Source organism: Diplotaxodon limnothrissa, linkage group LG12 (genome assembly GCF_057381915.1).
Source record: "Diplotaxodon limnothrissa isolate DT_005_m linkage group LG12, D_limnothrissa_male_GT1.1, whole genome shotgun sequence".
NCBI lineage: Eukaryota > Metazoa > Chordata > Actinopteri > Cichliformes > Cichlidae > Diplotaxodon > Diplotaxodon limnothrissa.
This window is the reverse complement of record NC_140607.1, coordinates 14566047-14634318: the sequence shown is the minus strand read 5'-3', so window position 1 is coordinate 14634318 and position 68272 is coordinate 14566047. Positions and strand designations below refer to the sequence as shown.

Below are 68272 nucleotides of genomic sequence, written 5' to 3'. Positions count from 1 at the left end.
CATTCACATTATTTTATGGTTTAATTCTAAATAGAAATGTACATATTTGAATAGCTGACTGTGAAAGTGGCATGCACCTCTTTCAGCTGGGCAATCTCTTTGCTTTCCACATTTCTCTGAGCGTTGTTGGTTATGGCCTTCACTCTTGTTGCATAACTGCAAAGTTCAGAGAGTTCAAGTGTTATTCTGTTGAGTTTTTTAGTGCTAAAATACAATAAAACACTGTTTTTTTCTCTCTCTGTTACATAAGAGATGTGAGCGTCTCGTCAAGATTGTATTCTGTAGGAGAGGTGTTGACGATCATCAGAGTTTTAGCATTTCCACCCAAAGAGTCTTGCATCACCTGAGAGAGATGAAACACATTTTGGTTGAACTGCTTGTCTACGTTGGAGTTCAGAATTGAAAAACTAGAATACTGCCTTTTTAATTTATTACCTGTGTTAGCTTGCTATTCCTGTATGGCACATGGGGCAGTTCAGCAGATAAAGCTGAGATCACATCACCCAGTGCACTCAAAGACTTGTTAATGGAGTTTGCCTCCTGCACAGAGGAGAACATGGAAGAATTTAAAGAAGTCATGACAAATCTTTCAACCACTCACTGACCCATGAAACAAGATAGGAGCAGACCTTCAGCTGGTGGTCCTTGGCACCTGTTTTGGCTGCTCGCTCACTGCCTGCCAGGTCTACAAGGCTCAGCTTCCCACTGCTTACACTCCCATTTGTCAGATTCCTGCTCTCCAACATGATGCCAACAATAAGATGAGAGCGGGAACTCTCCACGTTCATCTCTTAAAAAATGACAAAAATACAACAGGACAAAGAAAGATGGATTTTTATATATTTCTGGTATTTTAAGAAGTGCGACTTCAGAAGATGCTGATTAATAATCAGTCCTCAGAGTCTCTCTCTCTCCCTCTCTCCCTCTCTCTCTCTCTCTCTCTCTCTCTCTCTCTCTCTCTCTATATATATATATATATATATATATATATATATATATATATATATATATATATATATATATATATATATATAAAAGGTTTAGTGTAACCCAGTAGAGAAAACTACCTTTTGTTATTTTTTTCTTGTTTTCGTTTTGATTGTATAAATGTATTTTCATTATTTTATTTTGAAAAGAAACATTTATTTTGAAAAAAGGAAGTGTGATCCTCTAGCAAACTTTATTTTCTGTTGCTGGATCACAAGGGATAAATGCCTTTTTCATTGGTTGAAGGTGGTTTTAGCCCCGTCTTCCGAAACACCAGACCATCATTTCACATGAGCTAGATCTTTTCGCACGTGGAAATAGATGAGACAGGTCACGGATAGCTCGTGCAGAATTTTCTAACATTTTGGTGAGTTTAGCCCATGGGTTTGAAAAGTTAATAATGTGTTAGTCTGTTGCTAAAAGTTGTTTCTTCTGTTCATACCGATTCGCGAGTGGTAATTTGCTGTTTAAAAACGGTTGAAATGCTGTTGTGGTAGGATTTGTTTAGCATACTCGAAGGATGATTGGAAAAATGTATTATCTTGCTGGTTATACCTATTAATCATAATTTCATGGTTAAAAAGAGAACAAGAAATTCATTTGTTGTTTACATGGTTAAAATAATTTCATGTATAACGAGAGATATATTCAAAGCATGCATGTAATGTATTACTGTGGTAATGTGAAAGAAATGTGAAAAGAGATAAAGAACTAAAGCTATAGCTGTGATACAAGAGAAGAAACGGAGCTGGCTGTGTACAATAATGTTAATATTGTTGTGCAGGCTAGGTTTTTTTCCCTTGTCCGTGTGGAAGGAACTAAGATTTTGGATTCCAATGGATTCTCTCCGGATGGAGATGGCGAGCCTGAGCCCAGACTGAACTTTGCAGAGGAACTTACTCTTCTTCCTCGACGGAGACTCCCAAGTGGTAACACACAAACCACAAACGAAAGAGAACAAGAACTAGACTAAGAATTTTTGACTTGACAAATGACCAAAGACAAAAAGACAATTGAATATTGAGCTCAAACGACTATTTTTGGGGTTATTTTTGTTTTGCCGGCTTCTTCTTCTTATTGTTATGGTTATTATCACTACTACTGTCAATGTGGAATTTGTGTCTTGTTTATTTCATTTTTGTGCAAAATAATAACTGTTGCTGCTCAAATTCCTGTCTCCAGCCATTTCATTCTGCATTCGCCTCGCTTTCTATTGTAGCCCTGCCGAACCTAGCAACTGGTCCGTAGTTTGGCTGTCCTAAACTATTTAAAATGAGTCAGTGGTTACATTAGCATCAGCATATTGTTGCTCTGCTGCTTTCCAGATCTGTAATGATGTACCTAAATGCCACCCCACTGCTATAACTGTAACTAACACGATTAATCCAAACCAATTAGCAGGACCCTATTTGAGGCTTTTGCACGGCATCAAGAGCTCACTGGTGGCAGAGATGTGTCGGTTTGCGCAGGCCTGCTGGAACAGAGCGTAGAGCTCCTGGGCACTGGAAGCCTCTTTTGTCTCTGCTCCTTGGGCGAACACAACTCCCTTTCTGTTCCTCTTGATCTCCACCCGCCTGGCCTGGCCATGGGATTGAGTGTGTACGTGGGCCTCACCAGCCTGGCTCGCAAAGAGGTCCTGCAGCCTGTCATTGTAGAGCTCCAGCATATAGGCTGAAACCTAAAAGGAAGCACAGTAACCAGGAAGAGAGGAACAAAGGGAAGCAACGTCTTTTCTCTCCCAAACATGGTTTGTTTATATGCTGGTGAAATAATGTCTGCTACCTTAAAACTGACTAAATGACCAGAAAAGGAGTCCTTTTTAGAAGCAGAAAGAAATTTATTGCAGTTTGATGAGGGAAACCCAGATCTTGAGTTGTCTGGTGAAGAAGATCATAGGGAATAAGCCCTTGAAGAAGAAAGATGGAGCATCAGGGATGGTACTCAGACCTGAACTTGCTGTCATTAAGTGGTTGGACAACAAGACAGTTGTCATGGCATCCTCTGCCTATGGCAATCAACCTCAGGACAGACGCACCAGATGGTCTAAGAAAAGCAAAAGGTTTGTCCATGTGCCAAGGCCACTGGCAATTGCTGAGTAGGCTATACTACCAATATAGGAGACGCGGACCTTGTTGCAGAATGTTGAGTTTCTACAGGATGGTCTCTCGCACTCAGAAATTGACAGTATGTGCAGTTCTCTACTTTTTGATCTGGCAATCACCAACTCGTGGCTTCAGTATAGCAATGACTTGCAGTTTTGGGGGAAGAAACCACTACAGTTCCTTGAGTACTAGCTCAGAAGGGTGCCTCCAAAACACAAAAACGAAAAAAACAATCTTATCTACCTAGATAGATATGTTAAGTACAGAAAACCAAGCTATGGAAATGTATTAAGTAAAGTAGAATGCAAGCATTTTAACCCTATTTTAATTTTTTAATAGATTATTTTAATAATAAATATTAACTAAGGATACATATTAAATAATAAATATTGTTTTCGTCACGAGATCTGTGTCACAGTGCCGTATTTTTATATTCCGTAGATTTTTGTGTACAAGTGGACAAATTTTCTTTGATACATTAACAGATTTTAACATTTCCTACAATTCCCCTGACCTTTGAACTAAAGCTTTAATTTTACAAACTCATCGGTATAACTCTTGTCAACAACAGTGTAACATTGCGTGCTATTGCATGTCTATTCACAGCCACTGAACTCACTGGCCACACACAAACACGTGCAAACTGAATGACCTACTGATTTCTATTCACATCTTCATTTACACATGGAGCCTTTTATTGTGGGGGCCCGTTTCTATACATTCATTAAGAAACCACACGCAATCCTCACAGCAACTGTCAGTAACTGCACTGTGATGTCTGTCCAACTAATTATGGCTAAATTAATATGTGAACATCTCTAACAATCTTTACTCATAACTTTATTCACTATTACGACGCAGAACGGTTCAAACATCTTCCTCTTCCACGCTCTGCCCAGATCTCAGTTTCATGATCACCTGGAAAAAAATACATTCACATTATTTTATGGTTTAATTCTAAATAGAAATGTACATATTTGAATAGCTGACTGTGAAAGTGGCATGCACCTCTTTCAGCTGGGCAATCTCTTTGCTTTCCACATTTCTCTGAGCGTTGTTGGTTATGGCCTTCACTCTTGTTGCATAACTGCAAAGTTCAGAGAGTTCAAGTGTTATTCTGTTGAGTTTTTTAGTGCTAAAATACAATAAAACACTGTTTTTTTCTCTCTCTGTTACATAAGAGATGTGAGCGTCTCGTCAAGATTGTATTCTGTAGGAGAGGTGTTGACGATCATCAGAGTTTTAGCATTTCCACCCAAAGAGTCTTGCATCACCTGAGAGAGATGAAACACATTTTGGTTGAACTGCTTGTCTACGTTGGAGTTCAGAATTGAAAAACTAGAATACTGCCTTTTTAATTTATTACCTGTGTTAGCTTGCTATTCCTGTATGGCACATGGGGCAGTTCAGCAGATAAAGCTGAGATCACATCACCCAGTGCACTCAAAGACTTGTTAATGGAGTTTGCCTCCTGCACAGAGGAGAACATGGAAGAATTTAAAGAAGTCATGACAAATCTTTCAACCACTCACTGACCCATGAAACAAGATAGGAGCAGACCTTCAGCTGGTGGTCCTTGGCACCTGTTTTGGCTGCTCGCTCACTGCCTGCCAGGTCTACAAGGCTCAGCTTCCCACTGCTTACACTCCCATTTGTCAGATTCCTGCTCTCCAACATGATGCCAACAATAAGATGAGAGCGGGAACTCTCCACGTTCATCTCTTAAAAAATGACAAAAATACAACAGGACAAAGAAAGATGGATTTTTATATATTTCTGGTATTTTAAGAAGTGCGACTTCAGAAGATGCTGATTAATAATCAGTCCTCAGAGTCTCTCTCTCTCCCTCTCTCTCTCTCTCCCTCTCTCTCTCTCTCTCTCTCTCTCTATATATATATATATATATATATATATATATATATATATATATATATATATATATATATATAAAAAAAAGGTTTAGTGTAACCCAGTAGAGAAAACTACCTTTTGTTATTTTTTTCTTGTTTTCGTTTTGATTGTATAAATGTATTTTCATTATTTTATTTTGAAAAGAAACATTTATTTTGAAAAAAGGAAGTGTGATCCTCTAGCAAACTTTATTTTCTGTTGCTGGATCACAAGGGATAAATGCCTTTTTCATTGGTTGAAGGTGGTTTTAGCCCCGTCTTCCGAAACACCAGACCATCATTTCACATGAGCTAGATCTTTTCGCACGTGGAAATAGATGAGACAGGTCACGGATAGCTCGTGCAGAATTTTCTAACATTTTGGTGAGTTTAGCCCATGGGTTTGAAAAGTTAATAATGTGTTAGTCTGTTGCTAAAAGTTGTTTCTTCTGTTCATACCGATTCGCGAGTGGTAATTTGCTGTTTAAAAACGGTTGAAATGCTGTTGTGGTAGGATTTGTTTAGCATACTCGAAGGATGATTGGAAAAATGTATTATCTTGCTGGTTATACCTATTAATCATAATTTCATGGTTAAAAAGAGAACAAGAAATTCATTTGTTGTTTACATGGTTAAAATAATTTCATGTATAACGAGAGATATATTCAAAGCATGCATGTAATGTATTACTGTGGTAATGTGAAAGAAATGTGAAAAGAGATAAAGAACTAAAGCTATAGCTGTGATACAAGAGAAGAAACGGAGCTGGCTGTGTACAATAATGTTAATATTGTTGTGCAGGCTAGGTTTTTTTCCCTTGTCCGTGTGGAAGGAACTAAGATTTTGGATTCCAATGGATTCTCTCCGGATGGAGATGGCGAGCCTGAGCCCAGACTGAACTTTGCAGAGGAACTTACTCTTCTTCCTCGACGGAGACTCCCAAGTGGTAACACACAAACCACAAACGAAAGAGAACAAGAACTAGACTAAGAATTTTTGACTTGACAAATGACCAAAGACAAAAAGACAATTGAATATTGAGCTCAAACGACTATTTTTGGGGTTATTTTTGTTTTGCCGGCTTCTTCTTCTTATTGTTATGGTTATTATCACTACTACTGTCAATGTGGAATTTGTGTCTTGTTTATTTCATTTTTGTGCAAAATAATAACTGTTGCTGCTCAAATTCCTGTCTCCAGCCATTTCATTCTGCATTCGCCTCGCTTTCTATTGTAGCCCTGCCGAACCTAGCAACTGGTCCGTAGTTTGGCTGTCCTAAACTATTTAAAATGAGTCAGTGGTTACATTAGCATCAGCATATTGTTGCTCTGCTGCTTTCCAGATCTGTAATGATGTACCTAAATGCCACCCCACTGCTATAACTGTAACTAACACGATTAATCCAAACCAATTAGCAGGACCCTATTTGAGGCTTTTGCACGGCATCAAGAGCTCACTGGTGGCAGAGATGTGTCGGTTTGCGCAGGCCTGCTGGAACAGAGCGTAGAGCTCCTGGGCACTGGAAGCCTCTTTTGTCTCTGCTCCTTGGGCGAACACAACTCCCTTTCTGTTCCTCTTGATCTCCACCCGCCTGGCCTGGCCATGGGATTGAGTGTGTACGTGGGCCTCACCAGCCTGGCTCGCAAAGAGGTCCTGCAGCCTGTCATTGTAGAGCTCCAGCATATAGGCTGAAACCTAAAAGGAAGCACAGTAACCAGGAAGAGAGGAACAAAGGGAAGCAACGTCTTTTCTCTCCCAAACATGGTTTGTTTATATGCTGGTGAAATAATGTCTGCTACCTTAAAACTGACTAAATGACCAGAAAAGGAGTCCTTTTTAGAAGCAGAAAGAAATTTATTGCAGTTTGATGAGGGAAACCCAGATCTTGAGTTGTCTGGTGAAGAAGATCATAGGGAATAAGCCCTTGAAGAAGAAAGATGGAGCATCAGGGATGGTACTCAGACCTGAACTTGCTGTCATTAAGTGGTTGGACAACAAGACAGTTGTCATGGCATCCTCTGCCTATGGCAATCAACCTCAGGACAGACGCACCAGATGGTCTAAGAAAAGCAAAAGGTTTGTCCATGTGCCAAGGCCACTGGCAATTGCTGAGTAGGCTATACTACCAATATAGGAGACGCGGACCTTGTTGCAGAATGTTGAGTTTCTACAGGATGGTCTCTCGCACTCAGAAATTGACAGTATGTGCAGTTCTCTACTTTTTGATCTGGCAATCACCAACTCGTGGCTTCAGTATAGCAATGACTTGCAGTTTTGGGGGAAGAAACCACTACAGTTCCTTGAGTACTAGCTCAGAAGGGTGCCTCCAAAACACAAAAACGAAAAAAACAATCTTATCTACCTAGATAGATATGTTAAGTACAGAAAACCAAGCTATGGAAATGTATTAAGTAAAGTAGAATGCAAGCATTTTAACCCTATTTTAATTTTTTAATAGATTATTTTAATAATAAATATTAACTAAGGATACATATTAAATAATAAATATTGTTTTCGTCACGAGATCTGTGTCACAGTGCCGTATTTTTATATTCCGTAGATTTTTGTGTACAAGTGGACAAATTTTCTTTGATACATTAACAGATTTTAACATTTCCTACAATTCCCCTGACCTTTGAACTAAAGCTTTAATTTTACAAACTCATCGGTATAACTCTTGTCAACAACAGTGTAACATTGCGTGCTATTGCATGTCTATTCACAGCCACTGAACTCACTGGCCACACACAAACACGTGCAAACTGAATGACCTACTGATTTCTATTCACATCTTCATTTACACATGGAGCCTTTTATTGTGGGGGCCCGTTTCTATACATTCATTAAGAAACCACACGCAATCCTCACAGCAACTGTCAGTAACTGCACTGTGATGTCTGTCCAACTAATTATGGCTAAATTAATATGTGAACATCTCTAACAATCTTTACTCATAACTTTATTCACTATTACGACGCAGAACGGTTCAAACATCTTCCTCTTCCACGCTCTGCCCAGATCTCAGTTTCATGATCACCTGGAAAAAAATACATTCACATTATTTTATGGTTTAATTCTAAATAGAAATGTACATATTTGAATAGCTGACTGTGAAAGTGGCATGCACCTCTTTCAGCTGGGCAATCTCTTTGCTTTCCACATTTCTCTGAGCGTTGTTGGTTATGGCCTTCACTCTTGTTGCATAACTGCAAAGTTCAGAGAGTTCAAGTGTTATTCTGTTGAGTTTTTTAGTGCTAAAATACAATAAAACACTGTTTTTTTCTCTCTCTGTTACATAAGAGATGTGAGCGTCTCGTCAAGATTGTATTCTGTAGGAGAGGTGTTGACGATCATCAGAGTTTTAGCATTTCCACCCAAAGAGTCTTGCATCACCTGAGAGAGATGAAACACATTTTGGTTGAACTGCTTGTCTACGTTGGAGTTCAGAATTGAAAAACTAGAATACTGCCTTTTTAATTTATTACCTGTGTTAGCTTGCTATTCCTGTATGGCACATGGGGCAGTTCAGCAGATAAAGCTGAGATCACATCACCCAGTGCACTCAAAGACTTGTTAATGGAGTTTGCCTCCTGCACAGAGGAGAACATGGAAGAATTTAAAGAAGTCATGACAAATCTTTCAACCACTCACTGACCCATGAAACAAGATAGGAGCAGACCTTCAGCTGGTGGTCCTTGGCACCTGTTTTGGCTGCTCGCTCACTGCCTGCCAGGTCTACAAGGCTCAGCTTCCCACTGCTTACACTCCCATTTGTCAGATTCCTGCTCTCCAACATGATGCCAACAATAAGATGAGAGCGGGAACTCTCCACGTTCATCTCTTAAAAAATGACAAAAATACAACAGGACAAAGAAAGATGGATTTTTATATATTTCTGGTATTTTAAGAAGTGCGACTTCAGAAGATGCTGATTAATAATCAGTCCTCAGAGTCTCTCTCTCTCCCTCTCTCTCTCTCTATCTATCTATATATATATATATATATATATATATATATATATATATATATATATATATATATATATATATATATAACGGCAATGCTCAGTGGCTAGTGGATCTGAGGGCAGACCACAGCGACCTCCCTGAACAGGGTCCAGTAACCATCACAGTGGCAGATATCCAAGAAAGGGTCTCCAGTATGAAGAGTTGGACAGCACCAGGGCCCGACATGGTTCACGCCTACTGGCTGAAGAAGCTGACTGCACTCCACGAGCGTCTGGCAGCACAAATGAACCAGCTGCTAGTTAACGAGAGACACCCGGAATGGCTAACTGAAGGCCGGACGGTCCTGATCCCCAAGGACCCCAAGAAGGGACCGGTCCCCTCCAACTACCGACCAATAACCTGCCTCAGTACTACATGGAAGCTCCTGTCAGGCATCATATCGGCTAAGATGAACAGGCACATGGGTCAATACATGAGCGGGACACAGAAAGGAATTGGCAAGAATACCAGAGGTGCAAAACACCAGCTACTGGTAGACAGAACAATCAGCCGAGACTGCAAGACCAGACTGACCAACCTGTGCACTGCCTGGATTGATTACAAGAAGGCCTATGACTCAATGCCCCACAGCTGGATACTGGAATGCCTAGAATTGTACAAGATCAATGGGACCCTAAGAGCCTTCATCAGGAACTCAATGGGGATGTGGCGTACAACACTAGAGGCCAACTCCAAGCCCATAGCACAAGTTACCATCAAGTGCGGGATCTACCAAGGAGATGCTCTGTCCCCACTGCTGTTCTGCATAGGCCTGAACCCCCTCAGTGAGATCATTAACAAGACTGGCTACGGATACCGACTACGGAACGGAGCAGTTGTCAGCCACCTCCTGTACATGGATGACATCAAGCTGTATGCCAAGAGTGAACGAGACATCGATTCACTGATCCACACTACCAGGCTATACAGCAATGACATTGGAATGTCGTTCGGACTGGAGAAGTGTAGTCGGATGGTAACAAAGAGAGGGAAGGTAGTCAGAACTGAGGGGATTGAACTACCAGAAGGCAACATTGCAGACATAGAGGACAGTTACAAGTACCTGGGGATCCCGCAGGCAAATGGGAACCATGAAGAGGCTGCTAGAAAGGCTGCAACCACCAAGTACCTGCAGAGGGTCAGGCAAGTCCTGAGGAGTCAGCTGAATGGTAAGAACAAGATCCGGGCCATCAACACGTACGCCCTGCCCGTGATCAGGTACCCTGCTGGGGTAATAGGCTGGCCAAAGGAGGAGATAGAAGCCACTGACATAAAGACAAGAAAGCTCCTTACCATGCATGGAGGGTTTCACCCCAAGTCCAGCACCCTGAGGCTGTACGCTAAGCGGAAGGAAGGGGGCCGGGGACTGGTGAGTGTCAGCACCACAGTCCAGGATGAGACAAGGAACATCCAAGAATACATTGGGAAGATGGCCCCAACTGACCGAGTGCTCAGTGAATACCTCAGGCAGCAGAAACCCAAGAAAGAGGAGGGAGACGAGGAACCATCATGGAAGGACAGGCCCCTGCACGGTATGTACCACCGGCAGATAGAGGAGGTGGCTGATATCCAGAAATCCTACCAGTGGCTGGACAAAGCTGGACTGAAAGACAGCACAGAGGCACTAATCATGGCAGCACAAGAACAAGCTCTGAGTACAAGATCCATAGAGGCTGGGGTCTATCACACCAGGCAAGACCCCAGGTGCAGGCTGTGTAAAGATGCCCCAGAGACAATCCAGCACATAACAGCAGGGTGCAAGATGCTAGCAGGCAAGGCATACATGGAACGCCATAACCAAGTGGCCGGCATAGTGTACAGGAACATCTGTGCCGAGTATAACCTAGAAGTCCCGAGGTCAAAATGGGAGATGCCCCCAAGGGTGGTGGAGAATGACCGAGCTAAGATCCTGTGGGACTTCCAGATACAGACGGACAAAATGGTGGTGGCTAACCAACCGGACATAGTGGTGGTAGACAAACAGAAGAAGACGGCCGTAGTGATCGATGTAGCGGTTCCGAATGACAGCAATATCAGGAAGAAGGAACACGAGAAGCTGGAGAAATACCAAGGGCTCAGAGAAGAGCTCGAGAGGATGTGGAGGGTGAAGGTAACGGTGGTCCCCGTGGTAATCGGAGCACTAGGTGCGGTGACTCCCAAGCTAGGCGAGTGGCTCCAGCAGATCCCGGGAATAACATCGGAGATCTCTGTCCAGAAGAGCGCAGTCCTGGGAACAGCTAAGATACTGCGCAGGACCCTCAAGCTCCCAGGCCTCTGGTAGAGGACCCGAGCTTGAAGGATAAACCGCCCGCAGGGGCGCGCTGGGTGTTTTTTTAATATATATATATATATATATATATATAAGGTTTAGCATCAGCATATTGTTGCTCTGCTGCTTTCCAGATCTGTAATGATGTACCTAAATGCCACCCCACTGCTATAACTGTAACTAACACGATTAGTCCAAACCAATTAGCAGGACCCTATTTGAGGCTTTTGCACGGCATCAAGAGCTCACTGGTGGCAGAGATGTGTCGGTTTGCGCAGGCCTGCTGGAACAGAGCGTAGAGCTCCTGGGCACTGGAAGCCTCTTTTGTCTCTGCTCCTTGGGCGAACACAACTCCCTTTCTGTTCCTCTTGATCTCCACCCGCCTGGCCTGGCCATGGGATTGAGTGTGTACGTGGGCCTCACCAGCCTGGCTCGCAAAGAGGTCCTGCAGCCTGTCATTGTAGAGCTCCAGCATATAGGCTGAAACCTAAAAGGAAGCACAGTAACCAGGAAGAGAGGAACAAAGGGAAGCAACGTCTTTTCTCTCCCAAACATGGTTTGTTTATATGCTGGTGAAATAATGTCTGCTACCTTAAAACTGAATTTAGAGCTGTTCTCGCGCATGATATCAAACATGGCATTGAAAGCTCTCGGGATGATCCCGGGATTCTTCTGTTCCTTGTCCCCAACCATAGTGAAGGTCTTCCCTGAGCCCGTCTGGCCATATGCAAAGACACAAACGTTGTAACCGTCGATAGCTAACTGGATCAGCCTGTGGGAAAAACATTTTCTTCAGCTGAAAGCATCAAAATATATGGAAGGCTTGATGTCAAGTTACCTCAGGAGCTACCTCACTGTTTCTACTTTTCCATCAACTCTTGAAATCTGTTTTTGAACATAATTTGCTCCCTTTCAATGCTACTAAATAGCCATAACATTACACAGCAGCAGAATCCCAAACTGAGCGAAACAGTCTACAGAGGTGGCACAGCAGCATGAGCAAATGCAGCATCAGCTGTCGTCTGTGTACTGGCAATGAAGGAATTTTATTTTGTCTAACGCATAAGAGCTCCCACTCATCACAAATCCCAATTTAACCCAAGCTTGAGTGCCTCCATGCAGCACATGTTAGGTAACTGTAGCTTTGGTTAGCCTGAGCTGGTACCTTAAAATAGTAGAAGCTACTTTTTAGATTCACAGAGGTTGCTATGATACAAATCTGGGACTCCCTGTGTCTGTTATGTCACATTGAATAAACGGGGCCGGGCCCCTCACCTGCTGGTGTCATGAAACAAGTCTTCCTGAGAGGCTTCAGCACTGAACACCTTGTCAAACTGAAACTCCCTTGGTCCACGAGGGGTTTCTACGGTGACAGAGTATTCATCTATTTTTTCCACAACGATGGCGCCACCCTGCGCAGCTTCGGCTCGGCTCGCAGGGCGAATCCGACAAAACACTCTAATTTTACCTGAAGAAACATGTTTTTCTTTTTAGTTTAGGTCGAAACTAAAATGCGCTACATGCAGTACAGACACACATGCATACCTTTCATATCTTCAACCATATTGTAATATTTTTTCCTCAGGGTCCTTTCTGAAGTGTAGTTCTCAATTATTTTCTTTTTCTCTTCTTTTTCTTGCTTCAGCTTGAAAAAAAAAACATGATGATAAGGGAAGAGTTATCATAGTGAGGAATGCTTTACATAAAATCAAGTATTTACAGCACTTTGTGCTAAAATATTCTATAATCAATGTTTAGAATAACAATGGGGCTGCTTTGGTACCCTGTTGGACTGTTGATTTATAATATAAGTGATACCTAATGAGTAGCATGTATCTGTAAAAGCTCACTGTGGACAGATTAATGCCTCTGTCTGTGGTTTCTGTAGTGTTTGGGTGGACAGATCTGACCTGATGTGGTAAAAAACTAACCTGATCCTGCAGCAATAGAAGCTGCTGACCGGCACTCTTAACTCCACCCGTGGTTTGGCTTGCCTCCTGACCCAGGATATCCTCCAGTTCTGAAACTGCACAGTCTGAGTGGAGATGGAAAATAAAAGAGTGATATGTAAAAGACTAATTACTTACTACTAGTTACTAATATATTATGACAATGAGATGTACATTTTTGTTATATAAAAGAAGTGAAGAATGTATGTGATGTGACTATATGAATTCATTTACTATTACTGGCTGGAGCCAACATATTCAGGAAATATAAGATGTATTTACCATTCATCACAGGGCTCTCTCCATTTTTAATGCAGCCTAAAGCGATTTGACAGACCTCAATTTCCTTCACTGTTTCTTGCAATAGAGACAGATTTGAGTTGTATTTCTCTGACCTGTAAAATATAAGAAAACCTTTAAAGTAAAGTGTGTAACTTAACTTAAACCTCCTGACTACCCGCAATGCAAATTTGTCCTCTGTAGAGCACCTTTCTAAACCTGAATATCACCCATGCACTGCATACTAAAGAATTGCCTCCTTTTGGTATCTACAGAGGACATTTAGGGTTTTCCAATGATACCAAATGTGAAGGGGTGGAGCTTTGGGAACTTTAGTTTTTTCATTAAGGAACATGGCGGCCATCGCTGCAAGCACATTTTATGGGAAGAAGAAAAGTAAGTGCATAAAACTTCTTATTGAGCAATTTTTAGCTATAAATGTTGTTAACATATTTTAAATAAGTCTCTTAATAACACATTAAAACATAGTATGCTTAATTCTAACTTCATTTTAGTATAGTATTGAAGTGTTTAACAAATGGCCTCCGTAGTGGACATTTGTAGTCATTTCCTCCATTTTGTTCTGTTTTTTTAAATGACCAGAAAAGGAGTCCTTTTTAGAAGCAGAAAGAAATTTATTGCAGTTTGATGAGGGAAACCCAGATCTTGAGTTGTCTGGTGAAGAAGCTCATAGGGAATAAGCCCTTGAAGAAGAAAGATGGAGGAGCATCAGGGATGGTACTCAGACCTGAACTTGCTGTCATTAAGTGGTTGGACAACAAGACAGTTGTCATGGCATCCTCTGCCTATGGCAATCAACCTCAGGACAGACGCACCAGATGGTCTAAGAAAAGCAAAAGGTTTGTCCATGTGCCAAGGCCACTGGCAATTGCTGAGTAGGCTATACTACCAATATAGGTGACGTGGACCTTGTTGCAGAATGTTGAGTTTCTACAGGATGGTCTCTCGCACTCAGAAATTGACAGTATGTGCAGTTCTCTACTTTTTGATCTGGCAATCACCAACTCGTGGCTTCAGTATAGCAATGACTTGCAGTTTTGGGGGAAGAAACCACTACAGTTCCTTGAGTTCAAACTTCTCCTTGGTGAAGAGTTGGAGCAAATATTTGCCATCAAAGTTCATTTTTACATGTTTGGCCTTCCAATGTCCTCTGCAGTGGACATGTGATATCTAAAAATATTTTAACTTTTTTTTCCCAAAAAATTATTTCAGTCTTCTAATTGCCTTACAAACATTGGGGGATTTAAAAAAAATTGATTGGACAACACTTTTTTTCCTGGTAGTCAGGAGGTTAACCTGATATTTTGAAATTAAGCAGTTATTACAACCATTAAGAAATCATTTTTTCCCTTTTCTTTCTTTTTTTTTTTTTGTTTGTTTGTTTGTTTTTTTCAATTTCTAACCCCTCTTTGTCAGTGGCATCCTCTCTGTCATTGCTTTCTTCTTGAACATTCTTGAGTCGGTCCAGTTTGTTTCTGGCTGAGGCCAGAGCAACCCGATTGTCCTCAATCATCTGGTCTAACAGGGCTCTGGTTTCAGGCACTGCACTGCAGATTTCATGAGCCTAAAGAAAGAGAAATTGATGCAACAGCCTAAATAAATCGGGGAGGAAAAGAGATGATTTTTCTTTGATTTTGTTGCTGGCAGTTGATTTTCCACATAGTTTAATATTAACTAATGTGTGAGCAGCACCTTGTGTATGACGAGGGAAAGCAGAACGCCGCAGGGTGGCTGAGGCACCGGAGGAATGGGGCTTCTCTCTGCCTCCAGCAGTTCGGTGATCTCCCTCTCCCTCTGGTACAGGCTCTCCTTTAGTTCCTCTAGACGAGCTTTAGCGCCCTCCAGTGGTTTATCAGAATCACTGCAGTCCTTCATTAAAAAAGTGGGTTAGTCCACCAAACATAAATCAAAACAAAACAGAAAAAGCAACACTCTAAACTTTTCTTCTTATTGTACTTTTCATGCTTTATCCTTTATTTGAGAAACAAGCTGTCACAACAACAAATTCAAACCCACCCTTGTTTGTTGCTGTGCTGACAGTCCTTCAATCTCCAGGTTTTCACCTTCCCCTGTGGTTTCCTGCTGCTCCTGTGTGGAGACCACCAACATTTCTTGGACTTTTCCTATTTCTTGTCGGGCCATCTGTAGCTCCTGCAATGCTGCTTAAGGCAAAATGGTATGAATAATTTGTTAGGCACAAACATTTGGTGTTTCACAGACTTTAACATCATGGCAGATAAACTCACTGGAGGCCTGCTGACTGTGCAGGGCATCCAGTCTGTTGGAGAACAGTTCCAGCATTTTGCTCTAATTGAAAGAAAAGAAGAAAATCTATGTGATTATATTGTTAAAATAGACTCAATGTTCTTCTCAAATATAGCCACAAGAGTGTGCTCTCATTCAGAAGATCAATGATTGATGTAAGAGGCCATGAAGTCTGCCAGACTGCTATGCAACCTTTTCTCTGTGCCACTGCAGGGCCTCTTCCATGCTCCTCTTCCTCTCAGCTCTCTGCTCCTTCAGCAACAGCTCGTTTTGAGCTTTCAGGGTCTGCAGGAAACAGGAACACGAATGCATGTAAATATGCATCCAGCCACTCAATATTTCAGATGTGGATTACAAGGAATATGAACTGGAAAATTAAAAGTAGAAATGTACCACAACAAATTTGCAGTAAAATGAGCAAGATTAAAACAATAGCGGTGTTCATGTACGGCAAATAGGAGAAGGACTGCGACCTCAACTTTAGCCTCCCAGTTGGCTTTCTTCTTCTCCACCTTCTCCTGGTAGATGTCCAGGATTTTTCGCAGAGTGTTTAACTTGTTCTGATAGTGAGATCTGATCTTCTGCACGGTACAATCCTGATGAGAGAGGACCGTTGTCAGTACTGTTTTGTTTTAGTAGACTCCCTCACACAGACACTCACACACATCATCACCTGGTTCTCCTGCATTGTCATCTGGAAGTTCTCTTCCAGCTCCTGGACCATTTCCAGATGCCTTTTACTCATGCTTTCCATGTCCTTGGCTATCTGTTTTTACAGCGCACAGTCACTAACAGATATCAGATAGACACAAAAATGCATCCTGGTATCATGATCCTGATCAAATGCCTTCGAGGGCAACAGTGGCACAATCAAGGCAGCCATGTGAGTGTGAATGAGAGCAAAACAACAGTGTCTGACAGTGTCTTCATTGTGTGTTTGCATGCCCGCAACCAGCCAAAGCACTAAGTAAAAGGTCTGAAGAAATATTTATCATCCACTGAGAAAGAAGAATAAGCTACTTTGTCTTTTTTGACCATGCTAACATGCATCACAGGCTGATTGAGATTAGGATGTTAATTTTTGGTTTTTCTTCTTCTTTTTGCTATTTCACTTTGGAGTTGCCCAAGCAGGTCATCTGTTTCCATCTGCAAGTTCAAACAAACTAATTATATCCTTTCTTACTTTGTCCCTGAATCATCCAACCTGAGCTGTCTCTGTAACACATTAATCCGTGATACCTCCACTAGTGTAAAACTGGTTCTACTTTAAATAAAACTCCACTGGTCTGCACGACTGTCCTGTGATGATCCTCATTGTTTTACCTGAGCAATGCAGAGTTCAGCAGACTCATAGGGGATGTAGATCTTGCCACCTGGTGACTGCCCAACTTGATCTGCATCACTCCTGCCTGGCAGCTGAGATTCTGATGAGCCTGCAGAAAGAGTACGCTGCAAATGACTGTTTATTACAGAGAATGGGGCTTAGTTAAAGTGATAATTAGTAGCAAACCTATCTCTCTAGTGCCATGCACAAGGAGCATGATTTTAAATCTGTACACAGGTAAAGTTCTCAATGTATACTTGGAAATCATGTTAAAATGATGACTAAGCTTGTAAAAGCAAACGCACAAACTAGATAGACTGCATTGATCTACCTGTCTGCCAGTTCATGTTGGGCAATCAGCATGTGGCACATAAAACTTCACTGAAACAGTTTCTAAAAAGGGATCAACAATGCAGCCATGAATAATCTGCTTGTATTCCTATGTTAACTTGTGCTCTCTTTGTCCATTTATGTATATTCTATAGATAGCCAATTTAAGGTCTGCCTAGAGAATGAATTACAAATCAAATTAGGACATGAATGCAGGGGTGTGTCGCAAGATTCACAATTCATACTCCTCCCTGTATTAAAACTAACAATAATAAAAAGTAACTTTTCCACACTCCACCACACCCACTGTCACACTCGTCTCACAGCAGAGAAAGAAACTAAATTGCAAATTTAAAGTACTATTAAATTAACATATATGTTTTTGCTCTGAATCTGTGGTTCCCAACCATTTTGTCCTTTGATTCCTTAAAATGAAAGTGTTTTTTGTATTTTTCGCATGTATTTCTGTTTTTTTGTACTTAGCTGTTTTTTTTATTATTATTCCTGTCTCAGCATATCAGATATGATTTAGCTTTTGAGGTTTTCTGGCCTTAGTTTGGGATTTATAAAACCTAGCTACTCCTCATCCAAATGCAACAGTGAGATGCTGCTTTAACACTGATGCTTTAGAAATTTAATAATGTTGTGCACTATAAAACACGGTCACCTTCACCAGCACTTTTATTATTGCTACTTTACGTATTTTTTTTTTAATTTTTTCGTGATTTGTCACAGACTGTTTTACATTGTTGCATTTTTTACTTTTACTTCAACGCAATTACTGTGTAAGCAGAAACTGAACACCCATACTGCAGGGGAAACACACACACACACTATAACCCCCATTTCCTCTCATACAATATCCTTTGTAGGATATTGTAGGTAGTGCAACTTTTCTTTTCTTTTTCTTTTTTTTTACAGCACCTTGGTTGACCTCTTGTCCATTGTGTTTCCTTCGGCTGGCAGTGATCCAGCGCCTGAACGCGGCCCACCTCTTCATCCAAAGAGTTTGGGGATAAGCAACAGCTTGAACAGTTAAACACATGTTTTTGGAGAGTTGCAATCAAAACTGAATAGATATGAAAAAGCAGAAGGCACAGGTTCTGTAAGCACATATTGTCTATTGGAAGCTTTTTTTGTAATCCCTGTGTAAACATAAACAGTTTCCCTATTTTTTTAAGTCGCTTAAGTGAAGAAAATTGTAAATTTTCACCCAACTATCTAATTATATTTATATAATTTATATATTTATATATACAGTTTTCTTTGGATACACCTTCTCATTTAATGGTTTTACTTTATTTTCATGACTCTTTACGTTACATTTCTCACTGAAGGTACAAAACTATGAATGAACACATATGGAAATATGTAGTAAATAAAAGCATGTGAAATAACCCAAAACTAAGTTTTATATTCACTCTATGGTCCATTTCATCCCAAACCATCTCCACTGGGTTTAGGTTAGGGGACTGTGGAGGCCAAGCCATCTGGTGCAGCACTCCATCTCTCTCCTTCTTGGTCAAATAGGCCTTACACTGCCTGGAGGTGTGTTTGGGGTCTTTGTCCTGCTGAAAAATAATTGATGATCCAACTAAATGCAAACTTCCGCAGGATGCAGTGGTAGCCATGCTGGTTCAGTGTGCCTTCAATTTTGAATAAATCCCCAACAGTGTCACCAGCAAATCACCACCACACTATCACACCTCCTCCTCCATGCTTCATGGTGGGAACCAGAGACTGTCCATTCACCTTTTCTGCCTCGCACAAAGACATGGCAGGACACTTTTCCTTAGTAGTGGTTTCTTAGCAGCTATTTGACCATAAAGGCCTCATTCACACAGTCTCGTCTGAACAGTTGATGTAGAGATGTTTTGCAATTTCTGAGACTGGTAACTCGGATGAATTTATCTTCAGCAGAAGAGGTGACCCTTGGTCTTCCTTTTTAGGGGCGGTCCTTGCGTGAGCAATTTTCCAGACTGACCGACCTTCAGTTCTTAAAGTAATGATGGACTGTCGTTTTTCTATACTTAGCTGATTGGTTCTTGTTATTATATGAATTCTAAGAGTTGTCAAATAGGGCTGTCAGGTGTGTACCAACCTGACTTCTGCACTACACAACTGATCTCCCAGCCGAAATTAAGAGGGCAAAAAATTCCACAAATGAACCCTGACAAGGCACACCTGTGAAGTGAAAACCATTTCAGGTGACTACATCATGAAGCTCACAAGGGTTTGCAGAGCTGTCAGCAAAGCAAAGAGTGGTGACTTTCACAAATATGAAATATTAATCTGATTAATATTTAGAGTTATTAATCAGATTTCTTTCCGACGTAGTTTCATAGATCTTGCTTCATATATTTGACGTCTATAGTTAGTTAGTATATACACTTTACAAAGTAGTAAAAAATAAAGAAAAACATTCAATGACAAGGTGTGTCCAGATTTTTGACTGGTATTGTATGTATATATAGAATTAAATAGTAATGATACTTTACAGGTGGAAGCTTGTGAAATACTTTCATTGTTTGCTTGTCTACTTTTTTTTTTTTACCCAGCTTGCTTGTAGACCCACATAGCAAGCAGGTCTGGCCCAGATCTGGTATCAAGCTGGCACTGCTGGCTGACTTCTGGCATGATAAGACATATGTCACCCAGATATGGGCCAGGCCTGCCATAGATGGCACTGTCGATGTGATGGCATGCCATATCTGGCTCGATTGTGATTTGGTTTATGTGGCCGGGCTCATAGAAAACAGGTCTTCCCTGGATCCAGCATCAAGCTGGCACTTCTGACTGACCGGTGTCGTGGCAGAGTGTATGTCAACCAGATGTGGGCCAGGTCTGGCAATGATGGCACTATTTATGTTCCTATTTTCCTATTTTAGTTAGAAGACCCAAATGCCATGTTGCAATACTATACTGCTATGGTAGCCAACGTTTCAAATGCAGATTTGACAGGTTTGTGAGTGTACGCTTTATCCAAAACCTAGTGACGGTTTACTCGTCATTGCCTGTAGGTGGCTGTAGCTCAGGAGGTAGAGCAGGTCACCTACTAATTGGAAGGTTAGAGGTTCGATCCCTAGTTCTTCCAGTCTGCATGTCGTGAATGTGTATGAATGTAGTTAGGAAGCACTCGTTTTAGAGAAAGTGTGTAAATGTGGCATGTTGTATAAAACACACTGAGTAATCTGGGAGCATATAAAAGCATCAGGCACTGTCTGAACAGAGTTTCATCATGTTACTTTCGCACTATTATATTCCGGCACATGTTGTTATTACATGGCTTGCAGCTCGTGGCTGCACACAACTTACACATGGCCCACATACCGCAAAGAATGACGGCCGTTTGGTGGCCCAGATCAGGTTTGCCAGAGGTAATCCACACATGGGCCAGCACAGGACCACCGGTGTGTCTGCAACTGGCCTTGTGCTGGCCCATGTACTGTCAACATATATATATAAAAGGTAGCATAGAAAGGTTTAAAATATTATGTCACATTTGAACTCTGACCTCTCGTTCAAGCTCAATGCATTGATCTCAAGGTCAAAGTGATAATACAGTAATGCCATAAAGAGCATTTAAAAATGTTTCTTACTGTCATTGTTTGCATTGACAGCGTATATGCATTTATGGAATAATATATGGGGATTCTTAATATAACATTACTTTGGACCTTGGGCCTTTTCTTCAAGGTCAAATAAGGTTAAACCTCAATAAAATGTATTTTATTTTTTTCTTGAATGCTTAAAATTCTACTGCATTGGTTTGTATTGGGAGCATTCAGATTATGATACTGATATATGGGGATTCTTACTGTCACATTTCAGCTGGTATCCAAATATCATGTGACATTTGACCTCTGACCTCACTTTTGCATTTCACATCTGACTTTTTTTCAAGTTGGGCCCAATATGTTAACTATCTTTACACAATGTATTGTCAAGAGAATGAGCTGCCTAGATAGAAAAAAAAATGAAGGCCTCTTGTTCTCCAGCCACCTCCTCCAGCTTATCCCAGGGAACACCAAGGCATTCCCAGGCCAGCCGAGTGGAGGAGTAGTGACTCTACTCTAAGGGAGCGTCCACCCATACAATACTATTGTCCTACAAGTAAATACTGCTCAGAGTGAGCTAACCTGGTTGAGGTTTGTACTCTCATGGCGCCTCTTTTTTATAACGCATTTATGATCATGTTATTGCACTTACATGGAAGGACTCTTGGGAAAAAGAAAACACATAAATCACTTGGAAACATTTCCATTTTATTTCTAAGATTCCAAACATGTCTTACATTTTTATGTTGAGTGATTCATGGTATTCAGTTTAATGTCTATTTACATTTCTGAAGGCTGCAATCAAAAAGTAGATTATAACACAATTAATATGTTCTAGTTAACTAAAAACTTAGTTCTGGCTTACTTTCTCTCTCAGTTCGAAGCTTTGCCACTCACAGCCTAATCAAAAATATTCCACAAGTTGGCCCTGTTTGACAGCTTCATCATTCTCCGTGTCATGCCGAACCCATCCCACCCTCTCCCCTCTTTTGTTCCTCGTACAGGAATGTGGGTGTGTTGTAACTTTCCTCACAGAAACACCTTTCAGCAGAGAAACAGAAATTATGTCAGGAATTGGAGAGGAAGTTACTGGAATACAAACACAGTTATCCAGTTGAATGAGTCTAAAAGCAGGCTATAGAAGAGCCCAGCGGTAAAAGGCAGAAAACAGGGCAAAACTGAAAGTCAGCTGGTCTGACCTGCTGTGGTTTTCTCATACTGGTCAAGCTGTGTGTTGTGAATAATCGGGCATGGCCTTTCATCTTGAAGCTCTGGTACACTGCCTGGTAGCTCTTCCAGCATCTGCGCTGCCACAGGGACTTTAGCAACCCTCGAAGACACCACACGGTCCTCGGGGCAAGCAGACCTGAAAGTCGTCTCCCAGGCAACTGAGAGAAACATATTACATATGAACTTTAAATACAGACAGTAAAATGAAAAGATGAGGTATGATCCTTCCCTCCACTGCCAGACTTTTGATGGCTGTAGACAGAGAAAAGGTGAAAGAACAAAAAAGGAGGTGCAGCATGAGGACACACAGCTTTAAGGTACTGATAACATCTTCATGGGATATAAAGACCTTTAAACCCATGAGAATTCAATTGCACATAAAAAATAATTGTGAAAAACACACCTGGTGTGATTTCTATTCAGATGTAGTGGCTACCAGTTATTAATGCAACTGCCATGTAAGTCTGTGTACTTGTCAGTGAGTATGTGTGCTTGCATGTGCTTCGATCTGGTTCCACAGGTTCTCATATCTAGATTTTCAACCAGGTTCTTTTAGGAACAATGTGTTCTGTTTTTTTCAATGCACTGGCTGCTTCAATGCTTTACAAAGGAGGCAGCCAAGCAGCTGAAATATTTAACCCATGTCCAACTTCATCTGTCTGCCCCCAATACCCTCTGTCAGCTCTATTCTTATGTGATATTAGATACAACAACAACAACAACAACAACAAAAAACCCAAGGATGCTGTTTTCACCATGCATACAAATAAAAGCCATTAGTAATGGGACTTTGTTTTTAAACTCACATTGCTTGCCTGCAGGAGCTACAGATCGATGTCTTCCTACTTTCTTTCCCAGGAAGGTCAGTGAATAGGATCCACCCTCAGCTCCGGGAGAGTTCACGTACATTGTGTATATAAATATGTGGTGCAGGTCACTGCTACACTGAAAAAAAAGGCCATGTTGGATTTACTTCATTCAATAGTGGACATTGGTTGCACACAACTGTTTTGCTTTGGCAGAAACAACTGAGTTAAAACAACACAACTTATTCATATTCAATAAACCTGTGCATTTTGTGTTGATAAAGCATAATTGAAACATGTTCAGATGAAGTAAGTTGAGCTCTTGGAATATTTTAATCCTTCACAATTTTGTCATTTTATTTCAACACTATTCAATAACTTTTACCCCAATACTACTTGGTCACTTAAATACTACATGTTGTAGCTATGATTTCAAGGCTTGATGCAGAATTTTCTGTACGTTTTTGTCCTTGACAGGTTACACCACAATAAATAGCAACAGCATACATGTGGTGTGTGTGTAGTTGTCTGCCTCTTATGACTCCAGTGATTTTCCTGCAGTTTGAAATCTTGTGCGATCTTGTGAATTTCATGAGTCCAGCAACTAACCACTCTTAAGAGCAAACACTTTGGCGACAGTGAGAAGGAAAAACTCCCTTTTAACAGGAAGAAACCTCCAGCAGAACCAGGCTCAGGGAGGGACGGGGCCATCTGCTGCGACCGGTTGGGGTGAGAGAAGGAAAACAGGATGAAAGACATGCTGTGGAAGAGAGACAGAGGTTAATAACAGGTATGATTCAATGCAGAGAGGTCTATTAACACATAGTGAGTGAGAAAGGTGACTGGAAAGGAAAAACTCAATGCATCATGGGAAACCCGGCAGCCTACGTCTATTGCAGCATAACTAAGGGAGGATTCAGGGTCACCTGGTCCAGCCCTAACTATATGCTTTAGCAAAAAGGAAAGTTTTAAGTCTAATCTTGAAAGTAGAGATAGTGTCTGTCTCCCGAATCCAAACTGGAGGCTGGTTCCACAGAAGAGGGGCCTGAAAACTGAAGGCTCTCCCTCCCATTCTACTTTTAAATACTCTAGGAACAACAAGTAGCCCTGCAGAGCGAGAGAGAAGTGCTCTAATAGGGTGATATGGTACTACAAGGTCATTAAGATAAGATGGGGCCTGATTATTTAAGACAGGGGTGTCAAACTCAAATACACAGTGGGCCAAAATTCAAAACTGGAACAAAGTCGCGGGCTAACGTTAATATTTATTGAAATATATTTATTCCTCCAGATATAAGAATGAATCTTTTCTTATGGACTCAAACACGTTTTGCTGAAAAACTGAATATGGAACAAGCAAAGCTTAATACTAAACAATATATATATATTAGCTGTATAATACCAGTAGGCCAGCTCTAATAGTAATTTGGTATGGCTTTGCGGGCCAAATGTAATTAGGCTGCGGGCCAAATTTGGCCTGCGGGCCAGAGTTTGACACCTATGATTTAAGACCTTGTATGTGAGGAGCAGGATTTTGAATTCAATTCTGGATTTAACAGGAAGCCAATGAAGGGAAGCCAAAACAGGAGAAATATGCTCTCTCTTTCTAGTCCCTGTCAGGACTCTTGCTGCAGCATTTTGGATTAGCTGAAGGCTTTTCAGTGAGTTTTTTGGACATCCTGATAATAATGAATTACATTAGTCCAGCCTGGAAGTAATAAAAGCATGAACTAGTTTTTCAGCGTCACTCTGTGACAGGATATTTCTAACTTTAGAGATGTTGCGCAAATGGAAGAAAGCAGTCTTACATAATTGTCTAATATGTGCGTTGAAGGACATATCCTGGTCAAAAATGACTCCAGGGTTCCTCACAGCGTTACTGGAGGCCAAGGTAATGCCATCCAGAGTAAGAATCTGGATAGATACCACTCGGCCCTAAAAATTTCTAAGATTTTCAGGGCCGAGTACAATAACCTCAGTTTTATCTGAATTAAGAAGCAGAAAGTTAGCAGCCATCCAGGTCTTTATGTCTTTAAGACATTCCTGCAGTTTAACAACTTGGTGTGTGTTACCTGGCTTCATGGATAGATAGAGCTGCGTGTCATCTGCATAGCAGTGAAAATTTATGCTATGTCTTCTAATGATGCTGCCGAGGGGAAGCATGTATAATGTAAACAGAATTATAGCACCGAACCCTGTGGAACTCCATAATTAACCTCAGTGTGTGAAGAGGACTCTCCATTTACATGTACAAATTGGAGTCTATTAGATAGATATGATTCAAACCACTGCAGCACAGTACCTGTAATACCTACAGCATGTTCTAATCGCTCTAATAGGATATTATGGTCAACTGAGGTCTAGCAGGACAAGCACAGAGATGAGTCCACTGTCAGAGGCCATAAGAAGATCATTTGTAACCTTCATTAAAGCTGTTTCTGTGCTGTGATGAGCTCTGAAACCTGACTGAAACCCTTCAAAGAAGCCATTCCTCTGCAGATGATCTGTTAGCTGTGTGACAACTACTCTTTCAAGGATTTTTGATATGAAAGGAAGGTTGGAGATTGGCCTATAATTAGCTAAGACTGCTGGGTCTAGAGATGGCTTTTTGAAGGTTTAACTACAGCCACCTCGAAGGCCTGTGGTACATAGCCGATTATTAGAGATAGGTTGATCATATTTAGGGTCGAAGAATTAATTAATGGCAGGACTTCTTTGAGCAGTTTTGTAGGAATGGGGTCTAAAAGACACATTGATGGTTTGGAGGAAGTAATTATTGAAGTTAACTCAGAAAGATCAATTGGAGAAAAAGAGTCTAACTTAACATCAATGGTACTAAGAGTAACTGTAGATGATATTACATCTGTGGGATGATTATTGGCATTATTTTCTCTAATGATAAGAATTTTATTTGTGAAGAAGTTCATGAAGTCATTACTAGTTAACGTTAAAGGGATGGTTGGCTCAAAACATGACATTTTTGTGTTCAAATTACAAGGTAGCCTTTTTTAATTTAACAACCACCTAATTTATATTTTTCGGTATACCGAAAAAGGTAGAGGCAGCTGCTCGACTTGACTGAGATGGATGCCTTCCTCACACCACGATCCAAAGCACACGAGACTGAAATCCCATGCAGTGTCGCGAGATTAAACATTGATATATTATTGACTTACTTCACTCGAACATGATATGAACAATTTAATCTACCCTCTCTGCATATCATGTAGTTTCTACACTATATAGTTACACTTAACTTTAAAACATGAGGCAATTGTGTTAAATACACGCAAGATGCTTACATAAATCCAAGAGATGGACAATCCCTTTTTTTCAGTGTATTCTTTAGGTTGATCTCTGTTAAGTTGACACATGAGAGTGGACCCGTCTGAAACACACAAAAAGGAAAAATCATGTTGAATTTTGAAAGCTAAAAAAAATGAACTTATAGACTGAAAATCCTCAAATATTTTGATCTATATCTTGAACTTTCAATCGCGCCCTCAAACTATGTGCAGATGTCTAAATGCCCACTCAGCAGCTTCACTCAAGGAGTGTAATCCTTCAGTCAGCCACTCCAAGCTACTATAAGCTGCAAGCTTCAGAACAGGAAAAACTGAAAATCCCAAACTTTCATTGTGGACCTATTTTTATTTTCAGATTCTCTCATTTCACTGTGCCGTATCAGGACAAATCTTCAGCTTCCTTTACTAAACTTGTGCAAATTTACTATAACAGCATCCACTAAACAGTAAAAATATGCAAATGAATGTATATTTAAATACAAAAAAGTAAAAAAGAGAGAGAAAAAAGCAGAACTACCTGGTTGTCAGAGCAGCTCAGATCCCTTCGATGTGATTCAGGCCAGGGTGCTGCTGTGCTGATCAGGAGAACGAGATGATCCTGATCTCTTATGGGAACCAAACTCTAAACAGTCTTTAAATATTAAACCTGCAGAGATGGAGTTTCACCGGGTACCAGCTTAAACTCTGCACAGCCAGAGGGTAAAAAGATGCCATAAACAGTCCTCAGGTTTCCCGTGTGTGAGATAGAGATTGTAACTGGATGCTTCCTCATACTAACAGACACATATATAGGTTACACACACACTCTTCACTTGGGCTCTGTTTTTTTCTCTTTCTTTCCTTGGAAACCTACACTTTCCCAAATAAAGTTAATAAAACTGAAAACACACCACCTACAGAAAATAAGAAGAGAATGAAGACAAAATCAGAAATTCTTGCTAATAGAATTTATTTTGTAATAAAATCATATCAGTTGCAGCTGCTAATGTTGTCCTTTTGTCCTTGGCTGAGGGTCTCTGTTACAGTTTCCTTTTTTTTCTTTCTTAGACTGAGAAACTCATTTGGAACATTTGGCCCACAGCTTGAGCATCTGTTTAACACACCTTCCTTAGAGGTAAATCCACCCGTGATACCACTTTAATGAAAATGCAGCTTTGCCTGCTGTTTCCCTTTATTTCTCCACATTCGCAACCCTAACCCTGGATATCAAACTCACCCTTTTTCTCCAGTCTGGAAACTCCAACCAATTAATCACACAAGTCTTTCATCACTGGAAAATATCAGGACATATCGTATATGTAACAGAGGTTTTATTGCATGTCGCCACTAGCCTCTGGGAATTCGATTGTTCCGTCTGATTACAAAGTCTGACGGGGTTAAAATATTGTAATCACTGACAGCATTAACACTCTGTTGAGACATGCAGACTTCAAGGAGTATGACAACCTGACCCTGCTGTCATGACAACACAACACACCTCAGACATCACTCCAAGGCTTAGACTTTGGAGAAATTTTGAGGTCTTGGTTAGCTTGGTTATTCATACAGACAATGTAATGCTGGACTCCCACATAAATACATGACAGTAGTGCTGTCATACTGTTTAACGTCACTTGTTGCAAAGACAAGAGAAAACAGCAGGAACGTCAAAGACAGATATTTGATCTACCAACCAGTAAGACCAGTAGAGGTCCTAACATGTTTGACGCCCTGGACGAACACTCCCTTTGGCGAAACACACACACACAAACATATATATGAAGAGAGAGAGAGAGTATGCATAGTATGCAAACACTTAACAAACAGCCATCATAATTCATCATACAATGAGAATAGGACAAATCAACAACTGACAATGGTAAATGGCCTGTATTTATATAGCGCTTTACTAGTCCCTAAGGACCCCAAAGCTCTTTACATATCCAGTCATCCACCCATTCACACACACATTCACACACTGGTGATGGCAGCTACATTGTAGCCACAGCCACCCTGGGGCGCACTGACAGAGGTGAGGCTGCCGGACACTGGCGCCACCGGGCCCTCTGACCACCACCAGTAGGCAACGGGTGAAGTGTCTTGCCCAAGGACACAACGACCGAGACTGCCCAAGCCGGGGCTCGAACCGGCAACCTTCCGATTACAAGGCGAACTCCCAACTCTTGAGCCGCGATCACCCCGACAATGACTAATTAATATTGTGCTGAACACAGTCCAAAAGATTCAGTAAGCTACATCAGTGTCTGCTTTACTATCATAGCCAAGTGGCTAACAAACGTAAACAGAAGTTTTCACTATCCCTACTAATTAGTGTTATCTTGGTGTATCTCTGTTGTGGTCAGTGCTATCCTCTATGCTGTTGCATGCTGGGGCAGCAGGTTGAGGGTCACAGATGGCAACAGACTAAATAAACTGATCCACAAGCCCAGTAATGTTGTAGGGATGGAGCTGGACTCCGTTAGGGTGGTGTCTGAGAGGCAGATGTTGTCCAAGATAAGGACCATCTTGGATAATACCTCCCACCCACTCCATGCCATGCTGGCTACTAACAGGAGCACGTTCAGTGAGAGACTGAGATTACCAAAAAGCACCACTGAATGACACAGGAAATCATTCCTGCCCGTGGCCATCTCCCTGTACAACCTCTCCATCTAATACAATGTCAACACTGCAATAGTTACACCCTTTATCCATACGCTCTTTTCTACTCTATAATGTTCTTGTCAATTTTCTTGATATTTATTTATAATCACCTTTGTTAATCCTTGATATTTATAATTGAGTGATCTGTATATATTGGTACTATTTCTTAAATGTGTAAAATCTGTAACATAATGTATTGTTTGGAGTTTAGCCTGTTACTGTTACTATTTTTACACTTTCTTCTTGGAGCAACTGTAACCCACATAATTTCCTTAGGGATTAATAAAGAATTATGATTATGATTGTTTCAGGATACATGACCTGCCATTATCCAATGACACATCTGCTTATCTGTATCTTTTGCTCATTTCTCCTCCTCTTCTTTTCTCTTTTTTCTAAACTGAGCACCTGATGGCTTTGACCTTTTCTTGTCCATCTCCCATTGGTTTTAATTTTGCACTCCAGTATGAACAAACATCCCCCAACCAGAGGATCACCACAACATAACCTAACAGACCTACACCTTAGTTCACGGATTCACTTTGTCTAGGGTACCGGTCCGTGAGTCGTTTGGTACCGGGCCGCGAGAGTTGAGGCTCAGGCGTGAAATGTATAGTTTTCAGGGTTTTTATCGGTTTTCAGCGTTATTTTGTTATCGTTTTTATCGTTTACTCGGTTTTCCTGGGTCTTTTCACGTGTGTTATGAATAAATTTTCTTTTTTTCGGTACCGGTACTAGTTTTATTTTGTTGTATTTATCCGCGACACCTTAAAGGCCGGTCCATGAAAATATTGTCGGCCATAAACCGGTCAAAAAAGGTTGGGGACCGCTGGTCTAGGGTGTATTTCTGGGTTTTCGCACAGCCCGAGATTCAAATTATAATTATAATGGGCTTGGATTTACAACATTATGAATGAAATTTGCTCTATTTTTTATTTTGCGGGTTGGTGCTCCAGCCAGCCAGAGAGTCCCCTGCCGCCCAGCCTTCTCCTCCCTGTGCCGCAAGCAGCAACCCAACCCTGAACACACCACTCCCAGATGTCCTACATGTCCACGAGATCACAATTTTTATTAACATTTTTTATACCTGGCACGTGATCGGCAGATGTTTTCAAGTAAGCAACGGGACTGTTTTAAATCTGCAGGAGGATCTGTTGCCAGCTCTCTACTGAATCCGGATGTTGCGTTTAGATTGCAGCTGCCGAGGGCACACAGCAGAGATTCAGCCCAATGGTAGCCGCGGAGGGCGGCGTGGGCTGGACCCGTCACTAGGAGTGGTTTGTGCTCGAGTATAAATACACGCTTTCTGTCACTACAACGCCCCTGGAAACTCGGTGAGACAAACTTCTTCTCTTTAAGGCAACACGGTAAGTCTTTTGACTCCCAGGAAATCTTTGGCGTTGTAGATTCTGAACTCAGCTGAGTTTGGAGCGAGATTTGATGGCTTTTGGTCTCCTCTCCCCGATGAGATCTAAAGTTGCAGCAAGGTATATTGATTGGTGCAACTTACGAGGCGGAGGGGAGTGTGAGGTTAACGTTTGTCTTGACGTGCTCGGCTGTCCCAACTACGTAAAGAAGTCAAATTCTATCATAAAATCAATCGATATAAATAGATATGTTCTATCCCACATTATAATGTATGTCCGTATCAGAGATGAGAGTGGGTGTGGCCAGGGTGTTTGCTACAGATGCTTGTCATTATAGAAAACTGCTTATTGTAAATCAGAGTAGATATCTGGACTTGCACTTGACCTCTCCAACAGCAGATAAAAGAACCCCCCCTTTTTTTTTTTTTTTTTTTTTTTTTTTCTTTTTTTTTTCTTTTTTTTAGTTTAATGCTTTAGAACTTAGAAGATTGCCAAAAGAGTCACTACTTTGAGCAACATTTACAAAAAACTTTATTTTTAGATGCTCAACTGTTTCTCACAAGGAGAAACAAAACTTTAAATGCTACGATAAATGTTCATATTTGGATCAAACACTGCTGACTTTCTCCTTCTCCTCCTCTCTTACAGACAGACCACTCCCCACCATGTCTTTCATCCAGGCCTTCTTGGAGCAGAGCGTTTACTTGGGCATGCCCGATGATTCAGTACGTAACACTGTGGTTCCAGTTGCTAAGGCCAAACACCCTGTTTTTCTTTTTTTCCCCGTCTCTTCCTGTGGTATGCTAGGGTGGAAAAACTGATCTGGCAGTACAGCAGAGTAGAAAATCGCTGCGTAGGAGGTGTCGATATAAAAAGATTGAATGAGTTTAGATGTTGAAGAGAGGAAGGAAATTAACTAAAAAAAAAAATGGTGGTAGATTAATTATAGAAACATCATTAAAGTAAAAAGGGGCCTGAACTGTAAAGATTATATGCACAGAGAATGATAACCAGAGAGAGTTTTGGGAATGTATGAGTCACTGAAGCCGGAATTTGAGCTCCTCCCTTTATAAACTCTGCAAACAGAACAAAATGGTACTTCTCCTTTCACCGATTTCTTAAAGTAAGTTTAGAAAAAGTTGCACAAGTTGTAGGATAACAGTTTGGACTCTTTCATTGTTCACTTCAGTCCAAACAGGGCATCTGCCAACATTTTAAAAGCTTTGTGTTGACATCTGAAATAATAAGGGAGGAACCGTAGGGGCTCCTTTTTTTCTGCCTTAATTTCAAGGATACAGTCACTGGGTTTCAACACTTTTGTAGTTAAAACATTTGAAAAATGCACCCCTGTATCCCACCTTGTACATTCCTCTAAACTGCAGACAAGTATTTACCAAACACAATAATCTGGCACGTTTCAGGCTTTAAAGAATGAAGGAACGGTGAAGCCAGCGCTCAATTTCAACCCTAGTGGAGATGCAGCAGTCTTGGACAAGGCCATCAAGACAAAAGGTGAAGCTGAAATGCATGAGGGACGCTTTGGAGCGTGTGCGAGCATGCTTTGGAGCGTGTGCGAGCATGCTTTGGAGCGTGTGCGAGCATGCTTTGGAGCGTGTGCGAGCATGCTTTGGAGCGTGTGCGAGCATGCTTTGGAGCGTGTGCGAGCATGCTTTGGAGCGTGTGCGAGCATGCTTTGGTGTTGCAATGTGTATCGAAGTGTTAAGTACAGACTTTCTTGTCTTCCTTGTCAAGAATCTTAACACCCTCTGCTGGCCATCATATGTGATTACATTCTGTTCTCTGTGGGATCACACACACCAAACAATGAATGCTGAACAGTCATACTGCTGCAGAATGACAGGAATGCTTGTTTTACTCGCTTGTGCAGGTGTGGATGAGAACACCATTATTGAAATTCTGGTCAAAAGGAGCAACGAGCAGAGGCAGCAGATCAAAGAGGCTTACCAGAAGGCCAACGGCAAGGTAATGACAATTAGACAAACACGATCGGAGCAAGAAGTTCCAAAACTGACAGGAAACATTACTTCCTCTGGATCATACATTTAATCATCCGTTGATACCTCATAGCCTCTGGACACAGCCCTGAAAAATGCTCTGAAGGGAGATCTGGAGGAAGTCGTGTTGGCTCTGTTGAAAACTCCTGCCCAGTATGATGCCCAGCAGCTAAAACTGGCAATGAAGGTACACAAACACACATTACTAAGATGAGCACATTGACAGAAAAAGCTATTAGAGTACTTGACTACATTTGTGTAAATGCTTTCTCTGGTATCACCATGATCTCTTATTGTTGGCACATGATGATATCCACCCACTTAAACATATTAATCCTTTGTTTTTCTAAAGGGAGGTGGCTAAAAGGTGTTTAACTGGTTTTGTGAAGCATTAAGAGACTTTGTCTCAATCCTTCTATCTGTGCATCTCTGCCTCAGGGTCTGGGAACAGACGAGGACACTCTGATTGAGATTTTAGCTTCCCGAACCAACAGGCAGATCGTAGACCTAAAGAAAGTCTACAAGGAAGGTTTGTGCCAAAGTTCAAGCAACAATCTTCAGTTTCCAGAAGCTAAAATTTGAACAACGACACAAGTGTCAGTGGGAAAACTAATTCCACTTTTGCGATTACTTTGCCAAGAATACAAGAAAGAGCTGGAAGAGGACATCAAGTCTGACACTAGTGGAGACTTCAGGACGGCCCTCATTGCACTCTGCAAGGTACTTGAGTGTGTTTTATTTACTGATCTGTTGCAGGATCTCAAAATCATTTATTCTGTCATAGCACCAGGATGCTCTAAGTTCTGAAACAACATAAGACTCCCCACTGAAGCTGGAACACTGAGCTGATTATAAAAAGCAAACTTACTCCCTAGACATGCACACATACAGTCACGTGTACTCTCATTTGGATATCTTACAAACTCAGTTCACATTTTAAAGTTGAAAGCCACATTTTAATTAAATTTTGAGAAATGTGAAGCTTTCTTGGTGAATTCAGTGGCATTAAATAGAACATTGTTTGTGCTTACTGTGCTTTTTCAGCTTTCCAACTCTTAAAAATATCTATGATTTATTAAATTAGCTAATTAGCTAGTTTGATTCCATCAGTACACCAATCAATCTGTTTCTTCATATCGCAGGCTGCCAGGACTGAAGGAGTTTGCGAGCAGCTGGTTGACAGTGATGCCAGGGCTCTGTATGAGGCGGGAGAGGCCAGGAAGGGCACGAACTGCGCTGTCTTTATCGACATCCTAACCAGCAGGAGTGCCATTCATCTCCGTCAAGGTCTGTTTGATGCACCGTTAAGTATATATTTTTTTTAAGTCTTATCTTTAACATCTCCTTCTTAGGAATAGCACCTAATCTGTATTCTATTTCAGTGTTTGATAGGTACAAAAAGTACAGCAAAGTGGATGTGGCCAAAGCCCTTGACCTCGAACTGAAGGGAGATATTGAGAATTGCCTCACAGCAGTTGGTAAAGTCAAACCTCTGTTTACGAAACCTCTAAACTCTATTACTTTAGCATTAAATCAGTATATTCTGGATGGACTGGATTAAAACTTTAAAAAAATATATATTCACAGTGAAGTGTGCTGGAAGCAGAACTGCCTTCTTTGCAGAGAAACTCTACTTGTCCATGAAGGTACAGTATATGTGCTGCTACAGGAACAACTGAATATTACAGGGAAAATAATTCACAAGTGGATTAATGTAGAAGTACTCCTTAATTTGGATGATGCCAATTGCCATTTGAAAAAACTGATTGGCTGTCAATGTGGCTCAGGTTTTAGAGCCAGTTGTCTGCTATTTAGTAGGTTGGATGTTCAGTCCCCAGTTTCTGCATCTATATATTGTCGTGTCCTTGGGCAAGCTGTTGGTGAACAATGCTGGGCTGCTTTGGATCAGAATTTGCTAACTTTGGCTAATTCACATAAATGATCTAATCTGCTAAGTCACATAAATAATAAACCACTCAGTCAGTGTCGGAAATAGGCTCCCATGAACTGGAGAAGTGTCCCAGCATGAGAAACTTCAGCCATGGACAAAGGAGTCTTCATGCATTTAATACATTTATCACTGGGTGAATGTCTGAACATAGTAGCATCATAATGCTGAAAAAGGGTATTCCTTTGCCCACTGGAGCTCCTTTTGACATGTTTGATCTCAGTTTTTACTAAACAAGATAACTAGGTGGATGGTTTTTAAGTTACAAACTGACTTTCATTTAGTCAGTTGCATAGATATAGAGAGTAAATCCCCTATAATTTGTCCAGTTCTTGAAGTTCTGTAGCAAAACAGCTCTTCGCTAAATAGAAATAATAGTCAAATCTAAAACCTTTTACTTTTAAAAATTCCCATTAATCTCATATTTCTGTTATCTTTTCCACATATAATATAATCAATGGTATGTTATAATATAAATGTTTCATGACTGGCTCTTTTCTGCCCTTCAGGGTAAAGGTACCCGCAAGCCTATCTTGACCCGCATCATGGTGAGCCGCTCTGAAATTGACATGAAGCGGATCAAGGAAGACTACAAGAAGAATTATGGCAAAACACTCTACCAGGACATTCTGGTGAGCAAACATCTAAAAGTTAAACCCATTCCAGATGTTCAGTTTTGAATGGATTGTGCATATGACGGTACAAAAATGTCAAAAGAAAACATGTAAAGATTTATGGATTTAAAAAAACAAAAAAAACAAACTTGTATTTTTCCCCATTTAGGATGACACCGCAGATGATTACGAGAAGATTCTGCTCGCTCTCTGTGGGGGTGAAAACTAACAGCCTATCGCTGGGATCAAAGCTCATACAGCAGAATATCCATGCCAGTGTACAACTGTGGAAAATCGCCTGTTATCTCTTAAATACATAATGTGCCTTTTGTGCTTGTGGAGACCTGACAAGACTGTCTTTCTTTGCAAGACGTCATGATAGTTAGATGATATTGGCAATGAGCGAATACTAACCTGGAGTTGGCAGAGCAGATAGGCCGTTTCCTTTCTGAGAAATCCTTTTTATTTCAGCGCAGATCTCATAGCATTATGCCAGAAGATCTATGTTCTAGACAGACTTTGCTTGCACTTACTAGGTTCTATAACTAAAGTCCAAAGAGAAGCTGATGTGATCACAGTGCAGCTCATGTATCCAGATCACCACATGCCAATAGCTTAATGCTACCATTGCTCTTGAAGGAGATTTGATGTTCTGCAAATAAAAGCTTTTTTTACTGAAGTGGTCTTGATTATTTATAAATTCATACAACACATATCAGACATGAGAACAAATAAGTGGTCAAGGTTTACATGCATACATTATGGGTGTGAATGTCTTTGAATTGTTATGTTTCCAGGGTGGAAGGAGTTGTGCTGAAGGTTCTACAATGTCTTTAACTGGACAAAGCCAAGGCCTATTGACTTGATCGTGATTGACAACTAGTAGTTTACTTTTGCCAGCATAAACCAGATTTGTTAGAGCTATTTCTAAAGGGGGGGGAAACCCTGATAATTTATCATTTGTTATGAAAATTATACATAAGTACAAGTTATTTGGATATATCAACACTTTACCAAGGTCTGGAAGAAGACCCAAACTGTCACCCACAGATGACAGGAAATTGGTTAGGATGTTTAGGAACCACCAAGGGTCAAGCTTGTCATGAAATGGAAACTGCTGGAATGCCAGCGTCACACTCCTAAGTGAAGTGAGTTTTACATCACCATGAACTACAAGGGTGCCCACCAAAACAACAACCCTTGTTCCAGAATTGACAACCTCGAATGAAATTTGCAGCTTCCCACACGGACGAGCCAAATGTCTTTTGGAGATGTTTTATGATTGGATGAGAAATGAGCTTTCAGGCCATAATTACAAGATATCTGTTTGGAGGAGTAAATGTGAGGATTTCAAACCTAAGAGCATGATGGTGGTGGTGGCATCATGCTCTGATCTAAGTCATTAAATATGTATTCTGTGCAATAAATCCACTTTGTAAAAAGAAAAGTTCAAAGAAATTATTAAAATTTTCATCTAATCTAAAAATTTCACCTAATCTAAAAAAAAAACCCCAAAAAACTGAATTTCTCGGAGGAACCCAGCCAAGGGATTAATAAAGTTTCATCTAAAAGCCCAAATTACCATGACATACATTTCCATGACATTTTATATGATGTTGCCAAATATTTACACATTGGTAGTATGAGTACAATATGAATACATTTTAAATGAGTCTCTTAAGTCCATATAACGTGTTTTCCCATCATGTGCTATATAGAAATGCTGGTGTTGATTTGAAAACCGAGCCAGATGCAGAAAGCGTGTTCAGCCGTTATGTGATTACTAGATGGGTAGTAATGAAAATATCTTGCGTGGTAATTGTAAAAAAATAAAAAAAAATAATAAAAATATTTAACCTCCTAAGACCCGAACTCTTGCATGGCATGCATTTTTTATTTTTCTTTGATATTTGGGCATATTGGGGCCCGATGAATGTAAAAACAAAGAATTACCAGATTTTTTTTTTTACCTTATTTTTGTTTTTATGAAAAATAAGAGCCACATATGAGGATATTAGTTTAAAATTTTGATAGAACAGTAGCAGTATAATGTCCTCGTAAGTGGATATCAGGCCCTTGTAGAGCAGAATTGAGTATTTTGGTCTAAATAACCCACATATGTGGACGCCAGGTCCTAGGAGGTTAAAAGCCGGTGTTGTGCCAAAAAGTGATTGTCTGCCAAAAACTGATTTCCGGTATTTGCCAAAAAGCGATTGCTCATATTTAAAGTGCTATAAGTAACTTGTTGGGCTATAATATGTTAAACATATGTCAAATGCATCCCTTATGGATGACATAAAGTCATCTTGAGCCACAAACAACATTCGTGTAGCAAGATACAAGCCGCAATCAGTTTTTGGCAGCGACTTTTATATAACCTTTATTTATGCAGTAAAAAAAATCTCATTAACATTAAAAATGTATTTTGTAAGAGTAAGTTGCCCAACAGGACAGCAGAAATGTCAGCAAATATTACAGTAGTTCTGTAAAAATATTTTAAGTGGGGATAAAGGACCGGATTGGTTATAATGTAAGTACAAGTTGTAAAGATACTTAAAAAACAGATAATTTTTTAATTCTTTATGTAACCCCTTTGTATCCCCTGTTCACCGAAGTCTATTTACGAACATACGTAAAGATATTACACATAAAAAATACACAGAAACACTGGAAATCAGTTTTTGGCAGACAATCACTTTTTGGCACAACACCGGTATATATCATTTCACGTCAAAAAAAAAAAAAACAAGTTTAAATGATGGAAGAAACTATTCTTGGTTTAGCATCGCAGAAAGGGGGATTGTTTGGCCAGAATCTGGCAACCTCAAAGCTCATCCCGACTGAAAACAAGCGGAGCACCCTCTCCGGTTAGCTGGCACAGAGCTAACTAACTTTCCTTTAAGTATGCTTTAAGATTTTGCTTAGAACAGACGCTGATATTTTTCTAGTTACTTCCGGGTCAAAATAAAATTCCAAAAATAATACTGGACTTCTGATGAAATATGTTTTAAGCTAATCGCTTGAGTACGTTTAGCTTGAGAGCAAGCTAGCTTGCTAACGGTAGCCAGGCAACAAACTTAAATTGTGCACCTGTAGTGAAATGTAAACGATGCAAAGTCGTGTTTGAGTTGTGATGCAGGGTAAACGATGAACCAGATGCAATGACAACAGTACTGAACATGATTAGCACGAGTCATTGACTTTGAGGGGGCTCTCGTTAGCTGGGGCAACGTTGCTGGTAACTGAGCTGGGCAGAGAAGCAATAAAGCAGCAGTGAAGACCCAGCCTTTTAAGGCTGCCTGTATGAGCTGTGGACGTTCACTGTAACAACCTTTAATTTCACACTCTGTCTTTTATTTCAGGCCTGCGCACCTGGAACAACCAGTCCATTTGAGGGAGTCCCCTTTAATCAAAACAATGACGATGACCTGACCAATGGACCAAGCCAGTGTCTGCTCTACCACAGGGTCACGTTTGGGGATAGATCATGAATGACAAACTAGTGTTCTTGGGCCTGCTGTACTTTGTCCAGGGCATTCCCTATGGTCTCCAGTCATCGTTGCTTCCTGTATACCTGCGAGGAGCTGGGCACTCTCTCACACGCATCGGTTTTACCAAGATCCTTTACTTCCCCTGGGTACTCAAAGTCCTCTGGGCGCCTTTGGTGGACCGAGTTGGTACTAAGCGTCGCTGGCTGGTGGGAACAGTCTCTGGCCTTGCTCTAACATGCCTCTCCAGTGCTGCCCTGGCCCCAGAGGCACATATTTGGGGTGTAGCTGGAACCCTGCTGGCAATGAACACCTTGGCCTCTGTTCAGGACATTGCTGTAGATGGAGCTGCAGTGGGGTTGTTAAAAGGACGTGGGGAGCTGGGCCTTGGGAACACAGCACAAGTTGTAGGGTATAAAGCTGGGTCAGTGTTTGCCGGAGGTGGGCTGCTAGCTGTGATTGACGTGGCTGGATGGAGCTGGATGTTTATGCTGCTGACATTTGTGTATGCTGGTGTAGCCCTGTTTGTGTGGGGGGCCCCTGTGTTGGATGATGAGACTGTGAGGGGCCAGCAGGCAGACGGCAGCAAAAAGGGAGGGCAGGGAGCAGATGCTGTACGGCCGTGGAGGGTGTGGAGGAAGCTGCTGGCAGTGCCTGGCACACCTTGGACAGTTCTCTATGTGCTAACATACAAATTGGGTAAGTCTGATTATTATTCAAGCACTGGTTTAAGTTTAGGTAAAGTGATCTGTTGTGATAAATGTTCGCTTATTTTCCAGAAGGGCAATAATGCTCAGTATTTATTGTCAATGTAGTTATAGATTTGTTTTTTAATTGTTCTCTCATAGTGTATGGTTTTTTTTTCTTTTTAAAGCAGAATTTTCCTTTTTTGATATTTTCACTTATACACTTAACTGGCCACTTTATTAGGAATGCCTTGCTAGTACGGCTGCCACAAGCGATTATTTTGATAGTCGACTAGTCACCGATTATTTTTGCAATTAGTCGACTAATCAGATCATGCATCCATTGAACGTAAAACATACAGCTTATTGCACCAGCATGCATCTGCTCTTATATAAATATCATTAGCTTACAGGGCTCTAGACTAACTTTTTGCCATGGGCGTACCGGTACGCCTAACTTTTTAAAGTTAGGCGTACTTTTTAAAGTAACTTTTTAAAGTTAGGCGTACACAAATTTTATAATAATTTATATAATATAATGTGTTTTTCTGGATACACTGTGCTTTTTCAGCATTCAAAGATTGATGACACCGTGTCAGAGCACTGGCTATGAATTTCAGAAGGATCAGGCCTTAACTTAACAGAGAAGTTAGCAATAGTTCTTTTCCTATTACAGCTACATCCACTTCTGTCGTGCCTAGGCTGCTCACTAGGGCTGGGTATCATCACTGATTTCTATAATCCATTCGATTCTGGTTTTCAAAGTCCCGATTCGATTCAACTTAGCCCCAGACAGTCAGAAATATTATAATTCTGATCATTTATCAGTACTGACTTCATCAGAATTGTGAACATCACAGCAGATGCCTTTGTGTGAAAGTAACTGAGAATAAAACACAGAAAAACATGAAGGAGATTTTCCTGGTCTGGCTTTTTATAGCAGATAACCTTAAAAATATTCTACAATGTTCTGCATATAAAGTTTAAATTTCTTCAGTATTGAACAACAGAAAAAATAGGCTTTCTTGTCCGAGGTCATTTAAGTGAAAAAAAGAAAAGAAAAAGACAGCAGCCGACAGCGCTGTAAACAACGGTAGACTGGTGGGTAATAAGCGAATGAATAATACAGAAAACAGAGATTGGAGACGGGAAACTGTTCTTGAAGTACAGAGAGAGAGAGAGAGAGAGCTAGCTGTGCATGGAGTGTGATTTTAATAGTCGTGGAAGCAAAACAGCAAAATTCATGACGACATTGATCAGCGTGTCCGTCTACGGGCTGCCCGAGAAAGACAAAGTTGATTCTGATGAGTCGGTCCGCTCTGTGTTTACGTCTTTGTGTGGAATCCGTGTACCTGCTCTCATTTGCTGTTTGGTTGTTGTTGAAATGGTTTTGTGAGCTTTAATCTGAGAATCTGGCATTTCTGGCCAAACACAGTTATATTTAAAAGTCTATTCAGGATTTAATGAATTGATATCGCTTTATTCAAGCTACTCACCTCCCACTCCCACCTGCACTTTCAACTGGACCACGGCCAATCAGAGAGGTCCCGCCCCTTACTATCTCTGATTGGTTTAGTCCACGATAGGGGCATAATATGTGTCTGTTGTTGACCACAGGGAAGGTTGCAGATTTCTTTATTTTTTTTTGCTACCCGAACAGTTGGTCGCACAGGTGCAACCAAATGGTTTTTTTTAGTCGCACCACTGAAAAATTTGGTCGTATTTGCAACCAAATTGGTCGCACTCTAGAGCCCTGGCTTCCAACTTGAAGTGTTTAAGGTACATGCTAACTAAAAATAAAGACAAGATGATAGTTTATTAAAGTTTAATGAAATCTGTAGATTGTTTCGGTGGAGTTTAATAAACTCAGTCTCGTCTGCTCCTTGCTATCTAAAATATAACAGGACACCGGAGTATATTCTCAAGCATCTCACACTTCTGATAATCAGTTGTCTGCTTGACGTTTATTCAGCTGTGTAAAAACTATAACTTTATTTCTCAGCCAAACCGATTTACTCAGGAACAAATAAAATACAAAAAAAAAAGCCAAACAGTAACATTTTTAAGTTATCTAAGTGACTTATATTACATGTTTAACCTGAGTAGCGAAAGACAGCAGTGGGTTTGAAAACGATTTGCTGGGAGTCCGGTGTTCTCACCGGCTCTAATGAGCCTTGAACCCCGGCTTGGTGCTGTTCCCAAACCAGGTGCAGATGTTTGCCGTCAGGACGCTCTCGATGGTGCAGGAGTAGAAGTTCTTGAGCACCTTCAGTGGCAGATGGAAGTCTCTAAGTCTTCTGAGGAAGAAGAGACGCTGACGGGCTTTCTTAACCAGGGTGTTGATGTGACAGGACCATGACAGGTCCTGAGTGATGTGGACACCCAGGTATCGGAAACTGTCCACTCTCTCCACTGGTGTGCCACTGATGATGAGGGGTTTGTAATTCCTCGCCTCCTTATACATGCAGTGCTACCATCTTCTGTTTCAGTCCGTTATTACACTCTTAAATACTTCTACTTATTCCTGCGTCTTTTGGGATCTTACAAAGCTTCAAACGACGCGTCGACTATTAAATCAGTCGTCGACGATTTTAATAGTCAACGTAATCGTTACTAGTCGACTAGTCGTGGCAGCCCTACTTGCTAGTATCAAGTTAGACCTGCTTTGGCCTTTTGGAACTGTCTTAATTCTTCATTGATCTGGTTCATTAAGCTGCTGGAAATATTCCTCAGAGATTTTGGACCATATTAACTTAGTAGCATCACACAGTTGCTGCAGATTTGTCAGCTGGACATGCATGATGTGAATCTCCTGTTCTACTACATCCCAAAGGTGCTCTTTTGGACTGTAATCTGGTGACTCTGGAGGGCGCTTGAGTACAAAGAACTCCTTGTCATCTTCAAGAAACCAGTGTACCAAAAAGATGAGTTCACTATGGTCATATGGGTATTGACATAGTCAGTGTCAAGGTATTTTAGCCCAGAGAAGTGCTGCTCATTGGATATTCAAATTCAAATTTCAAATTCAAATTTTATTTGTCACGTACACAGTCATACACAGTACGATATGTAGTGAAATGCTTGGACAACTGCTCGTGACCTAAAGAGAACAAAAAAGGAAAAGGCTATGAATAAGATAGGAAATAAATATGAAAAATTAAAAAGGGTAAATTTAACTAGGAAGGAATAAAATATAAATTAAGGTTAAAAATGAAATAACTGTACAACACAAATTAGAATGAAGGGTAAATTTAACTGGGAAGAATAAGATAAAGATAAATATATAAATTAAAGTTGAAAATAAAATAACTGTACAACAAAATACACAATACACAATATAGAACTATATAAGAATGTATGAAGAAATCTAAATATAAATAAATATATACACAATAACAGCAGCTGTACAAGTATTAACCGGAAATGAAGAATATAGTGACCAGTGTTGTGCAAAACCAAAGTCCAGAAAGTCCAGTGTGTGTGTAAGAACTGTATGTGTGGGTCAGTACTGTGTGGTGGTGTGATTGAGAGACCGTATCGCCTGCGGGAAGAAGCTCCTCCTCAGTCTCTCTGTGTTGGTCTTCAGGGAGCGGAATCGCTTTCCTGACCTCAACAGAGAGAACAGTCTGTTGTTGGGATGGCTGAGGTCCTTCACGATCTTCCTGGCCTTGGTCCAGCACCGCCTGCTGTAGATTGAGTGCAGGTCAGGGAGCTCGGAGCGGATGGTGCGCTCAGCTGACCGCACAACCCTCTGTAGAGCTCATCTGTCCTGCATGGTGCTGTTCCCGAACCAGGTTAAGATGTTTCCCGCCAGGATGCTCTCTATGGTGCACGAGTAAAAGTTCCTGAGCACCTTGGAGGGCAGTTGGAAGTCTCTCAAGCGTCTGAGGTGGTAGAGACGCTGTCGGGCCTTTTTCACCACAGTGTTGATGTGACAGGACCATGACAGGTCCTGCGTGATGTGAACTCCGAGGTATTTGAAGCTGTCCACTTTCTCCACTGGGCACTCGTTGATGACGGGGGTCTGGTAGTTCCTCTCCTGCTTAGTGCTGAAGTCCACTATCAGCTCCTTTGTCTTACTGACGTTTAGAAGGAGGTTGTTCCTCTGGCACCAGTTCTCCAGATTCCTAATCTCCTTCAGGTAGGCCGTCTCGTTGTTATCAGAGATCAGGCCCACCACGACGGTGTCGTCAGCAAACTTGATGATGGTGGTGGAGCTGGTAGTGGCCACACAGTCATATGTGTACAAAGAGTACAGCAGGGGGCTCAGAACACACCCCTGGGGGGCTCCAGTGCTGAGAGTGGTGGAGGCTGAGACATGTCCGCCCATCCTTACTGCCTGTGGTCTGCCAGTTAGGAAGTTGGAGATCCACTGACACATAGATGAGCTGAGTCCCAGATGCTCCAGCTTGGTGGTGAGTGTGGAGGGAATTATGGTGTTAAATGCAGAGCTGTAGTCTATGAAGAGCATTTTAACATAATTCCCCTTCTAGTGTCCAAGTGAGTGAGTGATGTGTGGAGGAGATGAGAGATGGCATCGTCTGTGGAACGATTTGGACGGTAAGCGAACTGTAGTGGGTCCAGTGTGTCTGGTAGTGAAGAAATGATGAAGTCTCTGACCAGGCGTTCAAAGCACTTCATCACTACTGAGGTGAGGGCTACAGGGCGATAGTCATTGAGAGAAGCAGGGTGGGGTTTCTTCGGGACAGGAACAATGATGGACTCTTTGAAGCATGTGGGGATCACCGACTGAGATAAAGAGATGTTGAATATCTCAGTGAACACAGGAGCTAGCTGGTATGCGCAGTCTCTTAGGATACGACCTGGGATGCCGTCTGGTCCTGCTGCTTTCCTGGTGTTCACTCTCTTGAAGGCTCTCCTTACTTCATGCTCGGAGATGACGAGCACGTTTCCGGTGCTGGCAGTATCTTCCTGTCTGCAGCCGTTAGCGCCGCTAACACTAGCATTGTTGGAGACCTTAGCTGCAGCCTCGAAGCGAGCATAGAAAGTGTTCAGCTCGTCTGCCAGAGTCACGGCCGCGTTCGTCATACCGGTTGTTGGTGCTTTATAGTCCGTTATTGTCCTTAGTCCCCGCCACAGGCTCCTAGAGTCACTCTGTTGGAGTTGTGACTCTAGTTTCCTCCCGTAGCGCTGCTTCGCCTCTTTCACCGCCCTCCGCACGTTATATGACGCGGCTTTGTACGGGTCCATGTCCCCCGTCATGAGTCCCGTGTTGTAGGCAGCGGTGCGGGATCTCAGAGCGTCGCGGATGGTTTTATCCACCCACGGCTTCTGGTTGGGAAACGTTGTGATATTTTCCCTTTTCCGACCATTCTCCATAACTTTAGACATGATTGTTTGGAAAAAAAATCCCTGTAGATAAGCAGCTCCTGAAATACTCAGACCAGCCAGTCTGCCACCAACAACCATGACACATTCAAAGACCCTTAAATTCATTTCTTTCTGTTCACTTCAACTTCAGTAGGCTGACTCGATCATGTCTACAAGCCTAAGTTTATCGTGTTTCTGCCATATGATTGTCTGATTAGATATGTTCTAGTAAACAGTTGAACAGGTGTATCTAACAAAGTGGCCAGCGAGTCTATACTATTGCAGTGTCGGATTATTATATCAAAAAGTTTATGTATGAGTTTAGCAGTTTTCTCAGCCTTTGTATCATGTCAAAGGTAGGAAATACCTCTAACATGGTTTAACATGGTAAAAGTTGCAAGTGGCACCCGGCATGGTGGCACGGTGGTTAGCACTTTTGCCTCAGAGCAAGAAGGTCCTGAGTTTAATTCCACCAGTCTTTCTGTGTGGAGTTTGCATGTTCTCCCTGTGTTTGCGTGGGTTCCTCCCACAGTCCAAAGACATGCAATTTAGGTTGATTGAAAGCTCTAAATTGCCCATAGGTGTGAATGTAAGTGCGAATGGTTGTCTGTGTCTTTGTGTCATCCCCCACCCCCGAACCTAAAAAGGATGAGAATGGATGGATGGATGGGTGCAAGTACAGAAACCCCACCCACCTGCTGCTCAACCTTCTGTTAGTGATGAGAGGCCCATAAGCGCAAAGCTTAAAGGGAGGCTTGTTTAAGAGAATGGATGAATTGAGAGGCTGTACCAAGTCCCGGTATAGGATAAATAAGTATTAAACATAGAGCTGTATTTGATTATAATACCAATTTTAGATTTTTAAACAAATCAAGTGTTTTTATTTCTTTTCTGTTCAGTCCAGTCTAACTTTCCAGAGGCAATAAAATGCAGAATTTTTAGAAACAAGCCCTTTTTCGTCCCAGTTTGAATTTCTGAAGTCGCTGCTGTGTTGATGTAGGGCCCAAAGATCACCACTAGATGTCTCTGGTGGTGTTTCTGTGAGTACTGCACTCACAAGCGCAGTGAAGAAGTTAGAGAAGTGATCCTTGCAAGGCATGTCCTGCGTGCACATTGGGAAATGGAGACGTTAGACAGATAAAGCAGTTGTTTTTAAAGTCACAGTGACACACATACAAAGTTGAGATGAAAATGCATTCTTAATTGAATGCACAGTTTTGAATTTGAACAAGTTTCTTCCAACAAGAAGCAAAGAAAAAGAAAAGAAAGGGAAAAAAATTAAAGTAGTTTTGAAATAGTTGAGCTTGTGTGTATGGGGGGAGAGAGAGTTGATGTGGCCAGAGTTTGGTGTTTGGTAGCAGAAGGGGATTATGTAAGGATTAGAGTGTCTTTGTGTCTGTGGCATTCAGAACCTGAAATGGAAGATGGCGCATCCTGGTGATGTGTGTTTCTGTGCGTGTGTTTACACTGTGCGTGGGTGGTGGGAATATAATTGTCTCCTCATATTTTCATAGTCTTGAGGTGTGTGTGTGTGTGTGTGTGTGTGTATACATGTACATATATGTGTGTGTGTGTGTGTATACATGTACATATATGTGTGTGTGTGTGTGTATACATGTACATATATGTGTGTGTGTGTGTGTATATGTACATATATATATATGTGTGTGTGTGTGTGTGTGTGTGTGTGTGTGTGTGTTTTGGGAGAGTGTTAAGGGTGGCTCAGTAATCGGATAAGCCCCAGCAGACGATACTACTAGACAAAATATGAAGGCTGGCTGGACCCCCTAATCTGTCTCGGGAGCATCCCCCTCCACACCCCACACTCTCTCCGTTACATAGCATGCACACACACACACACACACACACACACACACACACACACACACACACACACACACGTGCATGCCATTGGCTGATGCTAATGATAACAGCAATAAATGCCTTTGATATACATTTAAAGTCTTCTCACTTGTTAGGTTTTCATATTGGTTTGATTTAAACATCCCCCTTCTTTGCATTACAAAAAATAAATGGTTGTGTAATATTTTAGATTAGGCCTAGATGTGCCAGCATAATTGCCTATGTGAGACAGTATTGTTTTTGTTCAAGGGCTATGTGGGTATGTTGTGTGTTACACCCCTCTCCCTCATCTATCCCTAATGAACTCTGAGTTTGTGCTGCGTCCAACACTGTGGCCAATCATTGGCAGCCTTGTGTATGAACTGTGACCCCTGTGCCATCTGAGGCTACAGGCATGATGGGAGAACTGTCTGGGTAGAGCAATGGACGGAGGGAGCGAGGGGGAGGGAAGCAGACGGAGAAAATGGGGGAAAAAGCCAAAAAAAAAAAGAGACAAACAATGGTGGATATGAGTTCCAAATAAGCTCAGTGTTGGACACAAACATTTTGATGTCCTGCTGTCATCCAATATTCCCATGGTGCATTTGGTCACTTTGGTTGTTAGCAAACTTCCATGAGGTTCCTTTACATCAGTTCATTAAATATCGGATAAGCTGGAATTTGATCCATAGGAAAACACATTTAGCTAAGTCACGATACTACGAGTGCACGTGGCTAAACAAAAGAGTGTTTGGACATCAGTGTGGGTATAAGGCGAACTGATTTATTAGATACTATATGTATGTGAATGTGTTAAAGACACTAAAAGTCAGCTTTCTATCCTTGGAATACAGATGCTTTAGTGTGTATGAATAGATAAATATAGAGGAAGTTAAAATCTGATTGTGTGTCCATATAAGCACTTTTTGCTGTACAAGTGTGCCTGTGCCACCTTTATTTATAATAAGTAGAATTTTTAAATACTAAATAAATACATCAGAGCAGCAATTTGCAGTCCACCACTTGTCAAACAGAGGCCCTGTATGCTTGACAAGTGTGAACCCTGGTGACTTTCTCCAGGAAACAGCTCAGGTGTAAGGATGGATGGATGAACAGTAGAAGTGAAGCTTTGTTCCTGCTTTTAACTTTAGCATTTCCTGCTCAAAAAATGGCTTTGAGGATATATGAATTTAGGAAACATAATATGAGAAACTGCAGCAGTGTACTGTGATACAGCTCATTGGCACCATTAACTAATGCCTCCAGGATAACCACAAAGTTGCATCAATGCCTCAGCAATTTAAAAAATATATAAGGTTTGCAAGGAAAGAATTTAATGCAGCACTGCTGCATTAGATTTAGCTAGCAGATTTAGAGAAAAACTTGGAGAGAGAGTGGGGGTTATTTTCCAGAGGGAAAAGGAAGGCCTGCAGGAAGGGAGGCTGAAGGAGGGGATGAATTAATGAACAACCGCCACATGGCGCCCTGAGAAACGGAGAGCAAAATGGAAAGAGAAATAAACACATTTATCCATGGGTGCATGATCATTTTAGACATTTAAAGATATAAATCCTCCTTTTTACCACATGAACCACAGGTATTTATGATTGATTTGCCTTAATGAACTGAAATCAACATCAGCTGCCTTTATTAATTGACAACTATTGAGGATATTCCCCTGATTGCTTGAAATGCTTTAAAAACCTAAATGGAAACTGTGCAGCTGCCTTAAGATGGAAAGGATGTGCATAGTAATACTGCACTCAGAAAATAAACACAAGTGACAAGCATAAGCAGCCCAGTAATGTAGCAGGTTTGAGTTGGAGTGATGATGTATCGTTCAGTGTTCGTGAGACCTACGGGCCATGGGGAACATCTGCATCGATCTGCAGGGACTTGTTTGTGTCAATAGCTTAATATACACAGGATTATATGTAATTGTGTTCAGAGAGGGTTCTGTTTACTCTTCTGTCCTGAGGGAACCCAAAGAGCTGAAGGTGTATGTGTGTGTGTTTATACCTATGTTTGTGTGTGTGAGTGTGTGTGTGAGAGAGTGTGTGTAGTGCTTTGCTGAGACATGTAGTATGTATGAACCTGTCTCCTTTTACCTTGCTTTCACCAGGGAGTGATAAAGGGTCACTAAATGTTGACTGTGTGTCCTCGGTGATCTCTCCTGGACCTGCTCTGCCAGCTCTTTTGTTTAAGGTGCAGCATGAATGTCAGCATTTCACCCCAATGTCCTCGTTGACCTTTTCCCCTCATCTCAAGCTTATCTGTCTGTGATCCCTATACGTATAACCAGTTATCCCCTGTCTGCTGCAAACACGCTTATACAGACAACCGAGAGGCTTAACTCTTTCCCCCATAAAGGCGACATTTGATGACCTGCCCTATATCCTTAATGACGCTTTTTTGATATTTCTGTATATCTCAATAAATACGTGGTTTAATGACCAATAGTTTTCAGGTTTTTCCAAGGCTAGCCGATGCACTTCTCATGGACACACAGTCATTTTCTATAAGCAGGCCTGACATCTGACAGAAACCTCTCAGTTCAGAAGAGAGCTTCAAAGGTTATTCCTAGTAGACTTTTAAGGGGGTAAAGAGTTAAGGAAAAGTTGACCAGTTCAGTGAGAAAATCTCTGTTATGCATATTTTGGGCCCACTTGTCCTGCTTGATCTGATCACTTTTATCCTATGATGGCATGTTTTTGTCATCTGTTCTCCATCCATAGGGCACGTGGGTTCACTGAATGGTTTTGATATCTATCAGAATGATATGAGTCATCAGTGTCATCGATCAATGCCAGGTTTTGTATTTTTGTTATTCGTTTGTGCACTGGCACTTGCTAGCCACCCACCCTGATTCATACTGTGTGCCCCAAAAAACAACAGTGTTACTGCTCCTGATGAAAGAGAGGAAAAGACACACCGGGGAGCTTATTTCCCACTTCCAGCACAAAGAGAAATAACAAAGTATACCAGCAGGAGAGCTTTGTTGTCTGCTGTAATTAACAGAAGTGGACAGATATCAGCTGGACAGCTAAAACAGTATTATGTCATAACATTTGCCTGGCTCTTTTTGATTTCTTCCAACCTCTTTATGTATGTTTAAAGTAGCTCATCTGTCTGTCCTGTACTCTTCACCTACAGTTTTTCTCTCACGGCCACTCACACCAAGAGCTAAAAAGTTGAGGAGACATGATAAACTGTCATATGAATGCAATATTGATGGTAATAATTTCATGCTTTGATGAGAAAACAAAACATTCTCTTGGTTGTCAAGAGATCGTTGCTTATCCCAGAGATCATTGTCCATCTGCACCACCCTACTATAGGGCACTTTTTAAATTAGTAGAATAAACAGAGCTTCCTTCATGCTGTCACTCTTAATGTTAAATAATGCTGTCTTTCTGCTCTCTCTGTAAACACTTTTCTTTGAGCCTGCCATTCCTCCTCTGTTTCCTCTTCACTAACCTCCTAACATTGTCTCTGTTCATCTGCCCCTCCTCCTCTTCCTCTGTCTCTAGCAGTCTCCATCCCTGTCCTATCTCTCCAGTCATGTTTAACTCATATCATTTTATGTATTTTATGTATTTGCCCTTTTCACCTATTTCTTTCTTCGTCCTTTTTTTCTTTTTTTTTGTATTCCTGTTTTCTCTTAGTTTTTCACCTTTTCTTTATTTCTCCCTCCTCACTTTCTTCTTCTCTTGCCATCTCTCTCCTTCAGTCTTGTTCCATTCGTTCTGATTTTCCCTCCACTCTGTTTAATCTTAGCGGATGTTTAATGAAATCCCTGCTGAAATGGACAATTGTTGCTTTGAGAATATTTATAGAAAGGAATAATCAGCCTTGTTTTGTGTGTGTGTGCATGCCTGCATGTTACCACCCCTTCCCCCCTTTAAAGAAATAATTAGTTGAAGGCAGGACTGTGAAAGCTCTGAGCTTTGAGCTGAACAACAGACAGACAGGCACAGGAGCGCAGAACCATGGGTAAACAACTCTGGCATCATGGGTACTGCTGCTGCCAGTGTTTACTTTATTATGACTAACATGGTTATTGCTCAGTTGATGCAACTCAGAACAGTTCAGCACAGAGGATGACAGATTAAAATGTGAGTAATGCACAGACATCACCCACGGAGTGCGTGGACTGAAAGGATTTTACTGTTTTTTGTAGAAATTTGCTGCTATACCGTTTAAGTTGCACTTGACCGCTGAAAAAAATGTGCCATACTGTAATAAACAATAAATTCCTGTGTCACTGTTCATGAGTGTAATCTCTATAAGATACCAATGATCAAAACTAATATGATCTCCAGTGTTTTGGTTTTTTTCCTCACGAGGTGCATTAAAGTTCAAGGATTTTAATGTCTGCAGCATCGTTGTTACCACTCATTTACTCAGATTTTCCCTTTTCGCCACCGTTTAATTGCTTTGACTGCAGTAAAATATGGCTTGGGTTTTCTTTGTTTGTTTGGGGGGTTTTTTGTTTTGTTTTTTACAACCAGCACTCAAAAATATTTACTTTATCAGGATGTAGAAAAAGGGAAAGCATCATGTCTTTACATTTGTGTGGCGGGAACCCAAAAACATTCTGCTCTGAATCTGAATTTGCTCCTTGAAGAATTGTCAAAATTGTTCTGAATCCATTCTATAATTAGTCAAACTTTTTTAGATTTATTGTAAAAATAGTTTTGAAATAGTGAGACATTGATTAATTTTTAGTGATGCATCAGTGTAATATTATTTTTCCTTAATTATTATTATGATTTATGCACAAGTTCTGGATATCCTTTGTGAAATTTAAACTTCTGGTTTTATGTGTTGTTAGTACATGTGACTTATTCATTTCAAGTTAGCAATATAAATCAACCACTATTAAAATCTGCACATTTTATGGGGTTTCCCTCCTTTGTGTGATGTAAGAAACCTTTTTAGATTTGCTGCAGTGGCAGTTCTTGGGTCAGTTTCGCATATTTTCTGAAGCACTAAACAACAAATATTTTACAGTCAAACACTTTTGTTTTAGAAGTAATCCTTTCTGACTAAATGACCTTTCAGGACAAGCTCGAACATGGTCATTCCCATCTCTGATAACCATATGCAAATTTCCAGCAGTAAAATATGAGTGACAGAGGAGGGAGACGTGGAGAATCCACGTTTCCTTCCCCGAATTTCCGCAGGCTTGTCACACCGCTGTTTCGGCAGTGACACTCTAATTCCGCTGCTGCACTCCCTACCTAGCTCCTCGGCTTTCTCTTATTATTTTTTTCATTTCAGTCTGTTTCATCTGTCTTTTTCCCCCCCTTCGTTCTCTATTTTTGTTTGTCTCCTGGCTGACTGAGTGAGTGAGTCGTCGGTTGTGTTGTGTCGTATTTGACAGCAGTCTGGGAGCCAAGCTGTCACTCATACAGCTCCTTGGTCCCACTGTCTTTCTGAAGTCAGTCTCCATTAATATAATAATGGCGTATAGTCGGCACCACTGAATATTTTACTGTAATGTTCAGCAGAACATTACCCCCACACTCAATACCACACAGAGAAAGTCTTACTGCCTGACAGAAACTTTTTATTTTGACTGAAAGGTCTTTGTGCGGTCTGTTTCATCTGTGGAAGTTTCTGTGTTTTTGTTGTGTTTTCCTTTTTGTGCTTTAGGAAAAGTGCTAGGCCCCCGTTTGATAAAGTGACTGAGGGTATTCTTTTTCTTGTCAGGCATCTATTATTGACACTTTCCAGGAATAGGCCTGGGTGCGCCACATGTTCCGCATTTGATTCTGCAGTCGTCATCCCAGGAAAACCATGTTTTATTTTTCAGTGTTGCAGGCTAAACAGTTTGATACAGCACCCTCATAATATTTGACTGTGATTGGAATAGGCATGTGTATTCAGAAAGTGTCTCTTATATTTACCGTTGGTGAAAATAGCAATGCTTAGTCAGATGTATACGGTAGATAATGCGTCTTTTACTCATTGTATCCTACAACCCCTAAACCACCACCCTGACCCTTCACCCATTTTAATTCATCATTCATTTGGACGTCTTCTTCTTGTCCACCTCTGTCTACTATCACTGTGTATGCAGGTGAGCAGGGTGCAGTAACCATGTTTCCTCTGTTCCTGTTGGATCACCACATGACTGCCAGGGAGCTCGGCTTCTGGAACGGCGTCATCGCCATGGGTTTCTCCATCTGCGGATCGTCCCTGGGAGGCCTGCTGCTCGCTCAGTTTAGGTAGCCTTCATCAGCACCATCATTTATCACTGGTTTCACCATGGCCTTTCTGTGGCAGAAATATTTTGTGACTCTTTTAAGTGGTCTCACTTTGCAAAACCCTTCAATTTAAGCGGCGTCTTTGGGGGGTGTTTGCCCTTGAAAAATGTGTAAAATGCCTGTGAAAAACTTTAAATTGCATGTTACTAACTCCACATTCTTCATGAAACTGTGTAATAGTCACCTGGGCTTGAAACTAAGATATTTAATCATGAACTAACCTGGCAGGTAGGTTTCTTCAGTTAATCGATTATTTAATATCAAGTGCTAAAGAGTACTGAAAAAAGTCCATCACCATCAATCCAAGAAGACATTGCAAAATCACTTTCTTATAGGTCTATCCATTTCTGTTATATAGTACTGTGCACTTTTTAAAGTGGTCTTGAACAATAGTTCTTTGGGTTTTCTGAAGGTCTATAAAATGTTTCTTGGGACATTGACTGCTTTGTCATTCATTTTCGGTCTCGTCCTTGAACCTGACCATTTTCAGAGTATGTTGTTGGGGTTTCTTATTTTTGTTTAGTTGTTTTTTGTTAAGCCACATAACACTGTCCCCTGAATCATTCATACATAAAAAAGACTCCTTACTCAAGAGATGAACCTGTAATTTTTCTATACATAACAGACAACTGTAGCAAAGAACCAATTTTAAATTGTAGCTTTAGGTACTTTGTTACAAGCAGGCTGTACCAAAAACACATAATTTTTACCCATTTCTTTCTTTGAATCCAAGAATAAACTGCAGAGATAATAGTTTGATAGGCACCAACAAGGCTATTCTGTTGTTTCAAAAATTGGAGGTGAAGATTTGATTTACTCTCTAAACAAAAATCTTAAACTATTACTAATGTAGTCAGAAAATACACAAAAACCACTGTAGATTCAAGTTTAAATTGCATAAAAGAGTTTATTGAAAAGCAGTTCCAATAAACCCAAAGCTCAGACAAAAAAGAGACAAAAATGCCCTGGGGGATGCAAACAGTAGACAAACAAAATCAAACCCTATTAAAGACAGACACACCGGGCGGTAGGAGGGGGGGTCTTAATTTATAGAGAATGGCCTACTGTGCCCTCCCCCTCCTGCCTCCATTCTAGCAGGTATTCAGCTCTAATAAAATGGTACTCTCTCGTTTGTAGTTTATTACTTTTAGCTAGGTCAGACTTCAACGTCATACTATTTGTCAAAACATTCCCCTTTGAAGAACCCATTCCCTTTTGATGTAGCCATGTGTTCTCATGATCACCATCCGATGAGCCCAGGTGTTAGTCTTGTTGGATGGGTTTCACATCTGGTGTCCAAGCATAACGCACACACAAAACAATCACCTCTTTAGTGCAGATACTTGAGCACAACATGTCGCTAACTTGTGCTCTGAACACTATGCATGTTGTGAGAGTACAGTACTGGGCCATTATATGGAAACTAAAGTAAAGTGTCCTATAGTGCTAATCTTTTATAATACTCCAGTATTTATTGTAAATTTATAATGACTTTGAGTATTTCCAGTGTTAATTACTTTTTAGTGTTTACTTCAGTAAAACTGAGACAAAATAATAGTCCAGTAAACACACTGATTAACTAAGGATGGTGAAATAAACAGTAGTAATACTTTTCACAGTATGCAGTGTTGCATAGGCCAGAGTGGTTTCATAACGTGAAATATCAAACAATTCTCAAAGAGCTATTAGCCTTAAAAATTGTGCTTTGTGTGTATGTAGTGAGTCCTTAAAAATTTGAGGAAACTGGTGAAAAAGTTCACTTCACTTGTTTCACCTACTGTTCACTGAAGCTTTATCAGAAAGGGTCTAAGTGGAAGAGTGGCTGTCAAGAAATTACTTACCCACCATTATTTTCGTCTGTGATTTTGTGTGCACTGACTGTCTCCTTTACTTCTCTATCTCATGTTTTAAGCCTCGTATCACTCTTTATATGGTTTGCAGTAATTTAAGTAAACACTGCCTTGTTTGAGAGCATGGGAACCCTCTCTCTGGAGCGTGGACATGAGCAGCAAATCCATCAGACAAACACTGATGTGTGCAAAGACACAATGCAAACACACACACAAGGACCCCTCAAGTTTGACACAATATCCACCTAGTTTTTTTAATTGTCACCTTTACAGACAGGTATAAGATGCTAGACTTTCTGCTACAGGTGACAGACAGGTACCTGTTAGAACATTCAATTGTAAATTACAACAGTTTGAGATGAATAAACATTGTCAGGGGTGGGATTACATCAGGGATCTGCTCTTAGCCCTTACTTGTTTCCAATAGTGATGAATAGGTTAACAGAGGAGTCAGGAAGGAAGACTGTGCGCTATGGTCTTTATAGATGGTAATGGTGATCTGTAGTTAGAGTAGGGAAGAGGTGGAAGATAGACTTCAGAGGTAAAAGTATGCTCTGGAGAAAAGAAGAATGAAAGTCAGAAGCAAGACAGAATGCTTATGGAATGGAGAAGGGTAGTAAAGGAGTTTGAATACCTGGAATCAACCGTCCAAAGCAATGGACAGTAGTTCACAAGAGAGGTAAAGAAGAGAGTGCAGGAAAGGTGGGGTGGGTGGAGACGAGTGTTAGTGGTGATGTATGACAGAAGGAAAGTGGCAAGTGAAGGTTTGCAAGATGTTAGCAAGACCATCTATGATGTATGGATTGGAGATGGTGACACTAACAAAAAGAAAGGTGGTAGAGTTGAAGATACTCAGCTTTTCACCGGGAGTGACCAGAATGGATAGGATTAGAAACAAGTACATCAGAGGGACAGCTTAGATGCAGTTTGGAGACAAAAAGGGGCAAGATGGTTTAGGCATGTATAGAGTACAGATACTGGATAAGATTAAGTTGCCTGGCAGGAGGAAAAGAGGAAGACCACAGAGAAGATTTGTGGCTGTGGTGAAGGAGGACATGTGGAGGGTTGGTGTGACAGAAGAGGATGCTAGGAATGGGGTGAGATCAGGTGAGATGGAGGAAGATGATCCACTCTGGTGACTCTTGAAGGGAGGAGCCAAAAAAGTAATCTATAAAACTTTTTAAAGATTCGTAAAGTTATGAGATTTGTTAATTACTGTTTATACCAAAAACCTTTTCAGGAAAAAAAACAAAACCTGTCAATCTTACAATAATAAAAAAAGACAAATTTCCATAGACTCTGGTGTATTTGAATAAACATCTTTTGTGTTAATAATATGATGTTTAAACATTTTCCATGTTAAATACAGATGACATAAAATTGTGCCATTTGCACCTGACCACAGTTATGTAAGATTATTCGATCTGCCTATAGAATCACTTTGTAGGACGGCCCTGCCTATGGCCATTGTGATGCGATGGGAACTGTGACTAACAACAATACCTGGACAGAGGATATTATGTTAGTTCCCACTCCATGCAGTGATGTAGTCTTAATATAAATCCTTATTCTTGCTATTAATTCACATCTTTGCTGATTAGAACATTCTGCACCTATGTGCATAAAGTAATTAGCATATGTTAGATGTACATGGTATAATGACGAGCTAATGGATAAGCAAAGTCTCTGTTGCCCTGTTTTGTTATCTGCGTCAGTGCTGTATGAGTGTGTTTGCTTGCCTGTTTGTTGACATGTATCAGTTGCCATGTGCTCTCTCTTATGTCAGTCTGTTTGTCCTTTTTCTTCCACTTGGATTCCAGGCTTTCTCCACTTGTCAGGTGACACTAGCAAACACAAAGAAAGCCTCCAAAGGCAAAAATTTCTTTTTTTTTTTTTTTTTAGGGAAAGTGCTTTCAAAAGATGTCATTGTCATACTTTGGCTTTTGATCTTTCACTCTCCCTCTCCATTTCACACCTATGTAACTTGTAAAGGCGGTAAAATCTTCACACCCTCACAACACAGAGAATACTCTCTAAATGTGTTATTTTGCACAAGATAGACAGATTTAGCCTGGAAATTATACCTTTAAATTTGTACAAGCCATCATTTTCATTACCAATCTTTTTTTCATTTTGCAAGGTTTTGCACTGACCCAAAATATACTTAGTAAGTATTCTTGGTGATGTTTTAGGTTTAAAACCATTGTACAATAAAATTCAAAGACTGTACATTGGGAAATAAATCACTGGCTTCATCCAGTCTCAAACTGTCTTCCCCTGAAATGTATAGTAGTAATTTATTTGAACTGTGTGTAAAGCTCTGGGTTTGAGCGTGGGGGTTGCACATTCTCCCTGTCCCTGTGTGGGTTCTTTGCAGGTACTGTGGTTCTAGTTTTGTCTCATCCGACCAAAGGATGGCCTCCAGTCTGCATAATCTTTTTCCGGGTTGTCCTTGACATGCTTCACTCTGGCTTGAAAGTGTGTCTTCTGCAAAAGTGATGTTTTTACTGGATTCTCACAGTCCATTCCTGTACAGGTGGAGTGAATATTTCGTATAATCATCTCCTGTTTTGTGAGAATCAAGAATTCTTTTTCTCAAGTATGAACTGTTTTTCTTTTATTTTTGGTATGATGCTTTCTCATGTGACCGCTGAAGATAACCCCTTAGTTTTAACTTGATTTTACAAGCTGTGAGAATTAAAAAGTGAAATCACATCATTGCACAGCAGTGGTTTGTGCCTGTGGGTCTGTTATGACAAATGTGTAGTAGATTCAGTGTTAAAACTAGTTTCTGATTGTACGTACACTCAGCTCCTCCACTTGGTTACTACTTCTCATCACCTGCACGTACACACACATACGCACACACAGAAAGGGCTGTTAGTTAGGCTGGGCTGTTGTTCCTCCTCTAAAAGCTCCGTTGGAAGGTATATCCTCACTACCATCAGAAACGGCTGAGTGGTCAGTGAGTGACCCCCTTTACAACTGCCCCTGGCAACCTGAGAACGTAGTTATTCTTATCTGGGCCTGGCCCGTGTGAGGTGGCAGCCAGGGAGGTTTCTTTTTCTCACACACACACATCCCTCAGCATCTCTTGAGAGCGCGTGATATGAAAGGCTGTCATTGAGAAGGGAGGCAAAGGAGCAACAGAGAGAAGAATGTCTTTAGCATGTGAATGATGCAGGATTGGTTTTCCAGTAGAGAGGTAAGGAAACGCTGGGTGCAGGGGGAAGAGAGAGCCAGATAAAGATACAGGGAAGAGTGAAAGAAGAAAGAGGGGGGGGGTCTTGAACAGAAATAAAAATACATTTAAATTAAAAGAGTTTATGGCATCAACTTGGGTTTTAGGTTTTGAGATGTTTTGAAACGCACAGGTTTTAATCCATTAATCATGTAATCAAATAACTTATCAATATAGTCGATAGCTCCGCTGGAAAATATAATCACGACAGCCCTGGTACAGATCTATTTGGGAACCATTATTTCTCCTCGTTTCCGGTCACATTTATACTGGCAGACATGTTTAAAGAGTCTGTCTGAATATGAAAGATAAATTCAGATTTTCTTACCTAACTAAATCAGATAACCTGTCTTGTGTGTCCCTTTCTTTCTCACAACCTTTTTTTAAAACACATAAATAATTACATGCAAAAAAACCCCATAAACAAACACACACAGTCCCTTGAGTGGCAGGTATCCTCTGAGTGATTGGCATTGTTAATCCCTGATGTCACACAACAGTGTGAGTGCGTGTGTGTGTTTTTATGTATGTTAACAGTGATTAATTATCTTTCTCATGCTGGGGATCTCCTTAGGTTATTGATTACGTCATGAACCAGACCCACAGGGGGATGATTTTCTTGCACTAACAGGGAATCAATTAGTGTCTGGGGACTTGTTTACTTATGCACGTGCACGTATGTAACTGTGTGCGCGCGTGCGTCTGTGAAATGCGAAGAAACAAACAAAGTGTCTCTAAATTTAATGATATTAGCTTGGAGTGGCTTTCATCAGGTATCACACTGCTCATCAATACACTTAAAAGTTAGTTAACAGCTCTTTGATGATCTTCTTGTTTGCTGGTTTTTCCTCAGCATCGGGGCCCTGATGCGGCGCGTGTTTGTGTTGCGAACAATCAGCATGGTCTTCCAGAGTTCTCTGCTCACTGTCCTCGAACCATCACCGCTCATGAAAGGTGAGAAGCAAACCCACAATAAGACAATGGTCACAAAGTAAATGATTTCAAAATATTTTAACAAATGCTACAATTCTGGATTATTTAGTCCGGTTTATGTTTGGTGCTCTGATGTAAATATGACAGAAGCGGGCAATGAAAACAAAGAGCTACATGTTTGGTCATCATGTCAATGAGCATATATGCAGTAATCAAATAAACAAGTGTTAATACTCACTGACCCGTATTAACCTAGAATCTTTATATTCTTTGTTTTAAAAATTGTGAATGGCAGTGAATAATATCACACACACACCAAACACAGTGAAGCTACAAAGCCTAACAGTGGCCACAGTTACAGTTTTATCAGCAGGGAATGAAGTCAGCAAAAATAATGCTGTTCAGTGCTTATGGCAGGCTCAGCAAGACACAAGCAATGATAGTCCCCAGGTTTACTGCAATGCTATTGTTTTATGGTATTTCTGCTAGTGCATTTAGGTTCTGGATATGTGTAAAATGAGTGTTAGTTCTGTGGTTAAGCAGCTGATATTTATTTATTTATTTGTTTCTTTGTTTGTTTATAGTGACAGTGACAGGAAAGTAACTTGATATTGAGGTTAAGTAAGACTTCGGTAGCAGGGTTTTACATTAGACATTTGTTGTGACAGGATAAGATGTAAATCTTTCAGTAGATTCATTCAGATTTAATGCATTTCCATGTGCACTTGAAGCTGACCTGTAGTCATTGGCCTAACACGTCATCGCTCCAGTCGGATATATAACAAGAGACGTTTAGAAGTAGGGCTTCCAAAACCTTCTTCTTTAAACTGGCAATTTGTATAGTGTGTGGTAGGAGTGACAGGTGGGTCTGAAGTGAGGGGTGCGATTACATCAGGGATGGGCCCTGAACCCCTTCTTGTTTCCAGTGGTGATGGACAGGCTAACAGATGAAGTTAGCTGGAGCCTATGGAGAGACTGTGATGTCTCCAAATAACATTGTGCTTTGTAGTGAAAGTAGAGAGCTGATGGATGAGAGCCTGGTTAGGTGGAAGTGTGCTCTGAAGAGAACAGAAGTGAAAGTCAGCAAAAGTAAGACAGAATACATGTGTATGAATGAGAGAGAGAGACAGGTATAATGATTTTAAATATCTCAAGTCAACCCTCCAAAGCAACAGACGGTACAGAAGAAAGGTGAACAAGAGGGTGCAGGCAGGTTGGAGTGGATGGGGGAAAGTGTCAGGGGTGATTTGTGACAGGTGAGGGCAGCAAGAGGGAAAGGAAAGGCTTGCAACTTGGTAGTGAGTCCTTTTATGATGTGTAGTTTGGAGATGGCGGCCCTGACAGAAAGACAGGTGCCAGGTGCTTAGTGACCAGGATGGACAAGATTAGAAATGAGGATATCAGAGAGACAAGGGTGAGATGGTTTTGGCATGTGCAGAGGAGGGATAGTGGGATTATTGGACAAAGGATGCTGAACATGAAGCTGCCAGGCGGGAAGAAAAGAGGAAGATTCGTGATGTAGTCAAGGAGGACATGCAGAGTGTTGGAGTGACGGAAAAGAATGCAAGGGGTTAGATGGAGGCGAACAATCCTATTGGGATCCCTTAATGGGAGCAACTAAAATAGGAAGATTGGGGAAAAGAGAGTTGTTGAAATCATGAATGACTACAATATAAAATGTTTGAGATTTTGAACACTTTTTGTGTCAGCTGTATGACAAGTGAAGAACCCTTAGAAGGAAAAGTGGGTCAAGTTTGAAAGGTCAAACTTTGGATGTAAAGCCTGGTACTAATGTCACTGGCAGTTTCAAATGCTGTTAGACCTTGTGTTAACCAGTGGCCTATAGTTCAAGCGTTCAGTCTTAATGCATGACGTGGAGGACGTCTGTAGGAGAGGTCTCCCTCCAGACAGTTATTCATTTATTAATGTCTGAATGACACATCTGATTGCGCTGAACAGCCGGTCGGGATTCACATTCACACCATTCATCTCCTCCTGAGCCCGTCTCTTACCCTATCAAGCTTCTCCAACTCAAAGTAGAGGCATCTCCCGCCTCCATTTTAAACCCAGAACAAAGATTTCAGGAAAACTTGACTAAAAACCCTCAAAACAGAAAAAAAACATTCAGTTTCAGATTTTTCAATATTACATGATAACCCTCCGCTTCCCGTTCTTCCAGTCTGATCAGTCGGTGTATCTTTTTGACTCCACCAGTCTTATGTCGCTGACTGAAGAGTCTTGCTCGGCAAAAACTCTGGCGGCTTGAGTGAATAATTCAGTGTTAGTGGGAGCAGAGACAGATAGGCTCTGTGGTTCCTCTGTTTCCCCACTAACACTGCTCTGCCACTTCCCCTCAGAGGATACACTACATGTGTTTTGGGGACTGGGACTGAGGGGGGGGAGCTGCACTTCAGCAGATTACCGTTTCTCGCTGCTTTGTCTCTCTGCTTTCACTTTAACATAGAATTGTAAAGTGAGTAGTGTAGCAGAGAAAACGACGTGTAAAGCTGCAAGCTTTCTGCCTGCTTTCAGAAAAGGAACTGCTGGGTTTTCTGTTGTCTTATTGTAGTTAGACTCAGATGCGTCAAGGCTGGTTTTGATCCATTTTACTTGCGTGTGTGTGCTTTCTCAGGTATGGCAGTCTTGAGCATGAGTGTTCAACACTTCCTGGGTGGTCTCATCACCACGCTCACCTTCACTACCATGATGCATTGCACTCAGAGGGCCGAGGAAAGCATTCAGGTAAAAAGGAGTTCTGTCCATTCCCGCCAACAAGCTCATTAACTAGCCCAGGGCTGCTTTCATGTACAAGTTTTGCTCTGTTGTCATCATCTTTTTTAATGTTTATTGCGTTGTGCTTTACTGTTAGGTCTCCTGTGGCTCAACAAGCCAACAATACAGTCTTTTCATTGTTTTCACCCTCTGTCTTTCTCCCCCCCCCCCCCCCCCCCCCCCAACCACCTCTGTTTAGGTTAAATTATGTAATGTTAGCTCATTTCCTTTGGTTGTCAAAGTGATGCTGGAGAGGGAAATCTTTCAGCATTAAGTGCCATACCTTTTGTCACCTGTACCTGTCAGTTTTCATCAGCTGTTTCCACCTGGAAAATGTCAAGTTTCAGCAGCCCCAGTTTCCTTGCATTGCTGGCCCCCTTGCTGACATTGTCCCTCCTACTGCCTGTCTCTTTGTCATTCTCTAGTCTTTTAAACGCTCTCTTTTCCAACTCTGAATTTTTTCCTCTCCTTGCTCATTTTCTCCTCTTTGACATAACTCCTTTTGTCCCCGTCGTATCTGGGCCAGCGTTGCCTGGAGGTGATCGTTTTTCACACAGCCATTCAGACGTCACTCAGTCAATCTCTGAAGGTGACAAATTATCATTTAAATTGCTGTCAGTCCTAAAGTGAAAAAGAAAGATGAAGGGGAAAAAAATCACAAGCTGAAGCACAGACACCAGGATCCAGTTATGAAATTTAACTTAATGAAAGGAGAGAGAACAAGTACAGCATTTCACAAGGAGAGCAGAGGTTAATCTGAGAGATTCTCATGACACAGACTGGCTGTTTTTCTTTGTAGTGTCGGTGTGGGATTTTGGTCTGTGTGTACATACATGAGAGGAGAGCATTAGCTCACCTGCGCTTGGTGTGTAAATGTGTGCGTTACTGAAGGTAGTGCTATCCAGTAACAGAAAACTGATACTGTGAGTGCTTGTTAACGATCCCCAGGAGAAAGAAACCGAATCCGTTAAACAAGTTGCTCAGAATAAAGGCACTTCACTTAACTGTGGTTACACAGGCTCTCAGAGCGCTCTACCTCAGCCTGCAGACCACAGACCCCACTCACCACTCATCAGATTCTGATATGATTTTCAGTCTTTGTTTTTTTCCAGTGAGAAATGCCCTCAGCTGATTTAGTGAGCATGGTCCATTCTCCAAAATCTAAAAAAAAAGTCATAAATAAGAAAAGAAAAGACGGTAGTGAACTGCAGAGTAGAGTAGGGCGATATGGCCAAAAATATTTATCACGATATATATTTGAAAATTTGCGATAACGATATAACTGACGATATAATTGATGCGAGACAAAATACAACTCCACAACATTACTAGCGCAAAAAGACAACCTTCCATTTATTTTCACTTAAACAAGAAGCTGGTTTTTATGTACATTAAAGCTTTATAAAAATGTAACAGTGCAAATGCAAATTCCTTGCTGAAAGTTTAACCAAAAGGCATTTCCAGTAGAAATGGGCTGACATATCCTGAGCATAACCATGTATAATATCCACTGAAGTTAAAAAGAGGTGCTTTGCAACATTAAACTGCAGTGTGCAGTACGCATTTTCGGACCATAAGGTGCACGGGATTATAAGGCACATTAAGTGAAACAAAGCAGTCAGATAAATCAAACTTTATTAAACTCATTCTTCTTGCTTCCTCCACTTCTGTACCATTGATTCATTAATGTTGAATTCTTTGGCAACCGCTCTATTCCCATGTTGTTGCAGTATAACTAACCTCGTATTGTGGATGGATTATCTCAGTTGTTCTCCTGACTGAAGTTTGGTCCGTTTACAGCATCCTGCCATGCGATTGCATTTGTCTCTAACTATCAGGAACCTTAACGTTAACTTTTATAAGTGGAAAAGTGTTAGTGTTCGTCCTCCAGCTTCACTGTTTATGTTATGCTAACATAGCTGTGTCGCTAGCGATCACGTAGCACATCATTATATACCAGCTAGCCCAACTTCAGTAACCCTACAAACGTCACTGCTGTTTAGTTTCCTGTCTTCATTTATGTTGGAAGTGAAAGCAGAGCTGTACGTTTGAATTTTTTCAGAAATCAGTCAGAACATGCAATATCATGCTTAGGTAACTAGCGAAACTAGCGAGCTAACTTCCGCTAGCTTCTGCTAACTTCTAACTCCATTAAATGTAATAAATTTTGTTTTCATGGATGCCTGGAAGTTAAACTTCATAGTTACACCTGGTAAAGCAGCAATGCTGATCGTTTTATTAAAGATGAAAGAATTTAGACAGTTTTTAACTCTCAGTGATGCTGCAGTGTTCGTTTGACCTGAAACATACGGAGTTTAGGACCCAGATTACTCCCAGATTTAAGAGCATCTTAGTCCGACATATACGACAATAACGACGGCCGCTTGCATGTTCTGCAAAAAAATGTGCTTTGTCGTGTATCTGACGGACAAACACCAAACCAGTTCCACATCACTGAAGTTGCACCATTTTTACAAACCAATTCTGGTTCATCTGTTTCACTCAACAATCTGCCATGTGTGTATGAAAACAAAGGCACTGCGCATGCGCATTTTACTCATATTCTGTCGCGATATTTCATTTTCCTATCATTGCCTAACATTATACCGGTATTACCGTGAACGGTATAATATGGCCCAGCCCTACTGCAGAGAATATTAAATGTTTTTGCTTTAACAAAAAACAGAAATCAAAGTGATCCCAGTTAAGGGTTAATCTGCTGATAAATTATTGGACTAACTGTCATGGCTCTGTTCCTACAGTAATACAAATAATATGCAGGAAACACTTAGTCACTTAGTAAGAAACACTTACGAGTATTTCTTGCAGCACGGGACATTTAAGGGATTGTAATGTTACCCTTGTTTATCTCGTTGACAGTGTGCAAACAAAAACACAATTCTGAACCCGACAAAGTTGTAAAAACGTCCTATAACGTTAAGTGTGGTATCTTTTTCCTCTTGTAACACAAAAACTAATTTGTAGATAAAATATTTCTTTGTCAGATAAGATAAGATTTCTTTATTAGCCCCAGAGTTGGGAAATTCACAATTAACAGTGCAGGCTTCTTGTAAATGTATTCTGATTATAGGACTCGAAGCATTTGTTCTAATGAATTCTGCTTTTCTTAATTTTAATTAATGTGCTCAGGTAATGGTCTAGGTGTCACTAGAGTTCCATGTTTGTCAGAGCTACCTGCTGCTCTTGGGCAGAGGGAGGAGGCTTGGGGAGATTAGGTAATCTTTTTCCTTCTTGTTCTCCCTCTCTCACTCCGCTCTTGAAAGCCTAAGGCTGAGATCAGATAGCCTGCTTCATTTGGCCTTTTTCCATCATCTCAGGCCATGATCTCACGCTTTCTCTTCCAGTATTCCAGCATTTTGGATTTTTCTCTTCTTTTGCAGTTTGTTTTTCCCAGAAGTTTTCAGATCAAATCTCTCGCCCTGTTTCTCCCTGTAGTGGTTAATTGTGTTAACCATGTTAATGCCTAAGAGACAGAAGGTGATAAGCTGTGCTGGTGGATAGGATGAAGTCTCACGTTGTTGTTGTTTTTTTTTGTAACTGTGTTGCACTCTACTCCCAATACTGCTATCTCTTTTTACTCACAATGTGTCTTTCTTTCCCAAACTCTCCATTTCCCCTTCTCTCCTCTCACTTCCTTCTACTTTACCTTCCCCTTTTAATCTCTTTTCCCCTCATCCTACCTCTCGGCTGCCAATTCTCCCTGTAGGCGACCCACTACAGTTTCTTGGCTACTCTCGAGGTGCTGGGGAAGCTGATGTTCAGCGCTCTGGCCGGAGGCTTGGTGGATTGGTTTGGTTTCCAAGTTGCCTTCCTCTTCTTCCTCACCCTCTCTGCCGGAACGGCCCTGCACGTGTGGACAGCTACCTTCACCGGTGCTCTTAGGGAACACCAGCAGCCCAAATGAGATCAGGGTGAAACATCCTGGCTTAGGTTCTGAAACAGTGGTGAAATAATTTGAGTATTTGGACTCATTAAAAAGCTCTTGAATCCTGTTAAATGTAACTCACATGACTTCAGAAACTCATTTCAGTTTACGAGATCTTGAATAAGTTTATCTCAGCCATTTTTAATGGAAAATCAGCCATGCTATTTAAGTACTCTGTCACAGAGTTTTTTTCTTGTTGAGTGTTTTCTTAATTGCACATCATGTCCCTGGCAGATTTGCGATATTTTATTTTTGCATATATAAAGTCTTAAAAATACTGGAGTACGGCGAGGCTTGCAGATACTGGGTAGGTAAGGATTAGTGTGTAGAGTTTTCTGAAGGGAGGATGATGAGGTGTGGATAATGTTGGGCAGTTTGGAGTCTAAAAGAATCACTTGGAATCAAAGGGGAAAAAAATCAAAGCCTTTTATAAAATCATCTGAGCTATTTTAATATTGTCATAAGACAGCAATAAGAGCTGTAGCCAAAAGCAATATTGCTTCTTTGTTATGCTTGTTCGGTCATAATGAACTGTATGTAAATTTGTTAATCATTCTCCTGGGTTGTATGGTTTACAGCTGTAAATGGAAAAAAAAATTGCTACCTCGTATCAACGCTGTATGGTACGATGCACAGGAGGCAAATACAGAGTAGCCAGACTGAGTAGAGCGGCAACACATACAACATGCTATCTAACAATTAACCAATGTAGAGTCATATTTACTGGGACTTTCTCATTAAAAAAAAAAAAGAATTAAGAGTTACAGATTTAGTATTTACAGTCAGGGTCGTATATTATGGGGAAATAATGAGGACCATACAGCTCATGTAGCCCAGGAACGTGGATAAACTGTTTGTTACATGGCTGTAATACCCAAACACTTAATATTTTATCGTTTATTTATCCTAAAACTTGGGAAAATACTGTGTCACAGCAGCCAAAACATTAAGCACAACATAGCTTAAATAAAGTAGAATAGCTCTGTGAATAGCACAGTAAGGTAAAATGTTAAATTAAAGCTGAAAGTCTAAATTCAAATCAAATCTGTACTGCTTCGTTAAAAAAAAAAATCCATTTGTGGACTTTTAGAGTAAAACTGCAAACAAACAACAAAGGGCGTCTCTGTCCAAGCACAAGCCGACTGGACTGGACCTGACTGTATTCTGTTTCATTTCTTTGCAGAGTACAATACTCCTTAATACTTCTTTTCTTTTGTTACCAAATACATTCATCCTTCACTTGGCTTCTTGTAGGAAACCTCAGCCTTACACACTGCATGGTGCCATCTCGTCTCACCTTTGAATCGAACTTGTTATTAAAGAAAACTTGAATGACCAACATCACTGGGAAACTGCAGTTCTTGACAACATTGTACTTTTTTTGTGTTTTTTCATGTTAAAAAAATATCAAATGCACAATATTACACGCTCTATATGCTGTAACTCTTTATGGTACTGTATCCTATAGAAAATAATTTTCTCCAGTTATAATATACGAATGAAACAGCAATGTAGAATGTTTTTCTTACAAGGCTCGGTGAGAATAAAAGTAAAATCCTTCACATAGCTGAATGTAATAATAGAAATTAAGTCTTAAAATTCATTGTTGGACAACGATGGACTGGTTTTAAATAAAGGCAGTAACCTCAGCACGTTTATCTAAATAAAAAAAGACTGCTTTCACTCACATGGCACATAAAGGGATGCCATAGCACATCTGTACTCTTTTATCCATGTAGCCAGGTCCGATGACTTGTGGTACGTATAAGCAAAGCATATCTCTTGTCTCTCAGCTACTGTGTTGCCTGAGATTTGCACAAAAATAAAGCTGCTGAGTAAAACGTTGAGTCTATTTTTGTCTTCCTGTTATTGAATTTTATCACGTTTTTATTCTAGAAAAAAAAGGTCCTATGTGGTCTTTGAGGGAACACCTGCCTTTGAAAATCCACTTTTGACTTGTGGCAACCCTGAAAACCACACTGGCTCTCTGTTGTGTCCTAGCTAAGGGCTACAGAAGTCAATAGGCCCCATGTCACATGATCCCCAACCCCATACAGCTTTAATGACACAACAAATGCTATGAAGGAGGATTAAACCAGCTTACATGGCACCTGAATACACCTCCACTTTACACTTCTTCACCCACTGTCGTTATCTGGGCATTTTGTTGTCTTGCGGGATAAAGGGGAGAGTTTCAAGTGAGCCTTATATGTATCTGTTTAGTTAGGTCTCCATAAGCCTTTCCAAAGTTTGCACTTCTCTCCATAAAACAATCCCTTCTTTCCTTTAATTTTTCCTCAGAGATCACTGTAAATGATTTCGTATGAAGAAAGAGGTTTGAAACAACTGCAGGCAAATAATTTGTGAGCTCTATTTTAAAGCCTGTGCAGATGAGAGTAAAGAAAGGTAAGGAAGTGGTCTTGATCCAGCAGTGCTGATGAGAGTGAGACCTCCTACTGCAGTTGCCAGATTGCCACAAACCTCCCTGTGGTGAGAGTGAGCATCTGAGGGCTGACCTCCCTGCCACAGTTGCCCATTGTAGTGACAGACTGGTGGTTTTGATGTGCGTGTTGGTGCACATGTTAACTCCTAACTTTGTGGAATAAAAATCCTGGGAATTGCATAAGAGCTGTTGTCAACTCGACGACAAGATGGCTCAATTCATCAGGCATTTGCTGCACACACAGAGCTGTACCTATTCTTTGAATCAGCAGTGCTTTGTGTTAGTCCATGTGTGGATTTTGTTGAGCTGTTATCACCAGAGATGCATTCCCTATATGGGAAGGTAAGGGTGTTTTGTTTTGTTTTTTTCCCTTTGCTTTTTATCAGCTGCGATTGTGTTTCGTTCATTAACAATTGGGTTGGGGCACAAGTCTGGTCACATCACCAACTTTATACCTGTATCACACAGGAGGCACAGCAAAAGGAGATGCCCCATTCACGCTGTGCCAAGCCTGATCAGCTAATCACAGTGTCACAAGACTCGCCACAATGACACCGAGAC

The 68272-nt window shown here is 40.9% G+C and overlaps 4 protein-coding genes across 5 annotated transcripts; 2 read left to right on the top strand and 2 right to left on the bottom strand.

Annotated features, from left to right (window-relative positions):
• Window positions 1-7964: 7964 nt before the first annotated feature.
• kifl (kinesin family-like) lies at window positions 7965-18407 on the bottom strand. Its single transcript, XM_085368038.1, has 20 exons — window positions 18347-18407; window positions 17092-17201; window positions 16442-16534; window positions 16242-16364; window positions 15961-16053; window positions 15750-15810; window positions 15520-15662; window positions 15196-15372; window positions 14907-15067; window positions 13486-13598; window positions 13186-13289; window positions 12800-12899; window positions 12530-12722; window positions 11846-12026; window positions 11504-11741; window positions 8658-8818; window positions 8464-8568; window positions 8274-8371; window positions 8106-8184; window positions 7965-8015 (listed from the first exon to the last, which is right to left on the bottom strand). The coding sequence occupies exons 3-20, from the start codon at window positions 16520-16522 to the stop codon at window positions 7965-7967; spliced, it is 2262 nt and encodes a 753-aa protein (XP_085224164.1). The 5' UTR covers window positions 16523-16534; window positions 17092-17201; window positions 18347-18407.
• A 3476-nt stretch (window positions 18408-21883) lies between these two features.
• On the bottom strand, window positions 21884-23118 carry LOC146620993 (uncharacterized). The gene is made up of 3 exons (XM_085368039.1): window positions 23016-23118; window positions 22179-22367; window positions 21884-22020 (listed from the first exon to the last, which is right to left on the bottom strand). Exons 1-3 carry the CDS (start codon window positions 23116-23118, stop codon window positions 21884-21886), a joined length of 429 nt encoding a protein of 142 aa, XP_085224165.1.
• Window positions 23119-30278: 7160 nt separating this feature from the next.
• Window positions 30279-35558, top strand: anxa1a (annexin A1a). The gene is made up of 12 exons (XM_085368037.1): window positions 30279-30330; window positions 30979-31055; window positions 31752-31842; window positions 32219-32313; window positions 32419-32532; window positions 32784-32874; window positions 32986-33065; window positions 33488-33632; window positions 33728-33823; window positions 33933-33991; window positions 34803-34925; window positions 35077-35558. Exons 2-12 carry the CDS (start codon window positions 30996-30998, stop codon window positions 35134-35136), a joined length of 1014 nt encoding a protein of 337 aa, XP_085224163.1. The 5' UTR covers window positions 30279-30330; window positions 30979-30995; the 3' UTR covers window positions 35137-35558.
• A 2151-nt stretch (window positions 35559-37709) lies between these two features.
• slc33a2 (solute carrier family 33 member 2) lies at window positions 37710-67098 on the top strand. 2 transcript variants are annotated; one of them, XM_085367169.1, is made up of 6 exons: window positions 37710-37774; window positions 38270-39094; window positions 52340-52487; window positions 58471-58571; window positions 61183-61292; window positions 65050-67098. In XM_085367169.1, exons 2-6 carry the CDS (start codon window positions 38395-38397, stop codon window positions 65245-65247), a joined length of 1257 nt encoding a protein of 418 aa, XP_085223295.1. In that variant the 5' UTR covers window positions 37710-37774; window positions 38270-38394; the 3' UTR covers window positions 65248-67098. The 2 variants fall into 2 exon arrangements, with proteins under 2 accessions (XP_085223295.1, XP_085223294.1); XM_085367168.1 differs by having other exon boundaries at window positions 37743-37809.
• Window positions 67099-68272: the final 1174 nt, after the last annotated feature.

Coding starts and splice junctions, on each gene's coding strand:
- kifl (XM_085368038.1), bottom strand. CDS start 16,522: ATGGAAAGCATGAGTAAAAGGCATCTGGAAATGGTCCAGGAGCTGGAA. Junction 16,365..16,441: donor TGACAATGCAGGAGAACCAG/GTGATGATGTGT, acceptor CTCTCTCATCAG/GATTGTACCGTGCAGAAGAT. Junction 13,290..13,485: donor AGAGAGCCCTGTGATGAATG/GTAAATACATCT, acceptor ATCTCCACTCAG/ACTGTGCAGTTTCAGAACTG.
- LOC146620993 (XM_085368039.1), bottom strand. CDS start 23,118: ATGTACGTGAACTCTCCCGGAGCTGAGGGTGGATCCTATTCACTGACC. Junction 22,368..23,015: donor AGCTCCTGCAGGCAAGCAAT/GTGAGTTTAAAA, acceptor TGTTTCTCTCAG/TTGCCTGGGAGACGACTTTC. Junction 22,021..22,178: donor GTATGAGAAAACCACAGCAG/GTCAGACCAGCT, acceptor CTCTGCTGAAAG/GTGTTTCTGTGAGGAAAGTT.
- anxa1a (XM_085368037.1), top strand. CDS start 30,996: ATGTCTTTCATCCAGGCCTTCTTGGAGCAGAGCGTTTACTTGGGCATG. Junction 33,633..33,727: donor TGCCATTCATCTCCGTCAAG/GTCTGTTTGATG, acceptor ATTCTATTTCAG/TGTTTGATAGGTACAAAAAG. Junction 34,926..35,076: donor CACTCTACCAGGACATTCTG/GTGAGCAAACAT, acceptor TTCCCCATTTAG/GATGACACCGCAGATGATTA.
- slc33a2 (XM_085367169.1), top strand. CDS start 38,395: ATGAATGACAAACTAGTGTTCTTGGGCCTGCTGTACTTTGTCCAGGGC. Junction 39,095..52,339: donor TGTGCTAACATACAAATTGG/GTAAGTCTGATT, acceptor CTGTGTATGCAG/GTGAGCAGGGTGCAGTAACC. Junction 52,488..58,470: donor CTGCTGCTCGCTCAGTTTAG/GTAGCCTTCATC, acceptor GTTTTTCCTCAG/CATCGGGGCCCTGATGCGGC.